The sequence below is a fragment of the Branchiostoma belcheri genome, unplaced genomic scaffold, assembly GCF_001625305.1.
Source record: "Branchiostoma belcheri isolate BF01 breed outbred unplaced genomic scaffold, Haploidv18h27 scaffold28, whole genome shotgun sequence".
NCBI lineage: Eukaryota > Metazoa > Chordata > Leptocardii > Amphioxiformes > Branchiostomatidae > Branchiostoma > Branchiostoma belcheri.
The window spans coordinates 2,481,523-2,552,842 of NW_017803887.1; the positions used below are offsets into that span (position 1 = coordinate 2,481,523).

The 71,320-nt window shown below is 39.5% G+C and overlaps 5 protein-coding genes across 5 annotated transcripts in view; 2 read left to right on the forward strand and 3 right to left on the reverse strand.

Annotated features, from left to right (window-relative positions):
• Positions 1-586: 586 nt before the first annotated feature.
• Positions 587-7,168, reverse strand: LOC109472576. Its single transcript, XM_019772360.1, has 4 exons — positions 6,355-7,168; positions 5,381-5,481; positions 4,883-4,989; positions 587-4,673 (listed from the first exon to the last, which is right to left on the reverse strand). The coding sequence occupies exons 1-4, from the start codon at positions 7,033-7,035 to the stop codon at positions 1,690-1,692; spliced, it is 3,873 nt and encodes a 1,290-aa protein (XP_019627919.1). The 5' UTR covers positions 7,036-7,168; the 3' UTR covers positions 587-1,689.
• A 2,719-nt stretch (positions 7,169-9,887) lies between these two features.
• LOC109472677 (polyglutamine-binding protein 1-like) lies at positions 9,888-18,155 on the reverse strand. The gene is made up of 7 exons (XM_019772520.1): positions 18,031-18,155; positions 17,022-17,241; positions 12,350-12,408; positions 11,975-12,016; positions 11,139-11,378; positions 10,956-11,022; positions 9,888-10,590 (listed from the first exon to the last, which is right to left on the reverse strand). Exons 1-7 carry the CDS (start codon positions 18,095-18,097, stop codon positions 10,443-10,445), a joined length of 843 nt encoding a protein of 280 aa, XP_019628079.1. The 5' UTR covers positions 18,098-18,155; the 3' UTR covers positions 9,888-10,442.
• Positions 18,156-18,219: 64 nt separating this feature from the next.
• LOC109472726 (zinc finger MYND domain-containing protein 12-like) lies at positions 18,220-24,382 on the forward strand. Its single transcript, XM_019772578.1, has 9 exons — positions 18,220-18,294; positions 18,470-18,616; positions 19,368-19,509; positions 20,034-20,205; positions 20,769-20,938; positions 21,550-21,672; positions 22,076-22,196; positions 23,199-23,344; positions 23,885-24,382. Exons 2-9 carry the CDS (start codon positions 18,510-18,512, stop codon positions 24,014-24,016), a joined length of 1,113 nt encoding a protein of 370 aa, XP_019628137.1. The 5' UTR covers positions 18,220-18,294; positions 18,470-18,509; the 3' UTR covers positions 24,017-24,382.
• An 8,271-nt stretch (positions 24,383-32,653) lies between these two features.
• Positions 32,654-60,643, reverse strand: LOC109472716 (nephrocystin-4-like). The gene is made up of 32 exons (XM_019772568.1): positions 60,470-60,643; positions 52,848-53,003; positions 52,081-52,330; positions 51,106-51,270; positions 50,438-50,574; positions 48,507-48,563; positions 48,011-48,147; positions 47,061-47,199; positions 45,304-45,516; positions 45,078-45,125; positions 44,667-44,809; positions 44,026-44,167; positions 43,702-43,799; positions 43,209-43,397; positions 42,847-42,945; positions 42,439-42,553; positions 42,059-42,202; positions 41,182-41,283; positions 40,130-40,244; positions 39,625-39,714; positions 38,970-39,079; positions 38,535-38,645; positions 38,112-38,213; positions 37,708-37,832; positions 37,180-37,369; positions 36,419-36,505; positions 35,921-36,077; positions 35,368-35,536; positions 34,691-34,862; positions 34,313-34,492; positions 34,003-34,146; positions 32,654-33,463 (listed from the first exon to the last, which is right to left on the reverse strand). The coding sequence occupies exons 1-32, from the start codon at positions 60,629-60,631 to the stop codon at positions 33,323-33,325; spliced, it is 4,389 nt and encodes a 1,462-aa protein (XP_019628127.1). The 5' UTR covers positions 60,632-60,643; the 3' UTR covers positions 32,654-33,322.
• A 3,567-nt stretch (positions 60,644-64,210) lies between these two features.
• LOC109472577 overlaps positions 64,211-71,320 on the forward strand; it is a 16,158-nt gene continuing 9,048 nt past the window's right edge. The window contains exons 1-3 of the mRNA XM_019772362.1: positions 64,211-64,406; positions 70,581-70,721; positions 70,825-71,043. Of these exons, the coding sequence (XP_019627921.1) occupies positions 64,211-64,406; positions 70,581-70,721; positions 70,825-71,043 (556 nt within the window). The remainder of the gene's footprint in view (positions 64,407-70,580; positions 70,722-70,824; positions 71,044-71,320) is intronic.

Genomic DNA, 71,320 nt, shown 5'->3' on the forward strand with positions numbered 1-71,320 from the left:
GTTTTCGGGGCCAACCATTATGCCTATAGTAGTAAACGTGGGGAACTTTGCCTCTGGAGACCTTTACGTTGGTCTCCAGAGGCAAAAAGGAGGATTGGCCGTCCAATCACAACACTTAAGGGTCTTATTCAGTCTGGCACTGGTCTACAAGGATTGGAACTTTTATCAGCAATGAAAGACAGAAAGTACTGGCGACAAAACTTCACACGCTGCACCTCAGAAGAGGATGAGTAAAGAAGAAGAAGAAGTGGGGAAGGGTGTTTATAAAAAAAGAACAGCTTGATATATAGTATATATTAAGGGGCAATATATAACATTTTCGCACTGTAAACCGTAGCCGAATTCGCCCAACGCGCAGGCTCCGACGGGCTTCGGATTCGGCTAGTGCTGAGCCCACCATCTTGTGTTTGTGGGCCTTTAGAGGTTATGCTCTGACAAGATTTGTTCCTCTTCCTTTCATGATATTTATTTCGAGAAAAAAGTAGAAACTTTTCAAACCGTTCTGTTCATATACATATAGTAAGGCCACACAAATTTCATTTGTTGGTCCTTGGATTCAATCAATCATTCAAATGAATTTGCCCACTTCATTTTTTTTTCTAATATGAAAAAAATATTCAGAATCAATCCCAAAATACTGATGTTTTCGTGCCAACAGTTAAAGAATGCCCACGTCTCTGTAGCCGTTATATTTTTTCCTTCCTATTCACCAATGCGTTTATTCAGTTAAAAGTTCAAGATTTACTGCATAAATTATCAACTATGTTTACTTAACTTTGTGGCTCTTATGTTAGCATGTTGGCTATCACATTATTCCTATAGTTTCCTTTTTTTACAAAAAACCGTTTCATTATTATATAATTTCCTAAATAAATCCAAAGACAAATGAAATAGGTGTGGCCTAACCATTTACATGATTTTACTGTTGTTCTTCTTAGCCCTAACATCTAGCTTATAAACATGATTGGAGTAACAGTTTCCCTAACGCAGTCCATTATATTTGCTAAATAATGTCTATATACTCCTCACAATACACTAAATTAAATTTAGTTAATCGTCCACTCAAGTTACATGTACATTTCAACAACAAATAGTATACACCTTGCATACATTTATGTATAACTCTAACGGTGGATTAACAAAAATAGGTTTGTCACATTTCAACTCCATACTTTTCTTACACATTTATACTACATATATTTTACAAAAATATATATCTGCTATACATACATGTAGTACAATGTACCCCTTCCTATACATGGTAAATCGATAAAACAAATTAGTGAACTTCACCTCTGCAAAGGGGAAATCAGAAGAGAATTGAAAGACACAAAACAAGCATAATTGTTATACATTTGCTTGCAGATTACTTTAAATACCGCGTACTTTGCTACTCGGAAGCCAAGTTTTGTATGATATCACGGGCCCGTTAATTTCCTAGAATTTTCTTGTGAGTATTCGCAGTGAAAACGTGTGACAAAAACATAGAGAGATCATCATGCTTGAGGCAGAGGAGGATACGTATGTGTGGTCAGCTTTGCTGTTCCGCGGATTTTAACAATATTCTTCAGTCCTGTTAATTCCCACTGTACATGCTGTTTAGTATGTTTTCGAATTCCCGGACACCGTTTTGTTTGTTTGCCTTCCAAGCCATGTAAACATGGTCGTGGATCGGAGTGAATAGACTGTTCAGGAGTTGGTCAATAGATGCTGTAGTGCTTGTTTTAAATAGCTGTCTGCTTTCCTGGAATCAATATTCATCCAGGCGGCTGCCAGGTTGGAGAGTGTCATGCCAATTCTAGGATGTGCAGCACCCTGACCATAGATACTCCTGTACATACGCAGTGCCTCTTCAATGTAACTAATTGCTCTCTTGCAGTTACCAACATGGATCCAGACTAAACCCACGTTGTTAAGTGACTCGGCAATGTCAGGATGTTTATTTGTCGGTCCAAAGATACTCCTGCGCATCTGCAGTGCCTGTTCATGGTAGCTTAGTGCGTTTTGGAAGTCACCAAGATTTCTCCAGACTTCCCCCATGTTGCTAAGTGACCCGGCAACATTAGGATGTGCAACACCCTGACCATGTATGCTCCTGTGCATTTGCAGTGCCGATTCTAAGTAGCTTGTTGCTTTTCTGTAATCACCAAGAGTTAGCCACACTTTCCCAAGGTTGTTCAGTATGATCGCAATGTCTTTATGACGAGCAGTCTGGCCATGTATACTTTTGAGCATCTGTAATGCCTCTTCATAGTGACTGATAACTTTCCAGTGGTCACCCAACCCTTCCCAGGCTCGCCCCAGGTTGCTGAGTGTGATGGCAGTGTGAGGATGTGCTGTACTCTGGCCATTAATACTCCTGAACATTTGCAGGGCATGTTCAATGTAGCTTATGGCCTTCCTGTATTCACCAAGATCGAGGCAGACTGTCCCCAGGGCGTTTAGTGCCAGAGGAAAGTCCGGATGAGCCGACATTCGACCATAGATACTCTTCTTCATCTGCAGCGCCTGTTCATAGTAGCTGATTGCTTTTCTGTAATCCCCCATGCCCTGCCATGCCTGCCCCAAGTTATTAAGTACAATGGCAGTTTCACGATGTGCGGTGTTTTCACCATACATTCTTTTGCAGCTTTGAAGTACTTGTTGGTAGTACCCAATAGCTTGTCTAAAATCACCCAACAAAACACAGGATAAACCTATGTTGTTGAGTATACTGAAAGGATGTGCTGCATTATATATAGAGAGACGTGGCGTGGTAAGTTCCGGATGTGCCGACGTTTGACCATAGATACTCTCCTTCATCTGCAGTGCCTGTTTATAGTAGCTAATTGCTTTATTGTAATCGCCCAAATAGTGGCAGGTCATCCCCAGATAATTAATGATGTCAGAGTTTTCTTTATTCTGATAACCATAGATACTTCTGTGAATCTGCAGTGCCTGCTCGAGGTAACACATTGCTGTTTTGAAATTACCGACATTGTTCCAAGCATCTCCAAGAGCCAGAAACAGATCCATCTTATCAACGGCGGTATTACCATCTTCCTTCAAGGCCTCACTATAGTAGTTGATAGCCAGTCTGTATTTGCAAAGCCCAGAGTACATCCTTCCTTGTACTGCGGAAGATTTATCATAAAAATCAAAGGAAGTAGATAGCAGTTGACCCTTTTCTGACAATTTCCACAAAGCTCTTTCAAGAGGGATTGATGTATAATAGTATCTGAAAAGCTGTTTTGGATTTTTTATGTGGAAAACAGGCTTCAGCGCATTTGTATTTTCTTCATCATCGGTCAGTAAGGATGGTTCTTGACCATGTACAGGTAACATTCTTTCCATTGAGGCCAAAGCTGACAGGTTTTCATTTTGTCCGCAATTTTCAATATAGGTTCTGAGCCTGAGTTCTGCTGAGATGCCGGTAAGCACCGTCAGGTGATGTGCATTGTTAGGACTGATCACTTGTTGATTTTCCATTTCTTTAATTGTCTCCCAAACTGTGGTAGGTATGATGCCTGAATACAGTGCCAAGCAGTCCACTGCTACAGCTGGGAAGCGATAGAGGTCTTTCTTTACATCAATCAGCGTTGCTGTCACAGTGGTTGCTTGTACACCTTTTAATGTGAGCCTTTGAGTCTTTTCCGTAAGTGTCTCATTTGTCAGTTGTTGGGCCATTCTACCTCCATGCTCTTTTAGTAGATTCATTATAGAGGACTTGTATGTGTCAATCAAATCCTGGTCTCCTTGTATCAGGCAAGGGTTTCTCAAGATGGTGGCAAGATGATATCCTTCCTTTAGGTATAGCGTGACATCATTTTGTAGTTTTGAAACCAGATTGCTTGGGGTGCAGATGAGTTCACTAGGTGGTTCGTTCATAGTTCCTTGCCTGCCCAATGGAGTCTTGCTTGCCTTTGGCATGGACCCATCGAAAGAAAATCCACGTGGTGTAACAGAGTCATAGTACCAGTTGTCAGTTGGGTTCTCAGAGTAGAAATTATTGAGGGATTTTATTCCCAGTGCTGGGAGAATGGTTTCTCCCAGGTTGACCACCTTGAGGTGTAGGTAGTGGGTGAGGTTACGGAAATAAACAAGACATCGTTCGCTTTCTTTCTCTACCAAGATGGCAAACTCCAGGTCTGAGTATGGAGTTACCAGTCCTGTGGCCTGTGAACCCAAACCTATCAGGGCATACTTACAGGGAGGGGGACCCACTAACCCAATACACTCATCTACAAGCAGAGTGATGAACTCCTTTCTCTGTTGTGCAATTTTCTCAAACAACTGCCTGACAGCCTGAGCTCGTTTTGCCTCTATCTCTCTGACACATGGGTCATCCTCATAATGTACATAGGGATCCAGCTGCTGGTCAATGGTTTCCATCTCCAGCTTGATCTGGTCCCGCATCTCCTTCAGTTGTTTCTTGTGTTTTTCTGTGTTATCTTTCCGCACATTGCGACGAATATCTAAGATACATTTAAGAAATGACTTCCCTACGTATCTAATAGCTGTTGCAATATTACCAATAAGAATCTTATCCTTTGACCTTGCTATTGCTGCATTGTAGAGTGCTGCTGCTTTGACAAAGTCTCCCCCGTCCCCTGTCTGCTGACCTCGCTTACTGTAGATATCCCCCAACTTGCACAGGGGCTCCACCTCTCTCTGGTACTGCTGGGGTGTGGGATCTGGGGAGGGAAATTTTGATATTTAATATGAATATTAATCTCATTGCAGGTAAGATTTATATGTATTTCATTCATTTCAACCTCCTTGCTTATTTCTATACTTATCCTGGGAAAAACGTCTCACAGTAATGGTTCATCTTATTTTGTATTTTAGTTTCTTTATACTTTAAGGTATTCGACTTTTAACTATTACTAAGATTTTTCCTCACCGCTCGCATGTACCGTCTTAAGTGCAGCTGCAAAGTGCTGCTCTGCTGAGTCCAGGTCTGCTTTGGCAAGAGATGATTCACCCTCCTTGAGATGGTCCTTGTGTTGGCTGAAAGAAAACAAAGAAGTACTGTGTTAGATATAAGGAAGGCTAATTATAAGAGACTTCAATTGTATCACTTTAAAGGCAATTTCAGGGTGGCGAAGCAAAAATATTCCGGATGAGAAAATCAGTCTGATAATGTCATTTATTGTTATTTCATTGCACATTTTCATTTCATACCTTTAAAAGCGTTTGAAATTGACGCCCTGGAATTGCATTGAATACTACCTTTCATTGAAGTTATTTTATGCTGTACATATTTCGATCCGTCGTTTTTCTGCAAAAAGGGAAAACTGTAGGCCTTAGATGTTACATGAAGATCGCTACCATTTTTTCATTGAAGTTATTCTATCATCTGCAAAAATGAATATGTTTTCTTCCTCTTTTGTATCCTCACCTTTGTAAGGAAATACTTGATTCTGGATGGAGATAATGTTTCTGATTAACGTCACTTCTGATGGTGTTCCTCAACCTTCTTCTTCTCGATCGTGATGCTTGCTGCATGGGGAATACGGGTATATGTGACTGGTTTATTGGTTGACTTTTTTTCAGGCAGTGACGTGAATGCAAGATTTATTGTAATTGCAAATCTTATCAGTTATTATTTGCTCAAAAAAGTATTTTGAACACTGAGTAGATAAGAGAATATATGAGAAACACAGAACATGCTGATGTAGCTAAATTCTTATCTGCAAACAAAATGCCGGTGAAAGGTTATGTTTAACCGTGTCAACCCTGTCACTACAAGGAGATACTGACTATAACGTACCATTGTTCCTTACGTGTGGCAAAGACCACTGATCAGTCAAACACCGTCCCGTGACTAGAAACTAGAGTTCCACGATCTCATACCTTCGCCAATCGATATTTACTTTTACGACTGATATAATTCATAAATGTCTCTCATTGTTTATGCAAACAAGATCCTGATCTGCGTAGATTTTATCAGTTGATCATATTCTGCACCTATAATAACAGTGCCATCCTAACTAAGAAGGCTATTCTTGTATTTCCTGGTAAACTACCGAACTGAGGTCATGATGTTCACCTTCACTTAACTTCCAAATGATACCACAGTATGGAATAATAGCATTTTCTCATTAATTCTGCAAAGTAGGTCTTACTTTACATCATTCATACCTTTAAATTTCGATGTTCCTCTATCTCGTTCCAATTACAAATGTCATAAGTTTGATTATTCCGATCATGGAGCGCAACAGATTTATAGAATGTCTTCAGCAATTAAGCGAATTAGATATTGATTTGCATAATCATGCTCTAGTTATGTCATGGTTAAGCGAGTTAGGATATATTGAAATAATAAGACCATGCTTTTTAAAGTTCATGGGATGTATATATAACAGTACTCACCCTTCTTACTGCTTCAATGATATTGTCCGTGTATCCGATACGATGCCTCAATGTCTGTTTTAAATTCGATCCAGAGTCTTGGCATCTTGTTAGAGCTTTGCTGTACATGACAGACGCCTTGGAAACTTGGGATACATCAGCCTGAGAGTTTTCTCTGCCTTTTTGAAGGTAGAGATCACCAAGAGATTTTAGAACCTCGACCTCCAAGAACATGTCACCGTTTGCCATTGCTTGTACTAGTGTTTCTGCGTATGCCTCCTCAACAGAATGCCAGGGCGTACCGACTCTTCTGTCCAACTTATCACAAATTTCTGCCACCCTCAAGACATTGCTGTCAGCAATACCCCAGTAATCTGGTGACAACCACTGATACTGCGGGGCATACCTATGCGGAAGTTTTCTGGAGAGTTTTTCTAAGTAGCCGATACGATGCTGAACCGTTTGTCCCATGTGCGGATCTGTCCAGCACAGTTGTAGTGCAGCGGCATACAGGGCAGCAGCCTTGTCGAACTCTGACGACTCTCTACTTAGCTTGCCTTTCTGAAGATGGAGGTCTCCAAGACTTCTCAGGACGTATGCCTCGATATAGTGATCTTCAGAAAGAATGGCCTCTTTTAAGGCCTGTCCACTTTTCAAGGACTGCAATCGCAAGTTCTGCAACTTGTCTGCCAAGCTAGCCATGTTGAAGTCGGCCTTTTTCTTCAGAGTCTATATGAAGCCAAGTTTCGTTGGCAAAGGTTCTGTCTTCACTTTGTGGAGATGTTAGTTGTTTTATTCTAGCTCAGGCGGGACCTGCCCAGCTTTATACTGCAGGGACTTTCCACCGCCGAGTCATGAGTAAGTCAGCTGCTTTTTGTTTGAGAAACAAATAGTGACGATACCATAGGTCAGTTATTAGATTGCACATTAACTTTAATAAATACAGGTAGGTTCTCTTGGGGCTGTCATAACCAGGCATACATGTAGACGTAACAGAATTAAATCCCTGTACACTAAAACAAAGTTTTGTTTTACATAGCGTAGGTTTTAGCTGCACTAATCACATCCTATTTTGTTCTGCAGCAGTACCATAACATGCAAGGGGGCCCAAAATCTCTAAAATGCCTAGGTCTTATGAACACCGGTACCTACCCATCTACCAAGTTACATGACAATCCATCAAAAAGTTATCGTGCTAAACCACACCCACCCACAAACGCTACGGAAAGCATAACCTTCTTGGCGAAGGTAATGCAAAACAGTGCTTTCGTATACCATTGGGCCTCTTTAATTTGATTTGTTATGAACATCATGGCAAGTACATCTATTACAATCAACTTAAACATTTAATAGAGAAACTTCGGACTATCATAGACTCTAAGCAATGAATGCCAGTGCATGTATATTGTTTTGAAAACTCAATGATTTTAGAAACTGCTTTACCATTTCCTAACGATTTGGTCGCTCAGGTGTACTCACCTAGCAGCTGGCTGGCCCCTGATTTCCTGTTTGAAAGTTCAAGGGTGAATTCCTTCCCGTTGGTGTTGAGGCCGCACACCACAGTATTTATGCATGGGCGAACCCCGTAGTACGGGTACTATGCTAGAGAATGCACAATGCTAGAGAAGGGTGCAGAGATTGTTCTGTGCATGGTACCGAGATGGGATCTGTGGTAAATGTTAGAGGAATACGTCAGTTTTGAGACTGTAAAAGTTTAATTATGGTGCGTGTTCAGTCAGCGTAGATTTGCGCTGGGATACTTGTACCGACTAGTACTGTGCGTTGGCTGTAGTCCATGACCTCCGCAGTGGCGCTAATAAAAGAGGGCGTGAGAACAGAACGAGGCGGCAAATTTAAGCTCATTTTCACATATTTTTCCTGCAATTAAACATATTAAAATTCTGAACCTTGCTTGTGCACCCTACTATAATTTTTAGTGAGTCGAAGTGAGTCACTTTGGGGTCCTTAACTATAGAAATCCCCATAGGGCGAAAACTGTGTTGTGCCGCCTTGAGCCAAATCCTTGAGCTGCCACATACGTGCAGGGTTGGACAAGTTTTCAAAAATCCACTTGCCTATATAATAATATATTGAGTTTATTGACTTCGTTCACATTTCAGTAAAATACATGGCAGCTTCATTTGTGTACAAAGATGCTGAATTGCGCATTTTACATGATCAACATGATAACAAAACTATATCTATATTACAACATGATAACAAATTAAAAAAAAACTAGTAAACAATGACATTATGATGATAACATTATAAGGAATTGAAAAGGTTCTTAATAAGCTGTAATAACTGATTGCTGTAATAATTGACACTTGGAGATTTTAACAGGTATATTTGTTCAAGAGGTAAGTGAAGTACGGGATAGGGCTGTTTTTGTATCGTGCAAGTACGAGGTCATTTCCACTGTTCCGAACCAACTTTTCACTTGCCCAAAATATACAGTCATATTTGTATGTTTTTTTACTACCACCAAGGAAATTATCTTATTTTGAAGTTTATAATGTTGGATGCTTTATTTATCGAAATAAGGTGGTTTGACTTCAAACACTATAACATCCGTGTCCATGATATCACCAGGGTCCATAATATCGCCACCTTGAGAAATAGTGTGCTTAAAGATATTTTTACTGCAACATACCCTAGGTATGTACATTTGAGGTGTGCAGGAGTGCATACCAAAAGTTTGTTGCAGTAAAAATATCTTTAAGCACACTATTTTTCAAGGTGGCGATATTATGGACCCCGGCGGTGATATTATGGACACGGATGTTACTTTGTATCCAAAAAATTTACTTGCCCAATTCAAGGAGGTTAACTTGCCCAATTCAAGTGTTGGAGTACTTGCCCAAACAGTACTTTTACTTGCCCTGGGCAAGTGGACTTGCCCAGGGCAATCCTGATACGTGAGAGGTCAGGTATTCAAGGCTAGGATTAGGGTTCGTACTATAGAGTTAGGGTTAAAGTTGGGATCATTGTTAAGGGCTAGGGTTAGACTTACAATAGGGGTTAAGTTAGATTTAGTCCAACATTATGACTAAACCCCTCCCACCCCTTGTCTCACGTGAATTGGAAACCCCCAAGTAGTGGTAGAGTCATGTATTTGGCAGGATCGCGTATATGGCTTGTTACCGACCTTGACATATTCCTTGTTAGTTAGGGAGTTAGAGTTACATGTAGGACTTGGGGGTAAATTTACTACTGTATAATAACAGTCTACTAGGTAAACACAGAAATTTTCAAACTATGGCCATGAGTCAAAATCTGCATTATAATTATATAGTAGATTTCGGTAGTACATTGGTATGTGAATGTAGCGAGGCGAAACTAGGCGCACACGAAGCTCGACTAAAACACACATTTTCATGAACCAGATATCGGCATTTAATATGACATAAGCCCATCCTCTTGGACTAAAATGTACATGTGTGAAGAAAAGGTAAAAGGGGAAAACTTGACGGGTTGTACGTTGGTTTCTTAACTTCAAATACATGATTGTATAGTTTGTTAAATCTATCCATGAAAATACTAAGTATAATACCAAGAGGAAAATACACTGACAGAAAATGCATATTTTAGACCGGAAAAAGTACCAAGAAATTGAAGGAAGATTTTACTTGCAATTTTCCATATTCAGGATCATTCCATTTTCCAGAAAGTAACAATCCTTTTTTAATGGAACCATCCTGGAATCTTAGTATCTATAGAGGACTACTTAGCTTTAAGACATAATGAAACACATGCTAAGTGTCCAAGTGTTTGTTTAAACTAAAACAGCCTCTTTAACTTTAGAGGGGCACTGGGAATAGGGAAAATCTATAGTTTGTCCAAAGTGAAATATCTAGCATATAAATATGAACATGATGACAGATCATAGAAATCGTACATGTAATATAGTGCCCTAGGGATGAATTCTCTTTCAATTGAAAATCTTACTTTGCTTTAATTTCTATATCAAGACAAGATAGTACGATAAGTTGCATAATGCTGATAAGGGTTTCGAAATTCCCTGGGAGCTGAACTTAAATTTTTGACTGGCTGATCGTACTACTACTAGTATTATATTACAACTGATCACAGTTGTAGCAAGAGAAAGTCTATTTCTTGGCGGCGGCGGCCCGGTTAGCGGCCAGGACGGCCCCGGGACTCGGGTACGGTCTCTGCTGGAACAGCGGCCCCGAGACCGTGGAATCTACGCCAGTTTTGGCCTCGTTTGCCTTGGGAAGTCCAGTCGACCATGTTCCTCTGTGAAAAAAAATTAAATAATTATGCATTATAGCCCCACTTTAATAGGTTGAAAATGTTATCATTCTTCTAATATGGATTGTTTATGACATAATCATTACATGTATGCTCTTGGTAAACCTTTCTTTAAAGTGCTTATGACACCAGAATATGAACTTATATGATTGTAGTTGACATACCTAGATGTAGTGTTACCTGGATAATTCTATTATAAAATAATAATAAGATCATACTGATGAATGAAAAATTAAATTCACAAAAACGAGACCTTTCATTCCTACTGAGTCAGACCTAGAGTAAGTGTAGTAAATACACAACTGACTTTACACCTTAGTTGAAGTTTAATCTCTCTTGTCATTCCTTACCTTGGTGCATCTGAGTATGAGGCAGGGTCCATGGGGTCAAGTTCATCTCTGTCTCGCCCTCCTGATCCTGTAGGAGAGGGAAAGATGCAAAATCAAGTTCCAGCAAAAATAAACAAAAATTTCAGACTTCCACTACTAGTGTTTTGGGAACACATGCATGGTTAGTTTATACACTTAGTGTACCTCTACGTCGGTCCCTACCCCCTCCACCTCTCTGGTAGGGCGCTGGTCTTCTCTGTTGTCGAGACTCCATGTAGCGAGGTTTTCCGATTGGCTCTCTCCTCCGCTTTGCGTCTGAACTGTCGTGGGCGTCGTTGTCTTCACTGTCGTCTGTTAGGTCATCATCCTGGTCATCTTCATCATTATCATCATCATCATCATCGTCACCCTCTGCTTCACTGTCCGATTTATCAGTTGACTTGCCTGCAGGATATGGATTTCTATTAGGGCTGTGTGCTATTTCTATTAGGGCTAAACGAGCACGTTGGTAGAACGTACTGGACCTGCGCAAAACCCGTAATGTATTATGCACATGCACTTCGGCAGAATGTCTAATACAAGGCCGTATTTTCACATAAAAGGTTGACTATTAACACTGACCGTCTGTAGTTTCCAAATGTTATGTCCGACTCGGAAAAAATATCGTCTGCAACAGGCACAATTCTGATGCAACGCTGACCAAAAGTACAAAGAAAACTGTGAAAAATTGGGGTGGGGGGGTGCGCAGGCACAGTACATTCTGGCGACATGCTACCTAAATGTAACATCAGATACAGGTACAGGTCTGGACCTGTACCTATACCTGAACAATTTGACAAATCAACATATACATGTATAATTCTTCTAATCGAAGTTCCTCATCATTAACCTACAAGTTCCTACAAGGAAGAAGAAGAAGTTCCTCATCAATAACATAAAAAAAGCCATCCTCTGTAGTTTCCTAAATTAGTTGGCTAAATTACAGAGCCGGCGGTAACTACAGAGGATGGCACCTAAAAATGTAGGCTAGGGTGACGTACCTTCTAGCCAGGCTGCTGGAACTGTGATCTTCGCTGCCGGGTCTGTTCAGGAAAACAACAGGCAATGACATTGTGGTCATTTAGGCCTGAACAAATGACTAGGTAAACACGCAGAGTATGGTATGGCGAATATAATAATAGACTCTTCATTAATCATAATTATTTTTACATTTCCTTCTTGTCTTTGGCTTTGACTTCTGCATTCTAATTTCTACAACTGTTGCGTTAGTATCGTTTTCCAAGATTTCTTTCGCACAATTTAAACAGTACCGTAGTAAACTTTTTTCTTTGAAAACGGACGAGAATTCATGACTGCGCAGATCCATAAAATCAAATCAACATGGCCTTACGTAGCAGTGAGAAGGTCAGAAGTACCTGTAGGAGGCAGCCACGAGACTTGGTCTGTCTCTGCATTCCAGTAATAATGGTGCTGACTGGGGAAAAAGAAGACAACAGAATGATGGTATGATTTACAATTATTGTCATTTTCACATGTAGCAGCCACATGTAACGGGAACGGGTTTCTGCGCGTGAAAAATTTGCGCGTGAAAAATAAAAGTCCCTGAAATATGTCAGAAAATATGCAGTACCAAATTCTTATGCTGTAAAATGTGATCCTGTGGTATAATTTTCCATCTGTAACTCAAAATTTTTGTTATAAATTTTAAGTCCCTTGGGAATAGGTTAATTTGCATATTTTCCATAAAATCTGAACATTTGAAAATCACTTGAATTTGTAAGAAATACATTTTTTACACGTTTTCATTTCTATTTTTTTCTTCGGCTGTTGCTAGCCTGATTAAATCGCTTTACGGTTGCCGCCGCCCAACATCCAGCCAGCCCCTGAATGCGGGGTGGGGCCACTAAAGCCACGGACGGCAGAGTTTGCATTACACAGACTAGGCTGTTGCATGCTTCAAAAATACTTTTAAAAAATCTGAGGAACCAACAAATCAAATTGGTGTGGCCTTAAGTCAGTGTGAGCATAACTCACTTTAACAGGCGTATTGTGTAACTTCGTTATGTAATGAAAAAAGAAAATGCAGCTACAATACAGATACAGACAATCCCATTAATAATAGATAAATGACCTTAGACGTCTTTGTTGTAAATGTCAACATCTCTAAATTATTCATGAATGGATCACGTCTCATTTATTTTGAAGAATGAATAAGTCGGTCAGGGCTGTCCTGAGCCTATTTAGAAATTAGACCCTCCCGATTGCAGAGAACAGAGAAGCTATGTTAGAACTGGCGGTTGACAATCTAGAGTGGTGCCCATTGTGTACTAGCCGGCCTGAATTTGTTTTTACTATAATATTACCTTGATTTTGTTTGGCATAATGTCATGGCAAGTACTGTACATGCACCAAAGGCGAAAGCAACCAGGAAAATGTTGAAATCTTGACCGTCTGAAATGATATTTCTGCATATCGGACAAATTATGCTGGTAGACTAAGCTTAGTTTAATAATGACACTCTTTCCACAATCTTTACACTGATTTTGTCCATCAAACTTAGAAGGACTGGACAATTTGTTTTTTCTTCATGAGAGGCAGTGACGGAAAGACGGAGGCTCTCTAGAACACTGGAATGGATAATAAGGTACATTTAACTGTTGTCAAATTGAATGTAAGATTAAAAAACATATCACTTCAGTGAGTAAAGAGACACTTTTTCCACATTCAGGTCTCTTATTCAGCTGACGTTTTGGTGACCTTCCTCTGACTGGTTCACAATTTGCACTGCAGCACAGGTGTGGCACTCACTGAATAAAAGATTTTGTGTAAAAAGAGTCTATTTACTCAGGCACATACATGTGAACCTGACCACCTGATGAAACTACTCAGACATATCGATCACTTCCGTTTAATTTCTATAAATGGTATAATGTGACTCCTTAATATAAGCAGTCTGTGTGTTTTCAGATTTGGAGGTATTTGATTTTGAAACAAAGAAAACCAGCGGGACATACTATAGTACAATGTACCATGGCAAAACTACTACTACTGCTTGCTACTGGACTGGGTCTCTGTGTACTAGTATACGTAATGATATACGGCTTCTTGAACAATTCAATGATAACAAGGTTTGCGTTTAAAAAACCTGTTGGCGATGGGCAACTTCGGCTACTAGTGAATACCACACATCAGGTGGGAACCAAAGGAAAACTTGTACAATCTACGGATGTGTTTAAAAAATCCTATAAACCTGTTGGAGATGGACAACCTCCGCTTCCAGTGCTACCAAATACTACACATCAGCTGGCAACCAAAGGACAACGTACAGACGCGTTTGAAAATAAACCTGTTGGCGATGGGCAACCTCGGCTCCAAGTGCTACAAAATACTTCACATCGGCTGGCAACCAAAGGACAACCTGAACAACTTATGGATGCCATCTTAGTTGGATCATTCAAAAACGATTCCGCTCACTCGACAAATCTAGTAGTAGGGGAGACGGAAAGAGTTTCCAAGTTACGTCAAGAAATGTCCTGTAGATTGAAGAAGAATGTTCCGTTTTCCACCATCACGAGAAAACAGGCAGCCAAAGACAAAAACCGCGCCGTGTTGCCGGAGGAGAGTCTGGAGAAGTTGGTGCACTTTGACTCGTGCGCAGTCGTCAGTAGCAGCCACACCCTGAGGTTTCACATGTATGGACAGGAGATAGGTAGGTTTTTATGGTGATGTAGTTTGGTAAAAAAACGTAAAACGTCAAAATTTTGATAGTTACAGTGCATGCTTCAAGGGGATTAAACTAGTTAGTGATTTTTGTTAGATGCCAGTCCAAATTGTCTTGCAAAGTTGGGTCATACTATAGTACGGATCTAACAGGATATCTATTGAAATGTTAAACATTTTTTTTCTTTCAGATAGCCACGATGCTGTGCTGAGATTCAACTGTGCTCCCACGCACAACTTTGAGCAGTACGTTGGAAACCGGACAGACATCCGTCTCATCAATACACGTATTCCTCAGAGGGACTGCAAGCAGGAGTTCTGGAGTAAAAATAGCACCATGTTCACACACGGGACGCTGGTCATTCGGAACATGGACGGAATCAACGTGGGGCCGCGTGGCGTGGACGTGAAAAGGGATATCCATCACGCATTTAACAACTTGGTAAAATATCGGAAAACATATCCGAACAGGACGCTGCCTTTCATACAGAGGCCTAACTTTGGGAAGGGCATATCAAAAGAACTGGAATGGTTCTGCAATGCTACAAAAATGTGCAACAAGACATGGCTGAGCCCAAGTTCAGGCATGTTTGGTAAGGAGTATACTACTTAGTATGGCTTTTTTGCCATGGACCTGCATTATATGCAAAAATGTAATATTCTGTTTTAATTAATTTACTACTATCACTTCACAACGTGATTTCGCGAGAGTTACGGTTTACAAACACGTGACTCTCACGAGATCATGTTGTGAAGTGATTGGTCATTAATTATTCTGCTAAAGGCGACAGTGGTCGCTGAAAATTTGATCCTGTAAATTATGTGTTGGAATAAAGTTTAACGTTTTACTATAATGAATGATTACTACCAACACAGATGAACTTTCATGATAGTAAAATATACAGTCTAGAATTAATTTCACTGTTTTTCAGGTGTTGTGATGATGCTGCACCTCTGTGACTGGGTCCGTGTTTTCGAGCTGGTTCCCTCAAACAAGGACAACACAACCCTCAACTATTACTACGACGAGACCAAAACTCGCAGCCAAAAACACTCTTACGAGCAAGAACGAACTTACGTCAAAACCTTGTCCCTGACTACGGAAAAAGACGTAGAAAACACCGGCGTGGTGGTGTTAAAAGGACTTTCAAAGATTCGCTGCAGTTGACTCCATCAATTGATTAATTCAAGTTCTGCATAGAATCTATTGAGTTGAAAACAAAATCCATTTTGTCATAGAATTGCCAGCTAAATATGTATGTTGTTATAAGTAATAACTTTCTGCAATGCAGTGCTTATACATGTACATGTAATTGCAAGCATCACTGTTGAATAGACAGTTTATAGGTACATGTATGAGTGAGTATACAAGAATGCATTTATTTACTTAGGTACGTTACGTCATATCAACACGCTTTTTGATATTCTATTCTTTTCTGGTGCTTGAGTGTTCATTTCAATAATAGTTAAGTTAGTGCAATTATAGTAGTACTCTCTAAAATACTTGAAATACTGAGTGCATGTAATAACTACATGTAACATCTGTGTCCATAATATCACCAGGGTCCATAATATCACCAGGGTCCATAATATAGGTAAAAAGGACTGGCTGAACTATTACACTGTACATTTGTAGCTCCAATTTTGGATGCACCAAGGCACACAGTATATAACATCACCCGGGTCCATAATATTGCCACCTTGAGAAATTGTGTGCTTAAAGATATTTTTACTGCAACATACTTTTGGTATGCACTCCTTCACACATCAAATGTACATACATAGGGTAGTTTGCAGTAAAAATATCTTTAAGCACACTATTTCTCAAGGTGGCATTATTTCTTATGGACCCTGGTGAGGTTATATACTGTGTGCCTTGGTGCACCCAAAATTGGAGCTACAAATGTACAGTGTAGTTCAGCCAGTAAACTATTTAGGTGCACCGGTGCACCTGCGGAAAATTTTCTGTACATGTAGGTGCACTGATGCACCTTAATAATTTCGTGGGTTATGAATATGATTATGTCTAGCTTCCTTTTTAGGTGTTCTGGGATTGACTTTTTTTTTTGGGGGGGGGGGGCGTTATTTTCGATCAAACGTAGATTGCACGCAATAGAAGCTCTAGCCGCCAACCCTGGTAGTAGTAGTACATGCTATCCCATCCCGGAATGCCTGAAAAGAGGGCTAGGACATGTGTTAAGTTATCAAATGTACAACATATTCCAGACATTTTCAGGATAGAAAAATAACAAAATCATTATCATTACCATTAAAATTTTTGTTCAACTAAAAATGAATTCCAAGCCCTGTTTAGTAATCAGTTTAAGTTATAAAAAAATAGTAGACAAATATCAGGTGCCTCCTTACTTTTTCTCGTCCCAGACTTTGACCCAGTTTGGTGGCAGTGTGTTGTGATGGTGGCCCTGCTGCAGTACCGGTGTGTCCTGCTTGGTGGTGCCCCAGCGTGTTCTGCAGTACTCCACACAGGTGTGGTAGGGGTTGTTCACGTTGGGGCAGCCGTCCACCTTACCCTTGGGGGCAGTGGTCTCACCGTAGTCTGCTGCTATGATCTCTTCATCTGGAGATTCTAGGATGGAGAAGAAATCAGAGAATTCAGACTTCCAGGAAGCATGTAAATTTTCATGGGCGCCTGCATGGGGGGTCCCGACAATGGCCAACGCTAAATGAGAGCTGGCTACGTATTATGCTGCATTCAGGAAACCTCTAGATTACGCTTTACGATATTAATTCCAAGTGGCCACAATGCATTACGTAGAATTAAAACGGCGAATATGCTATACGCAAAATGCGCCAATTACGCTTTACCATATTACTGTACGTTGAATCAAAATGTAGAATATTCAGTACTTTTGGAGAAAAATAATGCAAGGGACTTTTTCATCACGTTTATGCTAAATATTATGTATTATACATAATATTTAAATTTTACTGGTACACTTACAATAATACAATTTGCATACCTGCATAATGCTAAATACATACTATATACACTAGCCGTAGAGACTCTTGATTCGGGCTTTCATTACCCTCAGAAATATTATAAGCCCGAATCAAGAGTCTCCATTTTGATTTTGTATAACAGCAACGACCTTTCTACTAGTATGCGATATGGTAAACTAAATAAATTGGTGATTAAAAAACAAGCACAAGGATATAGGTCATATAACCTCTTTGTTGTTATCAAATTATACGTACACTTGTATTAATATTTTGTACATGTAGGTGACGGTCGACCGATATTAGTATAAGGAGTAACGCTATGCATATGTGCCCCCCTCCCCACGTTCATATGAGTCACAAATATCCGTATTCACAGCCTTTTAGAACACGCTTACACGGCGCTATCGTTACTTACCTTTCTCCGATTCCTGTAGAATCCCTCTCTTCGCTAGCCGTGCTTGTAAAAGAGGAGGGAGAGGCATATTTTCAGCTGGAAATGACAAGAAACACAGTCCTCGCCACAGCCTTTGCACCAAAAACCTGCAGTTCAATCTAAAATTGCAATGTGGCGCTGCAGTACAATGTCTGGTAAGACATCTAGCAGATAGTTCTGCAGATGCAGATTCGAATGTGTTCTTAGCAACGCAAGGCTTGCCTGGTAACACTTTCTCTCTCGATCGTAAGTGATTTTGGGGGCAAAAATAACGGTTTCTAAACATACCATCGCTCTTAAAGTGTTTTCAAGAGTGTAAAGACTCTTCGTGGATCTTGTTTTTTGTCAGATGATTTGGTAAGAAAAAAACCGAGCCCTGTTTCTTGCGATGTCAACTGTTTTTCGACAACTTTTTTTTCAGAAGTTTGCAGATAAAACCGTGAGTTTCTGAGGCGACAAAGATGACTTTAAATCCTCTGGCGAACCCTAAGGGTGTGAGTCTGCTATGTGAGCTGTGTCAGAAGCCGGCGTTTATCCAGTGTACCAAATGCCGAGTAACGTACTACTGGTGAGTTTACTTTTTGTTGTTACCACTTTAAAGGGGGAGGGGGGCAGAGTGAGTAAAAGGGATCAGTAGCCTCCTCCACAGTATGCCAAAAAACTGGGGGTCTGGGAGTCTTTAGGGTCTTTGGGAGCTTTTATGTGCTATTTCCTATTGCACATAGCCGGCCTGGTTGAATTACCCCCATTTTTTTTAGAACTGGCTATCAGAAAACAGCCGAAGACCACCAAACACCCAGTTCTATAAGCCAGCTACATGTACAGAGGCTAAAGGATCAGGGCGATTCGCCTAAAGTCACATTCGCCCCAACAATTTAGTAACACTATCATATGTCAAATATCCCCCCAACCCGGCCCCGACCCAGACTGTAAGGTTTGAACCACTCACACCGGGAAGGACCCCTACTGTACTCTTTTCGATAAGTGTGATGGGTTCTTTAACGTGCGTAGGGTGTAGCTCTCCCCAAACGCGGGACCTCCATATAACGTCCTATCAGAGGGACGTCCCGAACTGAAGCTAGGTACACATTTCCACCTGAGGAAAGTCGTGTAAAGTGCCTTTCTGAAGGGCACATTAGATCGGTGCAGGATTCGAACCGGGACCTCTTGGGCCTGGGCCGAACACGCTACCTCTACGCCATACAACCCCACAGAATTTTTGCCTATGGACACTTGTTTCTGTTCCAGTGGAGTGGAGCACCAGAAGGCAGACTGGGTGGGGATCCATGAGAAGATAAATTTGTTTGTTTCTGTTCCAGTGGAGTAGAGCACCAGAAGGCAGACTGGGTGGGGATCCATGAGAAGATCTGTCAGATGTTGATCCCGCTGCGCGTCCCTGAACCTTTCCTCAGCTCCGACGACGAACGGCAACACAGACATCAGCAGATGACTCACAGAAAGGTCTGTTTGTTTGTTTGTTTGTTTGTTTGTTTGAGCCATTGTTGGTATCAGAGTAGTAATGAGGTATTCAAATTGGCCTGCTGGCCACTTTTCATTGAAATCATGAGGATGGAAAGAGGTCAAGGTCACACACAATACATGTATTTGTCAAGACTTTTACTTGATTAAAGCCATAGACTTAAAGTAAATATACTAAATCCAGAAACTTAATACAAAACACAATTTATAACAAAAGAAATGCTGCCAATCTTATGGTCTAGGGTGTGTACCAGCTTTATTCAAGAAAGATATTCTGTATACTAGTCTGTAGCCATTATATAGCAGTACCTCATTTGCATAATGTAGATATGTTGGTAGTCACTCTGGTGCGAGTGGATTGAGTACGCATTATGCAAGGGCTAACATTTTGTGGGATGGACCGCATATTCTCTTAAAAGAATATTATAAAACTATCAATCTATCAATATCATGTTATCAATTTTATTATTTTGACTCATTGTTTAACTTGACTCTTTTGTCTACAGAAGCGTATGATTGAGCTGACCCGTACGACGGGACAAAAGCTGTTGTTTGAAGGTCACCACGAGCAGGCCGTCCCCGCTGCCATGCAGTCTCTCCGCTTCAGTATCGACGTGTACGGACTCAGCTCCATCGAGCTCGTACCATCTTACCTCATCCTGGGGGAGGCCAGCATTGGTTAGTTAACATGGAGTGTTTTCCCTTTATCAGACTGTCAGATACCTGCTGGTTACAACTTAAAATTACCTTTACTCATCTTTTGATTACTTGGTCGAGACACTTCTGTCAGCACTAAACAGAGATGGTGGGTGTCATGAAACTAAAACCAAAGAACATTTTCCTGAAATAGAAATAAAGGTGACATTCTTGGTTAAAAGTGTGATTTTCAATATCATAGTTCATTAATGTAGTTGATCTGATGCTGATCATTGTTGCCCCCCTAAAAAAAAAATTACTGTAACAGTAAAAACTTTAAGTTCTACAATACATCAGGCTAAGACTAAGAGCATGCCATTGGGTATTCAATCATGATGAAATTATTCATGGAAGTAAACAGATTTCCCAATGGATAAAAATATACTGTAAAATATTATTTCCCATCCAGGACTAGGAAGACTGCAGCATGCAGAATAACACTTGGCCCAGGTAGAGTGGACTATACTGAAGACTCTGGACTTTATTGATAAACAGAAAAATAAACAAACAAACAAACATGTATTTTGTTTTCTGTTTACATCCAGGCCTAGGAAGACTGCAGCAGGCAGAAGAGTACTTGGCCCAGGCAGAGTGGACAGTACTGAAGACCCCAGAATGCAGCAGTGCCATCAAGTCTAAACTCTACCGGAACCTCGGGCTGCTGTTTGCTGCCAAGGGCAACTACGACGAGGCCAGACACCAGCTGGCAAATGATGTGAGTGTCAGACTCTGTACTTTTCATACTACACTTTGTTTGTATACTACACTGTTACAAAGTTAATGTTCCTTGCGGGTATGAATGAATGATCAATGTTTGGGTGACTGCCTGACTGGTAAGTAGTAGGGTTCAAGTGCCACCAGCTTAGCAGTCCAGGTGATCCAAACTCTTTGGCCTGTCAGTTAGGGCATTGGTTTTGTGAGTCGGCGACCCAGGTTCAAATCCCGGGAGCCAGGTGCTAGTGTCAGTCATTTGTTGTTTCAGTGGTTCCCACAATGAGAATTGAACCAGTTCTTAAGTGGTGAGAGTGCCAAATTCTAACCGCTAAAGATCTGGGAACCACAGTGACTGAAACAGCGAAGGAGGCAAGAAATACTTAGTTCACGGGATTCAAAACCAGGCCACCAACTCACAGACCCAACATCCTAACTGCTAGGCCAAAAGACTAAGTGGCACTGGACTGGTCAGTTGGTGGTGCTTGAACCCCACCAGTGCTGTTGTAACACAAAATCCAAAACGCTTGCCAGCTGTCTATGAACTTAGAGGTCATAAAAATTAAAAAAAAATACTTTCTCATGTCTGAAGTCTCGTACATTTTGTTTCCTCAGATCTACTACGCGAGTGAAGAGTTTGGCCCCCATGACATCCACACGGCCGGCGGGTACTTCCACATGGCTAACGTGTTCTTCAGGATGAACAGGATGGACGTGGCTGACTCTTTGTACGCAGAGGTCAGAAGACATCCTAGCTTTGTACCAAACACACACAAATATTTAAAATGTCTCCACCCCTGAGGCAATACCAAAAAACACCTGTAATCATCTCTTTATGTAGAAGCTACATGGCATTGTGCTCCAAATCTTATGAACACTATGTCGGAAACTTGGCTTAAAATTCTGGTACTCTTTTGATTGAATTAAAATTAATACCTGGATATTTAAAGTGTGCATTCTACATGACATTGTACGATGTGTTTTTGGGTGTGTATTTGTATATGTGTAAAGGAGTCATGACGCACCCGAAATGCATGTTTTAGTTTACATTTATGAGAAACTGACAGACAAACTTCATGCATACAGTATACATTATAAAGTTCCCATGAGCTAATGATTGCATAATATGTAATGCTTCCAGGTGACCAACATCTGGCACCAGCACCTGTCTCAGCTGATCAGGTGGCGACTGAAGACACCTGTGACACCTTCTGGCATCGGTCCAGCTGTAGAGGGGGAACAGGAAGAGGAAGGGGGGCTGGGTATGTATTTGTACCTGATCTAATATTTGTTTGAGCTTAACAATTCTGCTGTGAAAAAATTTTTGTTGTTTTGTTGCAACCTTTTCTTACTGTAACAATTATTTTGTTTCTTTACGATTTTAAATTAATTTCGTTCTTCTACAAATTCAATCATGAAAGAAATTGTGGCTACTACTGGTAACGTCTGTGTCCATAATATCACCAGGGTCCATAATATCGCCACCTTGAGAAATAGTGTGCTTAAAGATATTTTTACTGGAATATACTTTTGGTATGCACTCCTATACACCTCAAATGTACATGTACATACCTAGGGTATGTTGCAGTAAAAATATCTTTAAGCACACCTTTTCTCAAGGTGGCAATATTATGGACCCTGGTGATATCATGGACACAGATGTTACTACAAAAACACAGAAAATGCAAACCATACAAAGGGCGGCATGAAAAACAGCAAAATAACCCCTAGGTCCTGTCACGACCAATGAAAGAGTAACTCTTCAGTAAGATAAAACTAAATGGAGATCACTCTGAAGTCTCAAACTCCAGCCAAAGTCTCTGCTTGGAGAGTACTTAAAATTTGTACTCAGACTCAGAGCTGTTCAGTTGTTGAATGTGAAACACAAGAAAGCAAATTTTTTATTACTGTCAGACATTTCAAGTAGCGTCCACTATCTTTTGTCAGTGACTGACAAAAAGTAGTAGATGCTACTTGAAACATCTGACAATTATCGAAATATATCCAGTTGCTTGTTTCTTCTGTTTACCTGGATGTATAACCTTCATCAACATTGTGGAACTTTGATGAAGGTTAGACATCCTGGTAATAAGATATGCCATAAAACAGTTACTCAAGCAATTAGCAACTGGATTAAATTTTATGATTTTGGAAATGGTCATAACTGCATATGGTTTTGACCATTTCATCATAATTCCAGTTGCTTGAGTAACTGTTTTTTTTTTTTTTCATATTGTGGAATGTTGTTTGTGTGTCCTCTACAGATGAGGCTCAGGAGGCTGAAGCGATCCAGGTGCTGAACTCCATCCATGACATGAGAGAACAGCTGGCCCATCAGAACCCGCTGGGGCTGGCTAACGTCTGCCACACACTGACTATGCTGTACTACCTGCTGAATGATATGGACAAGGTAAGAACCCTAACCCTAACTCTATCACACTAACTATGCTGTACTACCTGCTGAATGATATGGACAAGGTAAAAGAACCATAACTCAGAGACTTACAGGAAGTATTTTTTGGTTTTCATGAACTACTGTTACAGTAGCAAGTTCACCACATTTCCTGTGTCTGACCTTTTGAACTTCAGTCAATCTGCTTGTCAGATTCTCCCCACTCATGAGGTGCTGTTGACTTACGCTCAAATTCACTCCATTTCCCGTGTCTGATCTTTTAACCTGTCTTTCTGTCTGTCAATCCTTCCCAATCCACATCCTGTCAACCTACTCAGACCCAAAACTTATTAGCCACCAAAATCTTTGCCGTGTTACCAAAAGTAACTACCCGGCACCCAATGTCTGCCATACTTTATTACTATATTGAATGCTGTACAACCAGTCTAAGGACTTTTCTGTATGTGGTTGCGCCTTCTGGCAGAAAATTCTGGTATTACAACTACCTAATACCCTCAGATGTGTGTTCCAACCCTTCCCCGCAATGTTTCCCTGCAGGCTCGAGAGTTCAGTCGTAAGGCGCTGCTGTCCAGCGAGACAGCGCCCCCCGGTGAGGACGGGTCGCTCACTACGATCTCCGAGCTCGCCAAGGTTCTCGACGTTCATCCTGAGACGGCTGCTACATCTTAAATGTCAACCTCGCCTTGAAACTTAGCATATATTGTCTACATCACTACTTAATACATACTTAAGTTGTGAAGATTACTTCGCTTCTGAAGGCCACTTCATATTTATGTATTTTATCTCAGATTTGTGAACTGAAAAATAATAAAACGATGGGAATCTGTTTGAAACATAAAGTTTGAGGAAGTAAATATACATGTGTACTAACCATCTGCCAAGTACAATTAATATTTACCTTCACATGGTCTAGACCAACAGACTACAATAACTGTTCTGTTTATTCCTCATCAATTTATATAATAATATATGGTGGCCTGACCCCCCCAATGCCACTTGCTACATAATATAATCCAACGCTACAGTCCATTGCTACAGCACTAGTTACCATTGTGACAGCCATCTGGTCCAGGTCATTGACCTTTTGTGTTTATAGGAGAAAGAGAAGAAACAATCTTTTTTTTTCTTTCTAAAAGGGTAAATGTACATTGCAATTAGCCCCCAATTTTTTTTCTCTGAGTCTTGTTTCAATCTTGACCTTTTTCTGATGAGTTTTTCATAAACAAAAGTCTGAGAAACAAAATGTGAATTAGAGTGGCCATATCTGTGATGTTCTTCAGAGTTCTGAACTGATTGTAGAAAAATTATTGACATTTGAGAAAATGCTAGTCTCTTAGTCTCAGTTGTGTTAATTTTTTAAAAACATATGTTTATATAAATACTATAGTATTTTGGTTTGGGGATGTTTGCTTATGTTTCAGTGAATCAAAACTATATGACATTTTCTTGTAAATATTATATTGCTTTTCTGTAACATTATATTTGTATATATGATTTCCTTATCTGTTAAATTCACAAACTATCTTAAATGGCAAGCTATAATAACTATATTAGACCATTAGACATTGTGAAAACAGTTATATATCTCTTTCGGTCTGTAAATAAAATATAAAAATAATAGTTCAGTGTATATTTCACTTATGGATGAAAAATTAGCGTGAATTTTTTACACTTTTTGTCTTTAGCAGCACTTTTTATGCAAAAATAGCTTTCACATGGGGTAAGGGGAAAGACCAGTACCTGTATAGGTATGGTACGGTACCTACGAAGGCCCATAGGTACAATGTGGTCTACTCTTCTTCATTGTCAGTATTTGTAGAATATGAATGTGTGTGTGTGTGTGTGTGTGATGTGTGTGTGTGTGTGTGTGTGTATGTGTGTGTGTGTGTGTGTTTGTGTGTGTGTGTATGACGTATGCATGACAGTGGCAATTAATTGTCTCCTTCCTCGGGTAATTGATTAACATTTGCATATCTGCGTGGCTAATTTCACATACAGTCACATGTTATGTTGTGATGCAACGTTTTTAGGAAATAACAGTAACACGCCCACGCCAATTCAATCAGTCTGCCACGTGCACAGGGCCAATAAGCAAATAATAAAGAATTCAATCAAAATATAATCAAGAGTACTATTCTTTAATGAATGTCATGAATGATGATTTCAATTTTGTGATATCAAATGGGTCTGAAGATTTGGTGAGCGTCGACGACAATGATGAATAGCAATTTATCGTTAACATATTCAATTGCATTAATTACAAGAACTTGACTTTATAACAATAGCATTGTTGTTGTATAATTTCCAAACATATAATTTCAAATATTGGGAAAGGTTCATTTTTTAGATCTGTGAAAGAAAAGGAACCAAATATTTTTTTACATAATACATATACGTGTCTTTACAAAGTATTCAACAGTTTCCTTCATTACAACTGTTAATTGTAAGATTCATTATAGAAGAATAATTCTTGATATTTATCATGTCCAGACAACACATAAAAAACAACCAATGTCATACTAAGATCGATTATTGGGAAATTTAAAGCTACACCTTTCATGTGCAGATGTGTGTATTGAGTGTATCAATTTTGTTAATTTACAGATACTTCTTAAATTCAATCATGATGACTGTTGCAATGATTTTTATAATATCGGAAAATAGTTTCACTAGGTTTGTAACTTATAGGATATAAGGGACTTCCTTTTTTATACAGCCCCCAAAAAAACATACCTTGCTGTCTGACAGACACCGAAACGTGCGGCAATGTATGATGTTTTGGTTAATGTAAAAAAAAAAAGAAATCCCTTATATGCTATAATACAAGAGATTCCACGTCTACATTCCACATCTAAGTGCAGATAAGTGAGTGAATTATTTGAGTAAATAATTACTAGCCTCCACCAGGCTAGAAGCGGCCGAAAAGTGTAGAATTGGCCAGATGGACTGAAAACATGCCAGGGAAGTTGGTCCGCTAAATAAGTAATATAAATGTTCTCTTTTAGCGGACCAACTCTCATTGCATTTTATCTGTCTATTTGGCAAATTTCTTCATTTTGGGATCCACTCGATTAGAAAAGAAATAGTGAACATAATGTATGAGATTCTAATTCAACTTGCCGGACACATCACAGTTTCAAATGCTCTCTAGAACTCTAGAATACTAAATGACCATTTCAGAGTGACTTTGGCCTACTTTACACATAACTTTTTCAAGTCAACTAGAACTCAAGACGACTTGAGCTAGTCGACTTGAGCGAAAATTGCCCTGTGTAAAGAGAAATAATTCAACTCAAGTCGCATTCTAGTCAAGATGACTTGAGTCGTGTCCAATCCAGACTTAAGTCGGCCAGCGGGGTGTCGAGTCCACTACCTTTGCGTGTGTAAATGGGCGAAGTCGACTTGAGCACCTCTGCGTAGTAGTCAGGCAAGACCGAGCCACCGAGTCGACTTGGGGGGAGGGTGGCACAGCGGGAGTGCCAAGTCGCTTTGTGGATCCGTGTGTAAACAGAAATTTTTCAAGTTGACTTTGCTGAGTCGACTTAGAAATGGTCTGTGTAAAGTGGGCCTAAGTAGTTAAGTTTCCATTTTCTATGTGAGATGGAATTCGTGTCCAGATCTTTTCTACGGTTGTTTAAAACTTGTCAAGAAAATATTTTGAAATATTAGGAAACAAATACGTGTTCCAGGTTTATAAAAGGCAGATCCATTTCATTAGCCACTATAAATTAATTTTATGCTTTCCAAAATCACTTAAAACCTAATACCACGTTTTATAATTTAACAATAGCCATTGATGTATTGTACAAGTGACAAAACTAGAGATTTCGAAAGCAGTTCTGTTGCAAATCAAAAACAAATATCTGTGCTGATAACGTCAAAATTGGCCGTGCTTCAATTATTCTTTGCCCTTAGAATCTAAATTGTTTAAGTGCGATTCAATAGATTTTACATTATGGTCAGTTTTTTTTTTCAAATTCTTGCCTTGCGTGTTAGCTTTCATATATCAGGTTATAATTTGTGGCTGAAGATAGAGGTTAAGTGCTGTGACCTGTACGCTTCTTAATGGATCCAAAACAAGAAATCCTAGATTCCGGATTTAAAGTTCCGGGATCGGACGTATGTGACCCTCAACTTCCTTAGTCATTATGTCTCTACGTCTAATTCTAGCTGGCTCTCTGCCAGATTCTGAGACTCCCCCATTATTCTGCCTGTCAATCTTCCACCACAAAAGTGATCTCATCCTATATATATACTGGTTTGGACACTCAGAAAAAAGTTCAGACACCACGAAACAATACTGCTATAACACCATAGCAAGAATATTATTTTTCAGAGGTCGCGTGGTGCCGAGTTACATGTAGCAACACGTCAAGTGTCAAATTCGGATGTTTTGAAAATGTGAAATGATGTTCACATCTGCCAAAATTTGCCAAGTTTTCAGGGACCATGACTCGCCAAAGTTTCCAGTCGTTTTTGAATAGGTTCAGTGTCCAACCGTGTCTACTTCATACAGTACTGAAGGTTCGCTTGTCTGAGAGTCAGGCTGTCCATTGGCTGGTTTGTACATAGCATCAGGTGTGTTCTGCTCTTCTGATTCATTGCTGTAGATCCTGCTTGTGTTTGGAACCATGTTTTCTTCCTCTACTTCATAAAGCTCGCTTGTCTGAAACTCTGACTGTCCATGAGCCGGGTTTGATTCTTTGTTACATGTAGCATCTGGTGGTGGTGGCTGTTCGTCTGAGCAGGTGATCGGCTGCTTGACAATTGTTGCGTCTTCATCTGGCTGAAGGTGTGACCCTGGGTTTTCATCGTAGGTCACTGCATATGGGCGAAGCTGTGGTCCTGGGTCTTCATCGTGGGTCACCGCATATGGACGAAGCTGTGGTCCTGGGTCTTCATCGTGGGTCACTGAGTACGGCTGAAGCTGTGGCCCTGGGTCGTCATCGTAGGTCACTGAGTACGGATGAAGCTGCGGCCCTGGGTCTTCGTCGTGGGTCACTGCATATGGCTGGATGGAATCGTGTTGTTCTGGGGTTTGGACATGAGCAAGAGATGTGGTTGCATACGGCGGAAGCTTGCCATTTTTCCCTTTCCCTGACACATCGACATAGCTCACGGCATATGGCTCGATGGTGTCGTCGTTTGTTCTGGGGCTTGGACATGAGCAAGAGATGTGGTCGCATATGGCGGAAGCTTGCCATTTTTCCCTTTCCCTGACACATCGACATAGCTTACGGCATATGGCTCGATGGTGTCGTCGTTTTGTTCTAGGGTTTGGACATGAGCAAGAGACGTGGTCGCATATGGCGGAAGCTTGCCGTTTTGCCCTTTGCCTGACACATCCACATAGCTCACGGCATACGGCTGGATGGTGTCGTCGTCATCTGATGGAGTAGTTTGAGCGTCTGCTGTTGGTGAGGTCATACTTGATGCTTGCAGTTCAGATGTGTCCGAGTAGGTCACTGCGTACGGCTGGATTTCATTACTAGTTTGATTTTCTTCAGTACCAGTTGGTTGGTCACGATTGGCCCTCTCCACACCACGACCGCGTTTTTTGTAGATGAAGATGATGACCACTGTTGCCAACACAAGGAGAAGGGGCGCTGCAACGGCACCGATCATGGCCAATACGTATACGTAGGTACTGTTGTCATCCTTGTGAGATATTGCCGGGTCTCCCTCAAGAAGAATGACATTGTCCATCTCTGTTGTTTGCCGAGAGGCTGTCATGTCATTTGTGTTTGGCGACTCTGTATAGTCCCCGATGGAAACAGTCGTGTTGAACAGATCGGTCGTGTTGATTGCTGGTGAGACCATCTCAGTAGCCGTTGTAATGAATATTTCGGTATGTCCCGTGGGTGACATGTTGTTTTGTGGGGTGTTTGTGTGATCATGATAAGGTGGGCAGCTGATGTCCTTGATGAGACGACCTTTAACGTCGTCATAACACTTCATTGCTATGCGATCGTCATAGGGAATCTGGTCCAGGATATGTAGGTTGCAGATGAACCATTCTAGACCCTTGTCACAACGCAGTTTGTTATCCTTTATTATGATATGTAACCCCGGATTTTGCTGCAGCTGCAAGATATTGCTGTCAATAGTGGCAATGTGATTTGTTGTCAGGTGTGCGCGACATGGTTCCTTACACTTAGGCAGCTGCAAAAGTGCCTCAATTGGCACAGAGGTCAGTTTGTTAAAATTCAGATACAGATGTAGAAGCGAGGTCAGGCCACGGAATGCGTACTTGGGTATGACAGAAATCATGTTTTTGTCAAGGAAGAGGGTTGTCAAGTTCTGAAGACCACGGAAAGCATCACGTTCTGAATGGAAATACAAGAAGCTTTTTTAATTATCAATATACACAAAGGACGACATTCAATGTGAGGTACGTACACTCAAGTTCATGACTTATTTTGTTGCGCCATATGCACACAGAACAAAATTATTCAAATTATTTGTAGATTCTCCAAAGATCACCAAAAGACTAAGTTCCAATATACTAAGATCACAAAACCCACTAATTATGCAGAATGTGGGACTATTCAATATCCACGCACTGCTTTAAAAAAGAAGCCGAACCCCGTAATAGCTAGTGTAGTAGTAGAGGTAGAAGTTTTTCGAAAGACAGCTGTTGCCCGTCTTCTATTACCGTATTGCAATGAGTAGTATACTTCATTGTGAAAGCAATTAGCCTTCGGGCTTTTGCAAATAAAGTTTCAAAGTTTCACTGAATGTTTTGATCGACAAATAACTCTATCTATCTATGTATCTAATAATAGTATCTATCTATATCTATGTATCTATCTAATAATAGTATATCTATATCTATATATCTATCTATCTATATGTATTGTTCCCACTGAATCAAAACATTGCACAATGATTGAAAACTTTTGTTTTTCAAAATTGTTTCCGTGAAAAATGGATTTTATAATAGTTGTAAACTTATTGTATATAAAGTATACATGTAGGTATCATGTATTGTTTAACAAGGTTCACGATGTCAGAAGTTTAAAATGTAGGAATTTTTTTTTTCGCCTTATCGCATTAGGCTTGGAGTCTGTGGGGGATGTCATGCATGAAATTTACTTGCTGTGGCCCAAGTCGAAATAGTTTAAACTTACCTATGCTGGAGATTCGATTTTCAGGAAGATAGAGGTTTTCCAACACTGGCAGACCATCAAAAGCCCCAGATCTTATCGTTGAAACATTTGAAGAACGTATCGAAAGGAAAGAAAGATTCAAAAGTGGAGGAAACGTCTTTTCCTGGAGTGTGGGAGCGCGGAGGTGATAAATGTAGATTTGTCCTATTGCTCCCCGAAAGTCAGTTGGTATCGCATCGAGGCAAACTGGGAAGCTGTAATCCTTTCCCCCATGTCCAATCCAGCTACAGGATGCCCCAGTAGCGTCCTTACTTGGACAGTCACATTGTGGGACCCACAATGGAGAGGGAGGGGGCCTTAATTTACAGACGCCCGGGCATTGCGGAACTGCCACACTCACGTTTAGATGGTTACTAGTGACCAGTAACAGCGCTAGCAAGAACAGTTCGTTACTTCGTCGCATCTTGACAACTGACTGACGCGTGCATCAAATGAATCAACTGCAAGCATCAGTGAAGATGCACGGCGGTTGCAGACATGTCCCTCCAGGATGCTCTGTTTTCGGCCAGTTGGACAGGTGGAAGGAGTACTTAAGTCCAACCTGCTCAGTAGACCTACACCATCTCACACTCGAGGAACTAGCAGACGCGGCAGTACCGAACAATAACATCAGTACGTGTGCATGCAAATTTGTCTTCACGTCTTGAGTTGATTGGTTATTACCAATTTGTACTCCCTGTATATGTACATGACATGTACACGTGTGCCATGCATGTACTGAGGAAATTAGTCTGAGCACGTTGCTGCTGGCAGTATTTCAGCTTGCAATTTGTTGGTACAGTTAAGCTGCAATATCGCTCATTTTGCATAAATATTCATAGACTATGGCCTTATGCCGGAAAAGCGTCCGGCATGAAGGCCACTACTTCACAACAATAATCTTGATATAGGAGCCGCTCACTTTAGAATCTACTCGTACGTAAGAAATATAATCACACAAACATGGACACGGTTTTGTGGTTGGCTGTAACTTAGTTAGAATCCGAAGGTTCAGGGTTTGAATCAGTGGCAGGCCCCATGCAGTGGTACCTATATATGACCTTTGGAAAGGTGATCTATTTTATGGACAACCTTTTTTAAGGGACACATCAATCCGGAGATCCGTTTTAGAAGACACGCCTGGACTACGCCTGGAGTACGTTAAAGAACACAACACGAGAGTTGATTAAGATTTACAATCTGGTCTCTGGGTCGGCATCATGAGAAGGTGATGGACACATGTTATTATATACTTTTGAAACTTTTGTAATGACTTTGCAATTTCCTTCCACGTTTACTTAATTTAAACTTCATGGAAGGAAATTGCAAAGTCATTACAAAAGTTTCAACTGTCATGGAAGGAAATTGTAAAGTCATTACAAAAGTTTCAATTTTCATGGAAGGAAGTTGTAGTCTTTACAAAAGTTTCAAAATTGCAAAGTCATTACAAAAGTTTTGTTATTGAAGGAAATTGTAATGTCATTAGAAAAGTTTCAATTAACGTGGGAGGAAATTGTAGTCATTACAAATGTTTCAATTAACGTGGAAGGAAATTGCAAAGTCATTACAAAAATTTCAATTGTCATGGAAGGAAATTGCAAAGTCATTACAAAAGTTTCAATTATCATAGAAGGAAATTGTAATGTCATTACAAAAGTTTCAATTAACGTGGGAGGAAATTGTAAAGTCATTACAAAATTTCAATTGTCATGGAAGGAAATTGCAAAGTCATTACAAAAGTTTCAATTATCATAGAAGGAAATTGTAAAGTCATTACAAAAGTTTCAATTGTCGTGAAAGGAAGTTGCAATGTCGTTACAAACGTGTTAAAATGCAATCTTCAAATTGACCACACAGAAATAAAATCAACTGACAGACGTCACTCATACAGAAACACACACACATAGGGATGCATGCCCCCCCCCCCCCCGTTACACAGAGACACACACACGCATGCATACACAGGCATACACACGCGTGCGTGCAAACACACATGCACAAACACACACACACACACACACACACATAAACACACACACACACACAAACAAACAAACAAACAATATTGCAAAAGCTGTATTTTAAACCTATTTATTGTTATTTTGCTGAGAATACATTTTACATTTATTTATTGGGACATTCTCAGAGACTTTCAGAAACTGTGACAACGTGGCCTTTGCAAATAGGATCAAAGTAAATATGGGTCTACATCTCATGACTATACATTTTGTACATGTTGTATACAAAGCAAAAGATCTACTAGTAGACAATATAAAGAACATAGTATCTTTTGAGCTGTACTGAGATTAAACATTTGTTATAATTTTCACACATTATACATATTACATTAGTGGCAACTTAAAGGCAGAAACTTTAGCCCTTTTACTTCAACATATATCTATTATGATTATAGAAAAATGTACATTATGTGAGCATAAAACGCTCAGACTAGAACAATACATGTACATGCATAAGACGCTTTGGAAGGAAGAATTGGCAGGAAATCAAAATTTAATCAAAGACTTTCATACATACACAATGTCAATATTTTACAAACAACACAACATGAATAGACTTTAACAAGTAAACCTTTTATTTACAATACAGGAAAAAGCAATGTACAAAACAGAGTTACATCTTTACTACTTAAAAGATAACAGTAAATATATAAATAAACATTATCAGAAATGATTGTAATAATAAATTACTGTGTATTAACCATTTCACTGCTGAAGTTGAATCTACTCTATATACTGAATTTGTATTGCTGAGGACTTAGCATGAGGGGGGTTCAGAGTATACTAGTACTATTAGGTAATATCAGGTATTAGCTGTAGTTTGCTTTGATGCAAAATGTCTCTTCATTTTTATCATCCTCGTCATTGATGAAGATGAGGATGTTTGTTGTGCCCTGCTGCTGACTGGGAGCAAACCTCATCCCGATGGTGTACACATCCCCTGAACCCAGCTGGAAATACAAATAAATACTTTCATTCAAATGTTGCATGGATGAAAGACCTTTAATGTACATTTAATAATATCAATAATATTATCATCAGCCTCTTACAAGCTAAGTATAGGTCACAAAATAGAATCTGATACAAAACGTATTTTTGAGTCTCAGATTGGACATGATACTTTGGAATAACTGCTCATATGGGGAAGACCGTGGAAAACTTAGCTAAGTTTTGTTCCAGACATAATGCAGCGGAATTGGTAATGGGTACATTGTTAATCACATACAACTGTATGACGTAACTAATTATAATAATGATTTCATGTTTCATATAAGTACACATCGATCTCTGATGACCATATTCTGTAACCCAGGGCGTACAGGGTCACATCCCTGTCAATCAACTTAGACCCTCTCAGTTCCAATCTACTCAGGGACAGAAAGCACACAACTCTCTTAACCAATGCTGCAAAAAACAATACTTCTGTCTCAGAAGTAAAAAAAAAAAAAAAAAAACAATTTCAGGTGTGCATACAAATGTATTTACTCACCTCGAATGTGTTTTCCTTGAACTGCAGCAGGTCCTGTCTGTTGGTGTGTAGGATGAAGGTTTTCCTGTGCATGTAGGGGTTTGTGTAGGGGATCCTTTTGTTGCAGCCTTTACCTCCTCCTATTGGCAGCTGCAGATCAAATGCCTGGCAGGGAAAACAAAATCTTTTCCTTAAAAAATGTATAAATATTGCTCTATGTGTAACCTTGAAGACACTGTTTGGATTGAAAGCAGATTAGCCCTATCTGTGAGTTCACTTGGTTGTACTCACTGTTTATTGGACTACAAAACAAACAATCAAACAAACAAACCTTGGAGATGACAGCCTCTTTAGTCTGCACACAGATGAGCCATGTGCGGATGAGTTGGTGGTACTCCGTGTCCACTACATTAATGTACAGGAACTTGCTGCCCACAGACAGAGGTCTTACACCAACGTTCACCTCGTGGACTGCATTGGCTGCCAGCATGAAGGGTGTGTCTGGGGAAACCTGAGGAGAAAACAAAATAAATAGAAAGGTAACATTGCTGAATGAAAGACTTCAAAAGAGTCTCTTTACTCAGTGTCTTACAAACCTGATGAAACTATTCATGGATGAAGTTATTCATGTATTACTAATCAATAAACTACTGTGTGAGTGTACCCCACCTGTATTTCTGTAGGGTGTGAGGGGAAGACCCTGACCCACCTGTATCTCTGTAGGGTGTGAGGGGAAGACCCTGACCAGACGAGAGGCGTTCGTCCCCCTCAGAATGAGAGAGAAGCGGCTGGTCTGCCCCTCCACACAGCTGATATCAACCCTCTGTAGGGCGTGGAGGTAGAACTGCCAGATCTGACACGGCTTCGACTGGTGAGGGTCCCTGGGCAAGGAGACAATTTTTTTATTCCAACATTTCATGACTAGACATTTGGTGACAGCACACTCAAGCTATATCAACATATTTTATGCCGCCACTAACGCAGAGGATGAATACAGGACAAGACAATACTCATTTTCACTTGAGTTAAGTGAGGAAAGTCGTGTAAAGTGCCTTTCCCAAGGGCACAAGATCGGGGACTCGAACTGTGACCTCTTGGTTCCGAATCGAGCATGCTGCTGCTACGCCACACGACCCCAATTACAATTTTGTTTAGTTTCCTTGATTATGAAGTGGCTTAAACACAGCATGAGACCAATTACAATGAATCACAGTTATAAGTTCTTGCGAAAATAAGTAAAACATGCACGGTAGGCATTATTCAATGATAATTTGGTAACGAAGTCGATCAGTGTAATGTAGCCAGCTGCTGCCGCGCCGCGTGCCTGCAAAGCTGGTGTGTTACGCTGATGGACGGTTATACCGGCTACACAGATACAGAACGTACGTGTAAATGATGACAAAGAACTTCTTGACAGAAGGAGACGGGCCACAGGCTACTTTAAGGAAGACGTCTTGTGGCTCGCCCGCCTTGACCTTCCTGGTCTCACAGATGACGTTGGGGTCGCTGCAGCAGGCTGAGACACTGGTGAACCCACCGGCTGTGACAACTGCTCCTGGGAAACAGAACAGGGACATGGGAATCACATTATCCCTGCAAAATGTGATGTCTTGTTGTGTGAAGGTAAATGCGTGTAATCAAATATGTATAGTATAATTATTATTATATCACTATTACCTAACCACTCAAAAATCAGTGTAGCTGCATGAGATAAGTTATTTTTAATAAAAAAAAATTAATATAATTAAATGTAATAGTAGTATAATTTGATCATAATGTCTTATGATATATATTATATAGATTATTTAAAAACAAATGAGAAGCCTATGATGAAATTGCATTCTGTTTAAAATTCTACAGTATCTATGATGCTGAATGAGATGATTCCTTTAATAATAAGTAAAATTGCATCACATACATGTAAATGTATAAACTGTACCTTGTAGCTGGTGGTATGGTGGGAGTCTGATTGCTTTCTTTAAGAAGGACTGTTCAGGGTGGTAGAAGCGGAAGGTCTGGTCCACCACGTGAGGCTGGGGGCTGACGTTGACCGTCAGGATGGACACGGGACGGTGGTCAGCAGCACGGAAGTACACCTGGTATAATAAATAACTCACTTGTATTAATTTCCAGTAGAAAGGAATTAACGGAAAAACTATAATGATTATTATAATTATTATAGTTTTTCTGTTAATTAATAATAAAGACTAATACATGTGAATGAATATCATCATGACTCCAGGAAGAATAGTGAGCCTATGCATATACTCACTAATGGAGATCTTTCAAATAATTTACATAATTACATTGTATTTAGGAATTCACAAATACTGAAGGTAGTGCGGAATTAGAGTGTCAGTTTTATGTAATATGTTTACTTTTTCAATTTACATGTATAACTGTGCGAAAAAAACAACAACAAAAAATGTACAAACACCTTGATGTTCCGTGAGTGGTGCATGGTGGGACGGAAGCCTGTCATCAGCTGTGTCGTCTGACTTGGTATCATGGTGTCAGACGGACCCTGTTCACAAACGTAGCAATGTGTGTAAACAAAAAAAAGTAAAAAAAGGTGTGAACAAGAACAACAGGTGTGTGGTATACACAAAAACATCAGATTCCCAATCATGGTTCTGTTTCTATCCTCCAAGTCATCTAAAAATTTTCTATCTGTTCATTTCGTGTTTTTTTTTCAAATAGATGTTAAATTTGTGCCTACTATATATCCCTCAGTCAAAACTTTTCCTTTAACTTTTTAGTTACTGTTACAGTAACAGTAACTGTAACAGTAACAAAAAATGTTTGAGCCCTGCTAACAATTAGCTTGAACAAGTACAAATGTATAGTACATGTAGTAAAAAAAGTTTGTACAACTACATATTTTTCAAATGTAAGTATTTTTTTAATTTGTGGCTGCGAAAAAGTTTGTTAAGTTTGTTAAAACTACTTTCAAAGTATTGCAAAACAATTTTATCTTATCAATAATTTACACACTGTAGTATATTACATGTAGTTTTGAATTTCTCTTAAAGCATGAAAAGTTTCTCTAGAGTCTTCAAACAAGGTAATTAATGTCAGCAAGAAGTTATTTCTTGGGTTTTACTTTTAGATAAGAGTAGAGTGACACCTGCATGCATGCAACCTGTTATCTTCAAACAATACTCATCATATATGTGTATGAAATTTAAAAAAATCTACCTGAGGTTGGACGGTGTGGTCAGTCTGCAGACTCTGGTACTTGAAGGGCACGTAGACAGACTCCCGCGGTCGGAGGAAAATGGCGGGAAGGCCGGACACCGAGGTCGTACCAAACATGCTCTCCTCCAGGGGGGTGTTCAGGTCGTGGGCCTGCTTAAACTGCCTCCACTCTCTCACATCAGTGACAATGCTGAAACAATGAAAATATTTCAAATTTTATGGACACGGACAGTGCAGCGTAATGGTTGGGTATTTGGCACAGAACACAATCATGTAGAAGATACTACCTGCATGTAGCTTAGGTTAGGGACGTCCCTCGTTCCTGTGTTTTGGAAGAGCTGCAATTAATGAACTCACCACAAAAACCAGCGACTTGAAAAAGTCACTGTGTCATGCTTCACTTCAGATGAGAATGACAAAAGAAGACTAACACACTCTAAAAAAGTTGTTTTAGTTTTTTTTTTTTTTTCAGGACAAACTTCACGAACATGCACCTGCAGTTCCAAATTAAAGTGACAGGTGTCTCACCTGAGTTGTGGAGAGTCACTGTCCACAGTGATGGTATGCTCCACGTTATACGGGTTCTTCAGTACAAACTCAAAGAACTCGGCTGTGCCCAGACTGGGGAAGACTGTGTAGTGAGTAGTAATGACCTGGGACAACAGAAAATACAATAATCTTCTCTAATTAACAGAACATTTTTTTCTATAAAGACCTGTACAAAGTGCTGAAGCATTGTATGCCTTATCCTTTGAAAAATGCTGATAGGGAGAATTGAGTGTGACAGGCTGAATAAAACTTGACGAGATGTTGGTTAACTTGAGGAATGAATCACCTCCACTACAATGTATTATAATTAATATATAATGTAAAGAGAATTAAAATTAAATGTGACAACTGACAGTAAAACTACTTGAGAATAAAGGAATCACCTGTGACAACATGCTGGTGATGCCATCATGTTTTGTCTGTTCTCTGTACAGTTCTACTGTTCTCAGGTCCCTGTTCCTCTGTGCTTTCTCTTCTTTCTGGAGCTGAGAAGAAAAAAAAACACTTGCAGGGCAAACACATAATGTTTAGTGCCTTCACAGAGTGTCACATGTAAAGCCTAATAAACCCCTCTATTTGTTCAGATAATTTTATCTAAAACACAATAAATTTCATGTTTATGTTAAAACAATATGGTCACCAAAATTCCCCTCCAACACTTGCTACATAATATGGCCCAACACCACTGGTTGTCTGATGCAACACCAGTTACCATAGTGACAGACATCTGTTTCAGGTCATTGGCCTTTTTTGTTTTAAATTGAAAAATAGCAATTAAGTCCATATAATGATGAGATGCCACATACCAGTACAGTGTTGACAGTGTTGAGGTCCTTCTCACAACCCTGGGTCTGTCTGACAGCCTGCATACGAGCCAACTTTCTCTTCCTTACTGAGTCCAACTCTCCTCCAGTGTCCTGTCAGAAATCAGGATCACAGTACAGTGTACATTAAAATTCTATCATATCCAAAAAGTAGAATCTACGTGTCATGTGCATGTATGCCTGAATGAGTTAAGGTTAGGATGAAGCATGGTTTTTACTACATAGTTTTTAAGTACTCAGTATCTAAGAACACAGTACTACAGTTAGTACTAGATTTAAAGAAGGCACCTGCCTGGAAGTGAACCTATCCAGAAAAGTGCCTGAGTACAGAGGATAAAGCATGGTTCTGGGTACAACAGTAAGAACAAAATAGATAAATATTATTATTATAGTATATTTTTAGATAATTTTTCTCACCAAACTTGCTAGCTGGGTGATGTTTGGATCCTTTCTTGCAGTGAGGACCAGTGCAAGTTCATTGTCTGTCTCTGCCAGTCTCTTAGCACAACTGGTCTTCTGTTTCATAACTGTCATTAAATTGAGAAAAATAATGGAAAAAACGATGATTCTTTACAAAATCTAGTAAAGCTTAGCATACAATGTAGTACTAATAAATTGATCTTGTTGCACTTGTTATGAAGATTTTGTCCACATTTCCCCAATGTACAGGCACAATGTTCTACCAAATTCCTAAACTCCTATTACTGGTAGCATCAGATTTTGTAACACACGCAACTGCTGAGTTTATTTAGATTAAACAATTAGCATAGGGCCTAGTTGCTATTCTCCCTGCGGCCCTACTATTGATACAACACTACTACATGACACACAGGAGAGTAACGTTATTATACAATCACTGTCATTTTGACAATTAACAATTATAATCAAGCAATCAATACTGTAACATAAGACAACTTGACATGAGCTCCATATTATGAATACCAACTGTTTGATACTAAAATGACTACTGTTACAACAATTGTGCTCTTACAGCTTATGAGTAACACATGCTAACACATAATACTGTAGCACAGTACAGCTAAAATGATTGTAAAGATCCAGCCTTACTTACGTGGACTACCATTACTTGTATTTGTGGCAGCTGGCCCTATGTGAGAGGACGCAGAGGGAACCACTCTGGATGGAGGTTTTGGAACAGTCACTGTAGTTTTTGGAAAAAAAGGAAAAGTATATTCTGTATCATTCTGCATAGCCGGTATAACCTCCCTTCGGCGTAACACCTCAATCCTTGGTTGACAACTCTGGTACTTGAAAGCATGACTGTTTCTTGTTCTCTTCTGGGCTGGTATTAGGTATTGGGAGACTCTTTTTACACAACCAAGTCTTTTATTCAGCCGACGTTTTGGTGACCGTCCGTCACCTTCCTGTGCTGCAATGCAATGTGAACCAGTCAGAATTGCCCTGATAAAGGTGACAGACAGTCACCGAAACGTTGGCAGAAAAAAGACTTGGTTGTGTAAAAAGAGTCTATTTACTCAGAACGTAAAGGTATCAGGACAGTAGCACACTGCACACGGGTGGTTTTTCACCTGTACCAGGTGTAGAACTATGCTCACCTGTGCCATCTCCCCTAGCCTTGTCCTGCAGGTGCCCCACATTAGCCATGCGCAGGTGCAGCCGTCCCTTCAGGAGGGTGCTCACTCCTACTGGACGCACGCTGCCTCCTCTGGTCTGAACACAGTAAAGGGAGAAGGGAACAAGTCTTAGGGTTTAAGGATTTAGGCACCTTTCCGACATGTTGGAAGCTGTACAACATCGCTGTCTAAGGATCATCGGAATTCCTAAGGACGCTCTGCCTTCGCTGTCCAGTAGGCGTGACACAGCCACACTGAGAACATTACAGAACATTCTTCAGGACAGCAGTTCTCCCCTGAATGAGTTTCTCATCCCGCCGTGTGTCAGCCGCTACAGTCTACGGCGAGAGGGCCGCTTCAGAGCAACCAAGAGCAGAACAAAAAGACATGAACTCTCATTTGTCCCCAGAGCCCTGAAACTGTTGTACCACTCTGGCAACTGAACATGATTCTTACAACTCATGTCCAACTTACTGTTTCCTAGCTATATGTAAATTCTGCATTAATACTAGTACTTGTTCTTCGAGGAAATACTATATTTTGTCAGTGTAAAGTGTTTTTAATCGCATTTTTAATGTAGTTTTTATCGATCTACTCTGTGTATTTTAAACGTTGTCAAATACTGGCTCAATTCATGTTTTTTTAAACTTTTAACATGCCATGCCAATATGAATAAAGCTGAATCTGAATATATAAAATACTACCTGCCTAAACACGGGTGGGATCACCCAACGGCTGAAAATATTTTTGATTTTTTTTCAGTGTATCTGTTATCGTGTTTGCTTGTGATTCCATACTCAACCCATATTTTTTTTATATATAATGTGCTGGGGATGTCAGTAACACAAGCAGAAAATTAGGTCAAAGTTCCTTAAAAGGTCACTGAAAAGGTAATCTTATTTCCGGTCTTTAATTCCTAACCATAAGATAAAGAAAAAACAAAAACAAGTACTAACTGTGGGTTGATGAAGAGACAGAGTGTGTCTCCCCAAAGTAGCTAAATATATAATAACTCAATATTTGCCCAAACTAACCAGGTCCCCTGTCAGAGTCGGTGTGTCCTCAGAGTACTCTGTTGTGATGACATCAAGCTCATGAGTCACCTGGACAGCTTCACGACCTTGTCTGCACAGGTGCTGTTTACAAAAACAACACAAGAGTAAAAATTTAATGATGAATAAACCTGGTGAGATAATGGCCTTTGTCACTTTGTGATGTGTAGATGGTCTTAGCTTTAAGAAGATAACCTTATACATACATATTTTGCCTTGGAAATAATAATAAGATATTTCCAAACACCCCATGAATCCAGAAGGTTGCTGTCCCTGGTGCTGAATCAGATTCACACTGACACTGCTGTCCCTGGTGCTGAACAGCAATGAAACTAACGTCCCTGTACTGAATGACAATTATACTCAGACATTGCTGTTGCAGGTTCCTAGTACCAAATGATATTCACACAGTCACATTGCTGTCCTTAGTGCTAAATGACATTCACATTGACACTGCTGTCCTTGGTGCTGAATAACAACAACACTGACACTGCTGTCCTTGGTGCTGAATGACATTCACACTGACACTGCTGTCATTGGGGCTGAATAACAATAACACTGACACTGCTGTCCTTGGTGCTGAATGACATTCACACTGACACTGAATGGTACAGAATGGCATGTACACTGAAACTGCTGCCCCTTGTACTTAATGGCATTCATGCCGACACTGCTGTCCTTGGTGCTGCTTGAAATTCACACTAACATTGCTGCCCTGGTGCTTTAGAATATTTACATTCCTGTTCTTATTCTTGCCCCTGGTGCTAAATGTCATTCACACTGACCAAATGATAACAGTTACTCTCTGACTGTGAAAGTTACAGTGCATCCACTTTTGTTTGTTTGTTTGTTTGTTTACCTTAAGGTCCATGGCACATGACCCTATGAGTAGTAGAGAGTCTCCGTCCCAGACATCTATGTGCAGAGTCTGTACTGAGAGGAACTGGACAAATAGTCTGGCTTCTCCAGGCTTCAAGAAGGAAGGATCTATGTGGTACTTAGTCTGGAAAATGGGGAGAAAAGCACAGACAGTTAGACTGCAAAAACACTGTACATAATCCTCTGGAAATAAAATAAAACAAGAATCAGAAAATCCAAATGTTAAGAAATATACAGTTACAGAATTACATCATATATTGAAAGGAGTTTATGCTCCGAAACATTCAATTCCTCATATACAGTCTACAAGGCATGTACAATGTATTTATAGGAAAACTTGAGTTAGCTGCAGTACCCCACCTGACAGCCGGGGGGACTCTGTACCACTGTTCCGTCTTTGTTGATTCTGTACAGGATACAAGGCATGGAGCCGGGGTCAGAGGTCAGCTGCTTGTCTGCGGCACCCAACAGGAGTCTGTAAAATAGGGAGTACATGATGGTGTCAAATTAGCGTTGACTTGAGTACATTTGTAATACACAGAGACTATGTTGGTACAGGAATCTATTAAGTAATCTTGTTGTCTAAGAGTCAGTTCTGTTATAGGATATTTAAAGTTAAAGGCATTCAATGCAATTTCAAGGCATCAAAACAGAAATTCTAATTGTTAATTTTCTGTTCATTCTTTTAATGTTAAAACAAACAGATCCAGACTACAAGCTAGTTGAGGAGAATTAGAAGTGAGAGAGCTTGAAAAGAAGTTTTTGTACCTTTCTGTAATGAGTGGAGGAAACCTGTAGAACTGGAGAGTGAAAAACACAGTGCTGGGCTGGGAGGTCGCAGAACCACTGGGTTGGGCTGAGAGCATCCTATATGTAGCATAAAGACCATTTACTTTCATTACAATTTTATATTTTGTATCATGTAACCAATTGATAAGTTGTACTCCAGCTACTGAAAATTTGATCTCTGTAAATTGTGTGTTGGAATGAAGTTCAACGTTTTACTATGATTACTACCAACACAGATGAACTTTCATGAAAAAATCACTGAAAATCATCTTATTTGCAATTCATCAGTTCTAAAGGTTTATATTATTTGGCAAAGGTTACACCAGAATGATGTAACTTACTTTGAGAAGGCAAGGAACTGGAAGATGATCTCATTGCTCTGCAGGGGGTCTGCCTCCTCTTGTTTCAGGTTCACAGTCACATGATCACCGGGGTCAACGACCTCAGGAGACTGCCCATGCCTGTCCGTGATTGGTGGGAAGCCGGCCGTGTAGAGTCGGGCATAGGCCGCTCGGGACAGGCCCTGGCCACTGGACCGAGAAAAGTTTAGAGTGTCAGAATTGTCATAAATAATATAATTTCATGTAAATAAGCAAGTGCAAGGCTCCATCATTAGTATGATGTCAAATTTTATGCCCCCCCCCCAAAAAAAATAATAATAACTGCAATATAGTTTGATTCTTGAATACAGTCACTGTGATAGTGAAGGCTAGAAGTAACCGTTGCAATTTTTCTTTGGGATTCCAGCGAAAGATTTGGCAAGATACAACTCGCAAACAAACATTTAGTTTCATAAAACATTGAAGGCAATAAACAAACATACAAACAACCCACCTTTGTGTTCCCCTGGCTGACAACAGTATTGGAGCATGTACAGGTGTGTAGGGTAGTTCTGTCAGCTCTGTCATGTCCTCTGTTCGAGCTGTATCAGGCTGGAGGGGACACATAACAAACATGTTAGGTCAGGACAACAGGAAAAATCTGTATCACATATTACCTGCTCTCAGACTGGTAATATTACATCATAATACAAGACTTAATTGTTTTCACATACAGTATGCTTACATGGAAAGACGAATGACAATGAAAATAGGTAAAATGATAATCATTAATTTTATAATATTTATTTATAATGATTTGAATTCAGGCACCACATACCTGCCCATCTGATGTGTCCATGGTGGTGTCCCCCAGCATGTGAGGGGGGGTCGTGTGGGACTGGGGGTACGGGAGGGAAATGGTGGGGTAAGACAGGGGAGGGGGGAGACTGCCAGGCAGGGGGGTGCTGTAGGCTGGAAGTCTGGGGGGGGGGGTAAAGAGGAAAACAACACAATCAAAACAAAACAATTTTTAAAGCAATGTTTAATTTTATGTCAATTTGTGTGGGTAACTAACACACTGGAAAAAAAAACAGTTCAGTTGCCTTTGGACTGTATTTTTTGTATTCAGAATCTCAGAAATTAGATAGCTACACATGTACACAAATACTGTAAATCACTGTATATTTGCTGGTACTTATATTTGCAATTTTCACAGTCACTTCAGAATTTGCACTATGAATTTATCACCATCACAAACAAATAATACAAATAATTTGCTGGTTTCTTTCTTCTGACCCTTCTGCCCCTGCAAACATAGTTCTTCTAACATGTTCATTTTTGTCAGACTGCAAAATTTTGCTGTACTGCCAAATAAGGATTTACTGTAAGTTGTTGTTGTTGTTGTCCGTCCATCGTACTCAAAGATGAGCAGTGACATCAGTAACTGTTACTGTTAGTATTAGGTAAACTAACTGGTACCTGTGTTCAGTCCTGGGACTGGACTTGGCACTGCTGGGCAGCGGAGGTCGGCTGGACACCGTGGTCGGTCTCTCCTGCATGAAGCTGCCGTCAGACGTTTCCGAGTGAACCGACGCCGCGTACGGCTGGCCTGGGATCTGTAACTGTGCCACAACATGACCATTCAATAAGATCCATGACTAGTTATCAGGTTGGTAAGACACTGAGTAAAGAGACTCTTTTTACACAACCAAGTCTTTTATTCAGCCGACGTTTTGGTGACTGTCTGTCATCTTCCTCAGCGCGATTCTGACTGGTTGCAATGCAATGTGAACCTGGTCCAGTCAAAATTGCCCTGAGGAAGATGACAGACGGTCATCGACCATCACAAAAAATTGAGTTGAACAAAACAAACTTTAGTCTTTGCATTACCATTTGGTTTGGAATCTGGTCCTGTGCATCCATTGATCTTGGTGGCTCCTTGTTTAAAAAGAAAAAAAAAAGAAAATTAAGAATTTGAAAGTCCTTAATTTTCCAGACACATGTCGGTTGCCTTCTGGGATTCAATGGGAAAATGCACTTTAATTACACGCAAACTCTGAATAATGTCATTTTTTAAAAATCTCTTGTTTCAAACATGACATCATGGTATACTCACGTCGTCTCTCCTGAAGGTGAACTTGAGTGACCCGGCGTTCTGTTGTTCTGCCCCAGACTTCTGACAGAACATCATCACGTTGTCTGGGTTGGGCGCAGACCCACATCCCATCGCCACGGTAACCTCGGGCCGTCCTGACGCCGTGAACGGACACCAGGACACCCACAGGACAGGAACTGTGATGGTCTGGGCTCTGGACATGCTGCCTGACAACTGGGGAAAAATAAAGGGAATCTTAGTTTTTCTAAATATTTTGCTTGTTGGTTTGCCATGCTGCTAGTAAGAGCTGTGGCCATTTATAAAGCAGTTATTGCCAATCTGTTGTCTAAAATATTTTAAAAATACAAATTTTAATTTTAAGCACCTAGAGGGGAATAGGGGGAAGGATAACATGTGCATGTAAATGTAGATGGGGTGTTCAGAACTTCTCCCTTTCCACTGTGTGTGACTAAGGTTTAAAACTCTTACACAATCATGTAACGTTACATGTATACCTAAGGCTTCTTGTTATAGCTGTGGGGTGGTTAAAAACAATCATTATGTATTGTTGCATAGCAGATTAGTGACAGTTGAAAGAAAACTGTCACTGTAGTCCAAATGCTGTGACAGCATTTGGACTACCATGGTCAGTTAATACGGTTACAGTATCTACACCAAAGATTAGCATACCAAAAGGCAATCTGTCGACCTGTTAAAAAAAGAAACTTAGTGTCTTAAGCACTTCTGTCCACCTGTTAATGAAACTTAGTGTCTTTCAGCTGCAATAATAGGGAGTACTGACTGAAGAAGCAAAAGCAGAGAGAAAAGAAGCTTTTAATTTGAAACCCTGTCTGGTCCTTGTAGGATGCAGCAGAGAGATATCAGCAGCAGAACAGCTATATGAGAAAAAAGCAGCATTTTTATTTCATTGCCTTAATAAATAATAATGACTGCAACTCTGAAATAAGAATGATCAACAAAACTGATGATGCATAAAAAGCATATCACCAGATGGTTAAATTTGCACACATCAGATTTTCTACAAAGTATGTAGAAAGCCAAAGCTGAGGTCATGAGTGAATGACCACATACTTGCCACTCTCTGTAACTTTGCCTTTGCATGAGCTACATGGAGAGAAGGGATACTAAAAATGTGGATTAGAAATTACCACAATATGATTACATAACAATGTATGTAATGATATCAGTGTTTTTAATAGAATGTATAACGAGGTTGTTAGGCTGTTGTGTGATGTACACAGGGATAGCTAACAAATGTAAATATTACTAGAAAGGCCGACATTTGCTCGGAAGCAAATGCAGCAAATGGCTTCACCACATCCCCCGTACCAAAAATGGATGTATCCCCCTCCCACACAAGTGGATTGTTCCTAATTCACCCCTGTCCAAAATTTGAAGTGTTTCAATAGTCTATACCCCTGTGCAGCAATGGAATCTCCCAATGCCTTCTGTTGGAACATGAAGAGACCTGTATTATTATGTTTACCGAAGGAAAACATATTGTTTTTACTCAATTTCCTCTTCTCCAAGCACTAACCTCTGACATGATTTGTTGACGTCTGTCACCATGGTGACTGGTGTTGGGTTACATAATGTTGCAAACTTCATGGTCTGCTCTGCTCCTGTCACCATATACTAGTAGTATATGTATGTGAATATGTTTGAGTAAAAATTAACAGGGCAGACCATGTCCGAAGGTAAACATTATGCATTTGCTTTGCAAATGTTACTCTTACTAGTTGTGTGGTTAGCCTGACCTTTGCCCCGGACATGGCGAACGGCACAGACAGCGTGTACTCCACTTGGAACACGACGGCGAATGATGCATCCTGGGCCAGGTCTGACAGCTGCACCTGACTACGAGCCACCAGGCAGCTGCTGTTGCCAAGCGACGACCTGTAAACAATGCAGAATTATTTAAATATCCAGGGATCAAGATACGTTGCAGTACTTTCAATTTGTGATATGTAGTAATTCATTGATCACCAATCCTTAGTCTATTCTCTTAGGTTACCAAATTTTACGGTTGCAAAGTTAACAGTTCTTAAAATAGCTTTTAAAAAATTGCATCTAAATCGGACTATAATAAGTCTACGGACTTATCTAAATCTTTAGGGATGAAGATACTTTACAGTATTTTAGAGATGTGGTATGACTGTATAATTTAATTAATATCATTGATTACCACAAATGATTAAAGCATCAGTCTATTCGTTTTTGGTTACCAAATGTAAGGTTGCAAAGTTAACAGCTTTTATATAGCTTCAAAAAATCTGCATCTGAAACTTAAGTTTATGATAATTCAATAAATTTGTGTGCAATTGTTGTAAAAAATAAACTCACAGTAATCAAAAACAAAGAAAATGATAGTTCATTCAAACAAAAGTTCAGAATTTTAACCTTTCTAATGAATATATATCAACTCAACTCTGACATTATTATTCATAAAATTAGATAAAACATCCAAGAACAGGATACTGTCAATGGTAAAAAAAAAAAACAAATATCAGTTATCAAGGCCTAAAATAAATAAAATTCAAGAATGTTTAGAGAACAACATTCATTGTACCAGTCCTGTGGAAATTGTACCTACATTGTACAATTACATGTACTAGGTGCTTTGAACTCACCATTCAATTTCTTGAAAGTGCAGTGTTAGGTATTATAGGGTACCCAGCAGAATTGTGTTGCTGTTAAAAGTTCTTACTTTGACCCAAAAGAGGGAGTTCTCCTGTGCCCCTTGCCGATACTGCCAGACCGTGCCCTGCCCTGGGTCTCCACTTCTGGTGCCAGAATCACCACCTGAGGCTTCTGTACGTAACCCCAGCCATTGTGGAGACCAATCTACATGTATAAACAAAAAACAAGGTAATGCAGGATAAAATTGTCTTAAGTTGAAAATAAACCTCTTTGTTACAGTTGAATGTAAAATGTATTATAGTACACACACTCGGGTACTTCCTTACCTGGAAGTAATACATTCAATCAATAATACAATTATAATTATTATATTTCAAGTGATTTAATGATTTGTTTTGAAAATCTGTGATGTCTTTTTAGTATTTACACCATGTACATGTAGATGCAGAAGGCAGAACCAGTAACAGTCTTGGTCCAGGTGGTAACAAATATTTTATGCAGTGAAAGATTTATCCACAAAACATCTGATTCAATAATTTGGACCAAATCAAATTCAATCTTACCTGTAATCTCCTCTCCACAACATTGACTGTTGAACCGTCACTTGGGCCGATGTTGTCCTGTAAGATATAATATTTGTGTAACTACATGTAAGCATTCAAATGACTCAGTCTGTAATATGCCATGATAGGCTCAAATTAGGTGGACAAACAGGACAAAACACAGGACAACACAGTCACATCAATATAAAAGAGAACAGAGTAGTCATTTTTATTGAAATACATGTCATTTTTATTGAACTACATGTCCATTGCAACAATTATTGTTTTTAAAGCTCAGTGCGATCTGAAAAGCAAGCTGTACCTTTAAGTTAGTAAGAAAACAAAAAATCAAAGCAAGGAATCAGATCTATGAGTTAGTTATATTATATATAAAAGTCAGAGGAAAATTATAAGTTGAACATAGTCTTAGGGCTGGAACGACAGCCAGTCAGAATTGGGCCACTGCTTACAGGTAGTTTACTGCACAGTCTCATTGTGACAGTAGTGAATTTTATCACTGTGACAATGCTTTTCACACACACGTCAGACTTTTGACAGAAGCAACCATTAAAATTAACATTTAGGATCTAAGACTGTATTATCCATAAGGGGACAGCTGAATTTTGCAGAGCACATGCAGGCATGTCTGTCACAAGCTTTAGAAGAAGCCCTCACTTTGCAATCACACAACAAAAACAAATTTAGATGCAGCTAAGCAGTGAGGACTGAGGTAGGATTTTTTGCAGGTGTGTTCTATTTGTCAAATACAGGAGGTGTGAAGAACACATAATATCTAATAATATAGAACTTATTATCACTGACAACAATAGTATGGTGACCGTCATAAACTAGCCTGTTAGTACATGACAACATGATTGTTGTTAGATGTAAAATGAACATCATGAACTTTAGTAAGAAAACACAATTTAAGACGAAATGATTTAGGAGCTCAGGATATTTCAAAATTTAAATGCATGGATTAGAGTATTAAATGTTTAGGATTGTTATCATGCTGTTTGTAATGCAAAAATATGTTATGAGTAAGTTATACAGTCACATCATCTCATTTATAAAAATATATATGGTTGTTTCTATTTATGCGCAAATTAAAAATTGAAGGACTTTGTTTATATCAAAAGAAATTCAGTTTATTCGTACTGAAATGTACATTCATAAATTTTTTTATTGAGATTAATATACACTGCAGACTGAAATGATGATGTCTGTGAATGTTTATTAGTTTGTTTGTCTTAGTTTGTTAGTGGTGAGGATGGCTTTATTCAGGGTTATGGTTCTCAGTCCAGACTGACTTACCAACGACACATTAGACCCATGGATGTCCTAACATTGTGCAAAAACACATGTTATTGAGTGATGGGACAACACTACATGAATATGGAACCAAAACAACAAAAACATAAAATATCATACATGTGCTGGCAGTTATTACAATGTGATATTTGGTAATAATTATTATACATGTAATTATATTATAAGAGCTGCCTAATTAGTGGAACAACTGCATGATACAAACAATAGCCAACCAAATAAAAGAAAACAAACATTAGGCCTAGGAAAAATGTTGTGTTTCCTGATTTAGTTCTGAAAAAGTTAGGATCGTTAGGTAGGAATTCTTCTTTTTTATTAGACTTTAAGCAATCTCTAGTGATCAAACTTAACCAGTTTAACAATTTGAAGGTAAAACTTGCATGAGAACACTTATATTTTCAATGTCAATGTTGGAAAACTTATTGTGCAACGTTTCATCACTCAGGTGTCTGATCATAGAGCTAAGAGAAGATCAATTTATGTCCCTTGCAGGGGTCCACTGACTCCACCCCCCAAAAAATGCTAGAGTGGCAGTTTTTTCTAAGGTTGACTACAAACCAGGAAACACAGCATTTTTTTTCTTATCTTTGACAGAACTGTAACAAAGAAAAGATCATACAGACCCTTTGTAGTCGGTCATCGTTGGTTTTTTTGCATAAATCTTCCTCAAACTTGGCGAGGGAAGGCTCGGGGGTGATGGAGATGTTGTCCAGGTGACTCTGCAATGTCTTGAGAAGTTTGGGCTTGAGAAGATTGTCCGCTGAAACAAGATTGTCTTAACATGTCACAACTTGGAAGTTTCACTGACTGACTGAACTACTGTCAGTGATTTGTTTGTCAGTGACTGAATTACTCAGACTAATGACTGTCTGACTGACTGACTGACTGGCAGACTGACTGAATGGTTAACTGACTGACTAGTACTCACTCACATCCCAAAAAAGGTAAATATAAAATAGTACTGTAACAATGTTTATATGATGTATACCTCTGTGAAAATGGTATCAATTGTTTTAGTCTAACCCTCTTTTTTACTGTCAGCATTTTTGAACTGTATAAATTGAAGAAATGTTTGTGTACTGTGCATTATCTGAGACTCTTCCTGTAACAGGAAGTAAGGCTCAAAGATCACGGAATCTTTCTACAGCCCAGAGGCTTTACCCCTTTAGGATACGGGAGGGGGATAGGTCTTTTTTTGGTACGGAGGATGTGGTGAAGCCATCTGCTGCATTTGCTCCGGAGCAAATGTCGGCCTTTCTAGTTCTTACAATCTTGCTTGCCCATCACCTACCATTTTCCTTGCCCTTGCTTCTCTGCTCCTGTATCCCTGGGATGACATCGTTCCCTCCCACTAGCACGTTCTCTGGCACCAGGTGTAGGATCTTCTCCATGGCCTGGTGTGTAGACAGGCTGAACGCTATCTGACACCCTTTTACTAGCTGGATGTTCTCATTAGCTATATATAAGGGTCAGGAAAAAGACTTAAAACTTCTGAGTAGGAATTATAGCTGAATTGTACATTTAATACATACATGACTGTTTTCTTCAACATTATGTGATAAAATAAGTCTTGGCACCAAACTTAATTTCACTTTATTGGTGTGTTAACAACCAATGAAAGAAATACTGGGTAAACATTCAATGGAATAGGTTTTAGCACCAAGGACAGATAACATGTACAGAAACAAGGACAAATAGCATTGTGCAGAACCAAGGACAGATAGCATGCACAGCACCAAGGATAGATAGCATGCACAGCACAAAGGACAGCATGTACAGTATCAAGGACAGACAGCATGATCAGCACCAAGGACAGACAGCATGATCAGCACCAAGGACAGACAGCATGATCAGCACCAAAGACAGATAGCATGATCAGCACCAAGGACAGATAGCATGATCAGAACCAAGGACAGATAGCATGATCAGCACCAAGGACAGATAGCATGATCAGCACCAAGGACAGATAGCATGATCAGCATCAAGGACAGACAGCATGATCAGCACCAAGGACAGACAGCATGATCAGCACCAAGGAAGAATAGCATGTACAGCACCAAGGACAGATAGCATTATACATGTATACAGCACCAAGAGAGGGATGGAAGTTAGTATATCATTCACTACAAAGTAATAGTCATATACCCCTAAATGCAGCAAAGTGGCATTGCACTATATTAGCTAATGTCTGAAAGCATCATTCTTTACCTTAGATGAGGATAACAGAAGAAGAAAAGATTGAGATTTAAAAACAATGTTCTCTTACTTTCAATGGCATCGTCCATGAGCATGAGAGCCCGTGGTGACCCGTGGTACACGTCTAGTTTTCTAACATCTGCCGTTCCTTCACTAGTGTCCTTCAGTTTCTGAGACTTCTGGAACAGTCGGAGTAAAGACCAGCCACAAGACATCTGCCTCCTGGGCTGGCTACTGCCAGGGCCGGGCTCCAGGATACCAACAACTTCTACCACTGCTGCAATGTTAGGGTCCTTCAGCGACGTGTGGAAATATATGGGCTGGAAAATAATACAATTTTGAAATATTTAAAACTTATAGTCTATATCATTTGAATTAAAGTAGCATTTTACAATTATAATAATAATATCAAATTGATTGTTGAAAACTATTTTAATTGGAATGGAGCTCATATAACATCCCCGGTCCATTCTAATTTTGAAGTCAACTGTTTCACTGTCTTCTACTTTTATTTCTGACCTAAAATCTCAAAATCATTAGCTATTGATCACTGTTATTATACATGTTTAACTCATAGTAATTATGCATAAGGTGCATATTAATATTAGGGTTCAAGAGGTTACAAGTATGTACTCACTTGGCATACTTTAATATTATATACGGTATATAATGTATGTATGGTTCCATTTAAAAGTCAAATCAATTTTCTTGCATGTTACTGTTTGTGGTCAAGAGAAAATTTCTTTAAAGTTGCATAAGAGTAAATGAAACTAAATGAAACTCTTGCCTTTGAGTCTGACTAATGTCATGAAGGATTGTATAGTAATATGCATGTACCTGCTGATATTGCAGTTTGTATTTCTGTTTTGCCTTGTCGACTTTTGCCGCCCTGGCTGATCCGACCCAGGTACGTCCGAAGAACGTGTGGTACATGATGTCATACAGACTGACTCGCAACTGATACTGCAGCTGGGCACTGGACTCACCCACATCCTGAAAAGGGGGAGGGAGGGTTTTAAATATTAATAATAACACCCCTATAACATGTTAAAGTTGGTATGATCCGATGCTGATTCCAATGTTCACATGCTGAACATTGGACTTGTCCATTTCCTGAAAGGAGGGAAAGTTACAATTGGTGTTAACATATTGTAGTCTCAATCCTGTAGTCAATGTGTAAGGCTTTACCCTTGGCCTTAGGCTAATAAGATAGCAATGTACTCAGCCATATTCCACAATTCATTAAGCTATGACATTAAATACAAGACAAACACAAACGCACACACACACACACACAGTCACACACACACACACAGTCACACATACTCACTCATTCACACACACACACACAAACACAAACACACACACACACACACACACTTACACTCTCACCCATGATACATACCAGTAATATGATATTTGGTCTTCTTTTCACTTTTTATTTAGAGTTAACAACAGGCAATTATTGGTGACAAGTATCTTTTCTTTGAGACAAAATTTTTCACAATGGGCCTATTAGCCATTGTGTGAATTCTTAATGGTACAGTAAGTATTAATAATAGTACTTGGTTATTAGAACAATGCTACACAATTAACACATTTGTCTTCTATATATAATATAATTAACTATTTCTTCTCAACTGGTCTAAGAACGCTGTCTAAACCTGACTAACTTTCTTTGGAATATAGAATTGTAACTTACAGTAGTGTATGATTTGTCAATATAATAGAGCACTTAAACAGCAACAATGCTGAACCAACAGATGTTATGTCATTGATTGTTAGCAAACTGAACACCTGTCGTCACAGTCAGCACTTTCAAATGGCATCTAACATATTCATATGCCAAACAATTACAAATCCATAGGCCTCGGGGGATTGTACCTAGGTCTCCTTGCCTGACACCCATTAAAATATACATTGTAACTTCCAACACACCTATGTCCAGACAAATTAAACACGACATGTATAAATATTATAGGCTAAAGGTTAAGGTTGTTGGAACATACTATTATGTCAGATACATGGAGGGGTGTAACAGCAGTGGGAGCTGCACAACATGCGATTGCATTATAAAACTATAATTGTATGGCATTTAGATCAATGTTCGTAAATTACTACAATGATTTCAGAAGCTTCTAAAGCAAGTTTTCAAGCTGTTTTTTCTCATTTTGTTTTTTCTTGAAGGTGTTTGAAAAGAACAAATCAGAGGTTCGATGTGTTTGATCTTGATCGGTCTTACTATTGCATGAAATTCAACTGAACTACATAATATTTTTTTTTTTTTGGTTCAGATTTTATTACATGTAATTTCAGAAGTACCTTTAAGTTAGTACATGTACCTACCTTCCTCTCTGGTAACCTTAGTAGAGGTACCTGTTCTACCGACCACAGAGTTAAACAGAACGGGACTGTCTGTCGGTCTGAGTGTAGCGTACGCCTCAGGTCCGCCGGTATCACACGCAGCGACTTCGTACGGCTAACTCCAGCCCGCGTACTTGTCAGCGATTCCTTCTTACGCAGGCTGATCCGTACACTTTTTTGCAGAGTAGAGGTAGGGGAGGGCGACGAAAGACCATTTCGGAGAATGGATGCTGGGGAACGTGTTCGATTTATGTCGCTTTTCCACGACGAAAACATGTCCATCCGACTTAAGCTGGCAATTCAAACAAAGGACAAAATAATAAGTCACTCTCTCTCTCTGTTATGACTACATCGTAAGTTGCCATTGAAAAGAAAATTGGGTTCCACCCATTTTATTGTACGTCAACAAATAGGGCGTAAATTTCCCACCCACTTATACGGGCAATTTGTAAGTCAAAACACGAGGCCTAGTGACATTACAGGAAGAAGAATTATAATGTGCAGTTGAATGAGTGCAAACAATACTGGGTAAATTTTGGAGGGCAATCTAAAAAAAGCATAATTGCTTCAAAGCGGTAATTATGACATCTGAATCATAATACATCAATCATCATTTACAGTAAACTACAAAATATTTTCATACTCATAGTGGTTTTTATGTTTGTTTTCAAGCAGGGAGCTCTCTATGTAATTTATGTACTAGATGTCTGTCTGAAATATGAGTTCCTTTACTGTATTTTACTTAGGCTCATTTGAGTCTTACAGTTAAATTACATAAAATTACATGCCATTGTACAGTTAAGTCCCTGGGAACTACAGTAAGTTAGAGTACTGTACACTCCTTTTTCGCCATAGTTTTCTTTCAAGAAGGTTTTTCGGAGGGTTCTAAATTTACCGTAAACTGCCAAACCTATTCTGTTACATGTACTTGCAGTTAATGTTTTGGAAAATGCACAGTGTGATATGCAGTTGAGAAGCCACAGTAAACATGTGGAAATAAAACCACTGTGAAGGTTTGAAGACTTACAGTACATTGTTCATGTACATGTCAGTCAAATTCTTTTGTCAGTGGTGAATGTCTCAAGATGTACAGTATTGTACTTACTTGTAAAAAAGTGGGGATGACTACCTAATTTCTACACCTCTCTGCTGTTATTTGTTAATAATACATTTTCCAATGCTGTGACTTATATGTATACATTCAATTTGCATTACTAGTATGCTGTCAACACTTCCACTTCTTGATTCAACCAAGACTAAAGTAATGTATAGCACCAGGCATGCACAAAAGTGAATATAGTCTTGAAAGAAAATGTGGGAAAACAAAACAAGTTCATTCAAAAGTGTACTCATCACTCCGAAAAAATCACTAGAATTTGGCAACACTTAAAATGTAAACTATGAACAGTGTAATTTTGAGTGGATAATTCTACCACACTGCAGGTCTGGAATAATTATTGTTACAGCCAGAGTATAGGTGGCCCCATTTAAAAGAGAATATGTATGACATTGTCTTCAGTAAAGGCATTTTTGCATCAGAACCTGAATATTTTTCTTGCCTTTGTGGCTCTTCTGTAGCCCGGTGTTTTTGAGCACCTGGTTTTGAAAACATATTAGTCTGAGCAGTTGCAGGCCAATTTGAATATTCACTCATTTTGAACAAAGCTGGCTTCTTTGCCAATACATATACTAGTACTAGTACATGGTAGAATAACCACTTCAAATAAGAACAGGACAGTAACATTTGGCCCATAACAGTCTAGTAGTAATTTACAGATACTAACAAAGGAATTTACAAATTGCACTGTAAGTTACAAGTTAAAGATAAATCTACATTGTATGCTAAAAGATGCATGGGCAAATCATTGTTACATTCAAATTTCTATTGATATGATATCTTTGCTTACCTGTTACGATCCATATATCAGTTGGCTGAAAGAAATTTTTGCTTGCAAAACTGCAACATCTGGAGAGTGGAAAATGCTGTCCTTTTCACTGTCACACATCTAACAGTCCTTGACAATAATTACCGATGCAAATTCTAACCCTCAACAATCAGCTGTTGTGTCGGGTCGTCCCTGGTTGCCACGACGATTTCCCGGTTGCCATAGCAACTTGCTGGCATCACAACTGAAGCACTCTCAAGCCGTGACCTCTGTTTTTGTAGTCAGCAGACATCCTCTTTGATCCAGTCAACTCCAGAGGAATTGGAGGAAGGATTTGTTTCCTTTTTTTAGTATCAGACTCAGATACAGAAATTTCTTTCTTGCAGATGGGGTGTATTTCTGAAGGATTCGCAGGTAGATTTCTCCTGATTTAACCAACTGTTTTCTTGCTTTTATCTCTTGTTTGTCTCTTTCAATCTGAGGACAATACAAGGGACTGCATTCCTTTTATCCTGGCTTAATAATATTCTTAATTCAATAATGTCAATGTTTCACTCACTCATTCATTCACTAAACCATTGAATAGAAATTGTCTGTTGTAAATTTTGTTGTTCAAACTTAGGACTCAGTCTTAAAGGACAACACTGTCTTCTCTTAAGTCTTTCCTTAAGTCTTTAACTAGTATGTAAATCACTAGGAATTATAAATTGCCTGACATCAGTTACATGTATATTTAGGCCATTTAAAACAAGGTCATTACTGTTACAGTATACATGCCTGCATTGCCACAAAAAATCCTATTGTCATAGATGTATTTAGTGCAAGTTTTCACAAGGATGGTCATCAGTGTGTTAGTTTTTTTTTTTAGTAGTTTGACTAAAATGTTTTGTTTTCAATCACTTTAGTCAAGGACAGGGTTAATCCCCTTAGTACAGTATTGAGTGCACTCTTTTTACTCTCTCTGAACTCTTAATTCATGGGTAAGCTGTTTGCTTTTAGTCTGTTGTGGCCCTGTAGGACTTGGATTTTAGTTGGATTAACTGTGACAAAAATCTGCAGTGCACACATGCATGTCTGTGTATTATTAATGTGTGACTGTGCATGGCTATTTCTTCATGAGTCAATATATGGGCACTAGCATATTGCTCTCGACTATTGCTGTAACATCTTTGAGTCCTAGCTAAATGAACATTACAAAATGGATTTTCAAGTCAATTCAAAGTATTTTTGCTTTTGGACTTCGAAAAGACTAATGAAAAACCAGTGCACTGTTCACAATCTATACTATTTGAATGTATAATCATAATGAAACAGGTCGTTGCCACTTAAATACAGGGGTAAATACACTAAGGCAGAATTTCTGGTTTGCTGGTAATATAAAGACTGACCCACAAAAAGTACTGACGTACTACTGTAATTCAATCTCTGAATTATATATTATGTAGTACAATAATCTCTTTCTTTTGATCTTTATTTGGTGAAAAGTTTAATACACACACATATATATATATATATATGTATCAGCAGGGCGTAGACAATAGTGTAGCTTAGATCTTGATTTAAATTTTAAGATATGTTTTTTGTTTGTTTTTCAGCCAGTCAGATGCTCATCCATACTCCAAATATCTAGACTTCAACAACATACTAAGGGGATTAGAGTGTTTACAGTGGATCTTAACTGAATTGCTATATCTAAGTGTAGTATGTTGACTTACTTGAATGGTAAGGACTCTTGTGCTAGGAGCACTCCAGTAAGGAGGTGGGTGTTATATTCCAATAGATAATCAATCAACATATCATTTTCTGAAATATTTTAAAATAATTATTAGTCAACTTTTCTTGCACAATTCAAAGTCTTAAATGTGCAACATCACTAACCCTACCTTTTTTTACACTTTCATTTGGCATGAATATTTCTGGGTCATGTAGAAATTAATGTTGTGTTTTTACAGGTTTCAGTCCTGAAAAAAACCAACTAGATATTATTTTTATTTTCTTGTAGATTTCAGCTTCAATACCATGATTGCAAACCTGGGATCAGATCCAACAAAAACAAGAAGCCATAGGCGACAATTCTCCGTGAAGTTTTATATATTTCAACAAAATCCCAAGCGTCAACGCCAGACCTACTGTGCAGACATTATAATTAGGCAACGGTTAATACAATGAGGGCGCGTCACAAGCATAAAACATACAAAGAGCTAAATCCATTACTGCTCCCAGGGCGTGTAAAGATACTGTGCTTCAAGTTCTAACTTCATTTTAATTACACACACACAATCATTGCATTCACATAAAGATCGGACTATCATGGTCGTGTCTAGTAACAAAGACAGCCCCACCGTCTTACGGTGCCTGTACCTAATTAAGCGCGCCTGGAACAAGCCAAATTCCAGCAACAGTGGCGGTAAGCACCGCGAGTGTTACTACCGACGGCCAGATAACCAGGATATCTGCTTACAGTACCTCTGCTACCAGACAACTGCCTAAACCTACGGTCTATTCCACAGGATTGTAAAAGTAGGGATGTTTCGAAAATAACCATTTACTCCAATATCAAAACAGCTACGGTAAAAATAAAAAGACGTGCATCATCCCGGACATAATGCAACACCACATGCGAAATTACACAGATATGCGACGTACGGCAGAATGCGTTTTGGCTGCGAACATCTTCCAAAAAACTTGGCATCTCTTAACCATGGGCAAAAACATCTGGAACCACTTATAAAAACCACCCCGTATCTGCTTGAACTTTTACCTCCCCCCCCGCTATTCCAAACAACGCGTTTTTTTGGACCGTTCCAATTCGCCTCGTAATTGTAGGGGTGCGTCTGCGATATTACATTGACCGCGAAAGCAGCAACGGCAAAAATACACATTCGTGCATCAACACGGGCATGCCCGCAGACGGCGTATAAAATTGCGTGCCGATTACACGAAGAGAACCCAGTGTTTTGACTGCGAACATGAAAAATCAGCCGATTACAACACTCCGTCCGGAGGTCCTGACCTCCTTCACGGAGTAACAATGCATCCCTTACTCGATCAATCCACCTGCAGCTGTTTGCTTGTGGACAAATATTTTAACTGATTTAAGCGAGGATCACAACCCGATGCATGATTTTTGTCCGTACGTTTCTCTGAAAATGTGGGGAAACACTAACTATTGTACTAGCAAGAGCAGGGAGGGAGTATGTTTGCACATGTCACTCACCTAGCTAGTTGCACATTTAAGTGGTCAGTGGCCACTGGACCACCTTGGAGCCATGGTTTGCACTACTAGTGTTTTGAGTTTTCATGTAGACATGTGTAGACAATAGGGGCTATATGGGGGTGTAGCTGGGGCTCATATAACGTCTCAGAGCCCCGGCAAAGATGAAGATGAAGAAGACATGATTGTGTTTCTTTCTTATAATAAATTCTATAATGTAATTTATAAAATTGTATAATTGACAATGTCTGTTTTTTTGCAGTAAACACACACACACACACACACACACACACACACACACAGTTGTGATGCATGTACATGTGTTGTCACACACACACACACACAAACATAGTCACGCACACAGATGCATGCCATGCAAGCACTAGCAGTGACTGTAACATCAAAATTATTGTTGTAAGACTTCTTGGTACCCTAAGACACACTAATCACACACACACACAGAAACAGAAACACGTCTCATTCATTTATACACAAATACAATGCAAGAACAACAGAATGATGATAATCTAAAATCTGAAACATACGGTAGTACGTAGATAGACTTATCCTTCCTTAGACATTCCTTATACATATAAATTGTAAAGCCAAGATGTATCAAATGTCATCTTATAATTAATTCTAGCACAGAAACCTAATGTAGCAACATGCAACAATTCCTTATCTCCTTATTATTTTAGCGCATACACTGCGATATCATATCAAATTTAACTATGAATGCAACCACAGAGATTTATCTTATTTGGTTTGTCAATGACCCTGGACGTGATGCCCCAGTTTGGGGCCTTGTCCAGTACAATATATAGATAGATATAGATATAGATATCTTAGAAATAATTTGCATTAATATGCATTACACATTGTTATACACAGATATTCCAACCAAAAACAACAACAGCAAAATTTGTTATAATTTGTAAGCGACGAAAAAATATATATGCCCCCCTCCCCTTTTAAGAATAACAAACGGTACATACCGGCCGATAAACGCCGTCCACTGACTGCAGGTGTATCTGAAACGCGGAAGAATCTTTATCTTCTGTCTCGTCCACCCTTGTTTGTGGCGGAGGCACGACAGACCGGATGGTGTCAGCGGAAATATCTTCCCAACTGCGAGATTTGGACCCGTGCGCCGCCATTTTGGAATTCGGTTACCCCTCCCAACAACAGACGCTCATGACTCTCGTACCCAGGGCTCTCGTACCCAGGGGAGGGTGATGTCATCAGGGCTTGAACAATACACACATCGTAACGTGTTGCTGTAGGTATTAAAACAAGAGCTATCTATTCATAACTCCAGTATGTCCAGATCACGAGTTATCAAAAGCAAACGTTCCATACACACTAACACTACCAAATGGGTGATCTGGGGCTCCCTGGGGGCTGTCCTTGGTACTGCAGCAGAATTTCCGGGTTTAGTTCTGGGCTCGACCGTGAACTTTAAGCTTCTTTATTGGTGGCAGGAAGCTTTTGGGTCTTAAAAATGAGGCTGCGCCTAGCAACTTACTCGGGAAATACAGGGAGGATGGTGTGTTTTTTTTTCAAGGATATTTCAAAAAGGATTAATCAAGAAAGAAAATTGAGTTCCATAACTAAGTTTACTTAGTGCTTGTAGGTAGTTTAGACAGAAATACAAATCATATGAAATAGGACTTACGGACTTAAATGCTTCACTGTACCTTCTGACACTATGTGTGATATAATTGATCCAATAAAACATGGCTACGATTTCCTCATAGATATTATTTTTTATTACGAGTAATTATTTCACCTTTATACATACACTATATCCTGAGCACCTGATCATTAACTTCGTAATGTTGAAAAATTAAAAAATAATATGCTCGATAGCAACATAGGTGAATCATACAAGGTTCTAGATGGCTACAAATAACCATGAAAACTAAATCTTAATTTGATACTATCTTTCGGATCTCATATCAACAAGTTTTACATATCCAACATCCTTATATTGCCATTTTAAGTTCTCCATTGTCGTCGTCGCTGGCATCTTTAAGTGTCTCTGAGTGTTCAGTCTGCTCCTCCTCGATAGTGGCATTTGGTGCAACTTTACAACCTGCCATTTGATTAGCTGTCTGTTCTTTATTAGTGGACATTACGGCAGATAAAAAGTACTCCACTCTACAGTTTACAGCTGCTGTCGTTTTGTTGCCTGTCTCATAAAGCAGCGCGTTGCCGCCCACATTTCTAGTCGAAGGCAACTCAACTTCAGCTGCAGCTGCATAGAACGTCACAGAATCGTCGTCTTCCTCGTAGCTAATGTTTGGTGTTGGTCGTTCAGATGTATTATAAACGTCTTTCCTTTCGTCGTACATTTTCAGGCAAGGAGAGTCGTCTGCTCCTAGGTTACTACAATTATTAGAATCCTCATCTTTTATTTTGCAGTACTCGTGGGCAGATGCCTCGTAAACGTCGTCCTCGTTGACTTCATTAATGTACATGTTGTCGTTTGTTAGACCGTTGTCTGTGACTCTCTTTGCGGTATCATCTTTCATAACTTTACATTGTAATTCTGAGTACTTGTGACCAGATGGATCGTACACTTCATACTCGTTTATCTCATTGTAGATATTGTCATATGTTTGATCGTTGTCTGTGACCCTGCTGGTATCAGCTTTCACAACGTTATCTTTTATTTCAGAGTAGTCATGAGAAGAAGAATCGTGCACTCCATACTCGTTTATCTCATTGTAGATGTTGTCGTCATCTCTTTGACTGGAGTCCTGTATGCCTTTTTGGGATTCCTTTACAGTATTACCTTGGTACATTGGGTTTTTCTGTAAGGCATTAGTAATGTCCCTAAGAGGCATGCTTTGTATGTTGTTGCCAGGGTTTTGGTAATGTTGTCTTCTCTTTTGGTAGCGGAACAGAACGCTTAAACATGTCAAGATGATTGTAACAGCAATGGCCACTATCATAGGAATCTCTACGGACGTTCTAACACTATTCTTATCAGTTTTTACTGTAGCAGAACTTATCGTTGTTGACACATCATGGGTTTGTTGTATGACCGTCACATTCGATAGAGGGGGTGAAGTGGTGATAGCGGATAGGCCCATTCTATCGGTAGTCGAATTCATCAACATTACGTGCGTTGTTGTAGTCAAAACACCAGTACTTCCGTTTAAAACATCAACTTTCTGTGCAACACATGTCGTATCATCTGCCTGCGTTCTAGTGGACACATTAAAGAAGTCGACGCGTTGCTTGTTATCAACGATACCGAAACAGGCCACTCTTGACAAAGAGTAGAGTTGTCTGACGTCATCCAACTCTGAAGCAACGTTTTGAGGATCGATCTTTTTGTTTGTAAAAGTTGCCACAATGCCAAAACTTTTACTACTCCCTCCAAAAAGATGAAATCTTAAACTAGCTGCACCCTTTAAAGGCAAACTTATACCGCCACGAATTTCCCATTTCTCTGAACATAGCTCTGATAAAGACTTATTTTCAGAATTTTCGCTATGATCTACTATGACGACGAAGGGAGGTAACGACGTAAAATGACGCGGTCGGAAAGCGTTATTAGGAGATCCACAAGTTGGCTCACTGTACATGTTTGATGCTTTATGCTGACCTGAAAAACTATTGTACCAGTCGAAAGAAAACTTTCCATCAGTGCCTTCATAATTGATTAGTAAAACTATGTCAAATATCTTAAATCGTATCCATTGTCTTGTGTGCATGTTACAGTTGATTAATGCAACTCTCCATGCCATGAGATTGTTTCCGCTTAGGTCGACACTGAAAAGTCTGTCTTGAGTTAACAATGCTTCTCTATGAAAACAGACCAAGTCATTGTTTCTTAGATCTAGGAATTGCAACCGCTTCAAAAACTGAAACGAGTTAACTGGAACAGCTTCGATTTTGTTTTCTCTTAAAATCAACGTTCCTAGCTCCTCTAGTCCAAGAAACATGTGGCTGTGCAGTCCTCGCAGTAAGTTACCCCGTAGATTTAACAAAGCAAGGTTGTTGAGGTATTGAAAACAGCCGGTTTCCAAAGTAGAAATAGAATTGTGCGAAATCGACAGATCAAGAAGATTGTATTTTCCAGGTGAATACGAAGCAACATACCAATCCCTTGACATTGTCGTCAACATGTTGTCATCTAAATTTAAAGATTTTAAGCCGAAAAAGTCTTTGAATGTGTCGTTTTGTATTTCAGTTATTCCGACATTTATGAGGTAAAGGCCCATGAGCGAGGAATAATCAACGATAGCTAATTTTTGATACGACAATGTTTTGTATCGCAAACCTTTCAATACAAGCCAATCCACACTAAAACACTTCCCCGGTGCTGTATTCGCACTCTCAGTCGAATGTTCGTAAATATCGTTACAGGATATGCACTCTGTTCTGTACCTCGAAGTTATGGTATCTCGAGGTCCGTCGTAGCTATAGATTTTTCCCCTTGGCACGCAAGAAGTAAACAATATTCTTTCGCATCCTGGAAAGCACGTTTGATTTACTGAATGATTTGGTACAGCCAGAAGAACAACAGTTAACAAAAATGCAGCTGCTCGCTTGTCAAAAACTGAATTAATTGTAAATGCAGACATACTTTTTTGGGGAATGTTTTTATCCGAACGCAAACGAAAGTTTTCTTCAATGTTCTCTGCAAGACAACGTGTTTTCCTTTTCTTTTACAATCCCTAGTGTCTCAAAACCATGAAAGCTCTATGTTGATGGCAGGAATCATGTTGCGAAAAACTCGCCTATCTACATCCCAACACAGTTCGGCCTTTGAACCTGTCAAGTCGTCATCCTCCTGCCACAGAAGAACATTCATCCCTGCTACAGTCAAGCTGTGGAACTGTCTCCCACAGGACAATGTCAACACCAGGGACCTTCCGAACTTCAAACGTAAAGTCAATGCCTACCTCAGCGACACTCGTCAGCGACCTGTATAGAAAACGTTATTCGGTACAGCTGCTAAGCTGAGGACTTGGTGACAGCATAGAAAAAAAGTTATGTGGAATTCAATTGTTTCGGTCAATATGACTCAATCATTTTTTCGGTTGCACAAAAGATGCAGAAGGAGAAGACGAGCAAGCAAGCTTTTTACCTCACTTCTGCCAGTGTTCCAACATTTGAAGGGATGAATACCGCACTCCTTAGGTATGTGCCCCCAGCGTCTGTTGCAGTCCACAGGTATTGGGAAAAAATACACGTTGTCCACTGTTCTTGCTGTAGTCTGGCTGTGCTTAGTCAATCCTTTGGAACTATTATATGGCGCTTTTGAAAGATGTCCATGTATCGGGAGGTCTTGCTTTTAGATAGTAAGAGGATTTGTGAAGTTGACAATAAAGAGACCGAGAAAACAATGGTCACTCGTCTTCGACATTCATCAATTTATGCCGAAGCCCAGACTTATATCAGGATTCGTAATCTCGAGGGAAATTCCTAAAGGCACAGATATGAAATTCCAGGGCATGTTATCTGTCAACTATTCAAATTTCATACCAAAAATCCAGACTAATTTCAGGAGTAGCCGACCTATAGAACGCATTTTTTTTGTTCAGGATTTATGTACGAGTTATGACCTATATACGTACAGGTGTAAACATATCAATATGCTCAGGAACAGCTGCAGTTTTATATTTTACATATAATATTTGTTTGTCATTGCCCTCATTATAGCACCGAAAGAGATAAGTTATTTGAAATGGTCACCAAAATGTTCCCTAGCTTTATTCACCTTCCCAGCCTAAAGAAAAACTACATTTCTATTAACACCTCCCAACTCATATATCTCGCAAAATGTCGACCATTTCATACTTCACTGCACAAAAAATCAAACCCAACAATAACTACACATGTATGTCTAAAGTAGCATTAGCATTAACATTAGGACAAGACAATATCCATTTTAATAGGCAATCATTTTGAACAGGCAAAGCCGTTTGTCCTTTTCACCACATCTTAGTCTGTGAGGAAAGTAGCTTTCCTAAGGGCACAAGATCGGTGGCATGCCAGAACTCGAAACCGGGACCGCTCGAGCACGCTGGCGCTACGCCACACGACCCCACGAGCAAATCTTTGTCTCAAGGCTCAGTGGCTTGATGTCAAGTCAACAGTATACTTTTGCGATTTGTTGTAATACATGTTCATTGATGAATTTTGATTTAGATTGTTCTAAAGGTTATCATTTCTGAAGATAATCAACAAAGGAATTATGAACGTGGCTAGTCAACATACTAGGAGGTAAATTTTCTAAAGCTCTGTGAGGTTTGAATTTTTATGTGTAAGCCGTGGAAGACATAATGCACACCTTTTCCATGATTTATGGGTTTCGGGTAGTTGTTCTTAGTTTATAAGCTTAGGAAATTTGGGATATATTTTAGAGGTTTCAATTTCGTGAAACAGACAAGTAGGCGTCAACTCTCCAATTTTGAGAAAGCCGCCTTTTAGTTTAAACTATTAGTTATTATAATGAGGTAGCCTAGCTTCCTGCAAAATTCACCACCCCATGAACTCCAGGGAAGAAAGCCCCGTCTGGACAAGAGGCACTAGATGGAGAAGGGCTGTGTGTATAAGACAAAGGAAGGACCCACGGTGCATAAGGAAAACAGGCTTCTCTAGAAGAGAAGAACAGGCTTCCCAACACGGGAAGAAAACAGGGAAGAAAGGGAGAAGAGATCAGTAGCCTTACCGCGAGGAAGTTATTAAGGCCAGAAGGAGGTAGGAAGCAATACCAGTTTTTGCGGCATCTACATGTACCTGGGGCCAAAAAGCAGTTACTTAAGCAACTGGATATGATTTTGAAAACTGGATATGATTTTGACGTTTTCAAAATCATATCCAGTTGCTTGAGTAACTGCTTTTTGGCCTATCGTATTACCTGGGTGTCTAACCTTCATCGACGTACATGTACATGTACCTTGCCTTGGGCACTACCGGCATCTACCTTGGGCACTACCGGCATCTACCTTGGGCACTACCGGCACTGCCAGAAGGGATATGTGAAGAGCCAATCTGGAGGGAAAACTGTAAGGACTGTCATAAGGGACATTCAAGATCACTTGGGCAAAATTCGGGTCTTTCGTGACTTTCACATCGAACATTCAGTAGGACATTCAGCAGGATATTCCGTAAGACACTCGTATGCAGCGGTTTGTGGTGGCTTTGTACTCCAACTAACCCTCTTGCGATTAAATTATCATATCCAAGAACCAAGGCAATGTAGGCCTGTAAATACTTTTTTTCCTATCTCTGACTGGTCCCGACCACAGAATCAGTAAGATAGGGAAGGCCGTGGTGCTGCACCTACAGACATTGTGAGAAAAAAGTTTTGTCTTCCACAGTTTGTGTATTACAATACCATATTCTTTCGCAAACTGGTAGTGTTTTGGGGGGGGCTGCCATTTTTAAAATAATATTCAGTCTCATCATCCAACGCGTTACGTAAAAGGGAAGTCTGGCATTTGGCAATCACTTTATCGCTTAAGGCTATGTAAAGCAATCTGAACTACAGACAAATCTAGCCTGAAGAACCCCACCGCACTGTTATTACTGTTAGTAAGTGTTTCCCGTTGTCCAAGGTTGGGTGTGCCTGTCTTTTCTCGCACGGAGGCTGACCATAAGCATCATGCGGGGACGGCAGAAGGACCATCGGCCTGTATCTTATAACACAGGTGGGTTTTCGTTATTTGATAACGTCGCTTTTCATATTTGCATAATCACACATTTATTTTTGTCATTATTTTGCAAATGACACGTTACTGCTTTTATTTCCATCTTCGCAGAAACGTCCATGTTTGGTTGTCACGAATTTAATTCTATTCAAGATGGTTTTACTGGTTCTTTGCAGTTAAAAACTGAATTGTAAACCAATTTACGAGGCATCAATATACTAAAAAGTGATCAGAACCTTTGATAAAAGTTCGTTACTTTTGATGAAAAAACTATTCGTTACATATCAGGTTTACATTAAAAATTACAACATGTTCAAAAGTACACATATGCAATTTTATAAAACAGTTAATTAGAGGTTCCTTTAGGTAAAATACAATTACAGCTCAGCATCCAATCAGCAAGATTATTACAACTGCCCAACGATTTTGAAAGCTATATACCTATTAGCTGTTGCTAGGCATTCCTTTCTGATGACTCATCCTCCACTCTACTGTAACTATACTTCACTATTTGGCATTGAAAACCGTAAAAAGTCCCAAATTATACAATTTTAAAGGGGTTGATGCCAAAAGTTGTTATAAGCTGTTTTTGGTAGATAATGCATACCCATACCAAAATCTAGATGATTTGGGTGTTGAAATAGGTCTCCAAGACCTCAAAATGTACGGATTTTGTCAGCAAATGGCCCAAAACCCAAATAAAACAATTTTAAAAGCCTGTATCCAAAGAATGAAGAAAAAAAACGTCTGGAAGTATTCGGTCGCTGTACCTTCATGCCAAATTTCATGATATTTGGCCCAACAATGAATGAATTGAATCCATTTAACGAAATGGTAGGATAAGATGGAGGAAAAACAATAGGGAAAACCACATCGCCTCACATTTTAATTTCCACTGTGCCCTTTAAAATGGCACTTCACATGGCTTTTCTCACTGTATTGTATAGTGATGACCCCCCCCCCCGCCTTTCAGCTTATCATTAATACCCTCAGGATACAGACAGATTAATCTTCAACAGTATCTTTTGGTGGCTTAGTTTCAAAGACAAAATCGGCTATATTCTGTATCCATATGTCAGGCAGATGCCGTTTTGGGCAGCAAAATGGTAACTGTCCCGCCAATGGCTACAGCCTGGCCAATGGACCTATAACAAACATTATTACGTCACAGTTTGTTTACCTGTTCTAAAGAACATTATAGAGCGGTCAGTTCAAGAGTAAAGATCATTTCAAAGTTTTCAAAGTCAGGTATGTTTGATTTTTGCTGCGTCTAGTTTTGTTGACACAGCATTGCATGCCGCATGGGTGATTTAGTTGTGACATTAGACGAAAGTAGTACTGTATTAAGCCTTATATTAAGACTACACAAACACACATCGCGCTACGCACCCCTGAACAATATAAACGTCGATTGACCGGCATTCATTGTGGTAAACAAACTGTGACGTAATAATGTTATAGGTCCATTTGATTCTGTTTTTGCAACAACTAAAAGATATACTCCAAATTACAGACAGATGTGGTGTCGACAATGTGCCAAGCTCTGCACATTTGTCCAGAAGAATTTTTTTCTAGTTAGGCCATGTTGATTAAAGTTTTCAACCATACTGTAAATCGTACAAAACAGTTGCAAAATGAGCAAAAATAAACCATAAGTTACAAAAAAATTAATAAAAACTATACCAATGTCGTAGAATGCCAAAATCAAACGAAACAAGACGAAATTGTAAAGAAATGAACTTGAAGACTAGATTATTCGCCAAACCATATTCTGTGCCATTTGCTCAACCCTCGTGACCACGTAGATTTCAGAATGAAAAGAACTTTTTTTTTTGCAAAACTTTTTTTTATTCGCACGCGCGCATCAGTTTTGGGGATCCCGGAGGATGTCATCCATATAATCAAATCAACATGGCCTTACTAGATAAAAAATATTTTGACAGTTTCAGCTTAAGAAAGTACTTGCGTTACATTACATCATTACGATACCAAAGTTAAAGTTTTGTTACTACAAACTACATTGTTAGTTCAATTTGTTACTCATTCTGCCTTTGATTCACGATAATGATTGTAATTTTTTGTCAGGTAACACACACACCCAGCAGTCCGAGATCTACATTGAGGAACTTGCGGATTCCGTTGCAAATACACCCAACCTGTTGTATGGTAAATGTTTAAGTCATTTCTTAAGATATTCCTAACAATGTTATTATTCATTCCTTCACTGGTATGCGTAGAGGATTGTATTTCCCAAGTTGTCTGTGTTTCATACTTCTAAGGCCGTTATATATTTCTTTATCAAGCACACTACATATTTGCCAACGTCCAAATAAAATGTAATGTTTTCTGTGCACATTGTAAGTCTTGTCTGTGTGTATGTATCAGTGTAGCTTGTAAAATCGCCCGTCGGCGTAACTGAGACCAGCTTAACCTTTTCTTACACCTTTACCCCCTCCGCCACATACTTGAACAATGTTAAAACTTTGACAATGGATCCCCTACATAATTTTACAGTGTGCACGTTCATTTTTATCATCTGACTTCTAGATATTAATATTCAATATATAATTACAACTTGTGCTACTTAATTACAGCGTCACAGCTAACATAAAATTGGAACTTACAATCGGTCAACGACATTTGTCTAGATTGAATACGTTGTGTTCATTCTTTCATTCTCCTTCCGAAGTATTTTTTTATTCTATTTAAGCACATAAAAGAAAATACAAGACTGCAATGGCTAGGTATTCGAGTTGATAACACTTATATCAGCACATAAAATAATATATATTTACACACACACACACACACACACACACACACACACACACACACACACACACATATATTTACACACACACACACACACACACACACATATATATATATATATAACAAAGATATGATACTCCATGGAATAATACAGAAATTTACACACAAAAAATACAAGCAATCAAACTGTGGACAAATTAGATATAACTAAGCTGTCCCACCCCCGTTCCCGTGATATTTCAAAAAGGACTCAAGTGCAATATGCTAAATGTTGTCAATCAGCATTGTACGAAACTGATACATTTAGTAATAAAATATTGGGTAAGACATGGAATTTCAAAATTTTTAACGAAAAGCAGGACCCTAAATATTGTCTTATCACCCTAGTAAGGTTGCCGAAAAGAAGGAGACGTTTATTTTTTTTAATAGTGGGAAGTGAAGGTGGGAGATATTTTCGCTTCGAGCCCGCAGCTGCAAGCTGGGCTGTCGATCAGTCTACGAGTGAAAAGACATGCATTCAGGCCGCAGGTACCGATGCGAAAACGTGCCAAAAGGGCGGAGCCATAACAGGGGACATAATTAACTAAAATGTTTCATTTTAAATTCGATGAATTCTATAATAAACCTGCAACTCTTCAATGTTGTTGAAACATTAAATTAGACGCCTGTGAGAAGGCTGCTGACAACAAGGCTTATGGTGGTCAACTCAATGCATCAAGCCAAGTGAAGAAGCTGTGGATTGCATTATCAGTGGTCTTTGTGATGGTCATGGCGAACGCAATACTACTGACATACTTTGCAGGTTAGATTTACAACTTACTAAATATGATGATCACTGTGATTTTAAAGCACTATTATTAACAGAAGATCGCAGTTGTATGATTTCCTTCTTTCAATGAATGCAGTTAAAGAAAAAGTGGGAGAGATGGGCCCACCTGGACGTCCAGGAGAAATGGGACCTATAGGGCCTCCTGGGCCTGTAGGATCTCAGGGAGAACTGGGACCCATTGGGCCTCCTGGGCCTGCCGGACCTCCGGGAGAACTGGGACCCATCGGGCCTCCTGGGGCTGCCGGACCTTCGGGACCGAAGGGACCCAGGGAGATGACTGCAGCAACAGGACAATGTGAGCCTCGAGGGCGATGGCCACGAAGTAAATATATTCCAGGGATGAAAAAAGGTAAGGTGTTTACGTTATGAATGAACAATAGTGTGCAGTCTAACTGATACCACTTACAATCGAGTCAGTACCGTTTAGCATAACGACCTCCATAAAAATGGAGGTATTGTTTTTGGCCCGTCTGTGTGTGTATGTGTACGTGTGTGTGTGTGTGTGTGTGTGTGTGTGTGTGTGTGTGTGTGTTTTGTGTGTGTTTCCGCACATCTGTCAAACTGTAATGGAG

Excerpts from the sequence above, each read along its gene's own strand:
- LOC109472716 (XM_019772568.1), bottom strand. The coding sequence starts at position 60,631 with ATGGCGGCGCACGGGTCCAAATCTCGCAGTTGGGAAGATATTTCCGCT. Across the intron at positions 53,004-60,469 it reads TGGACGGCGTTTATCGGCCG|GATGTGGGTGAGTCCAGTGC; the intron begins GTATGTACCGTT and ends CCCCCTTTTCAG. Across the intron at positions 39,715-40,129 it reads GGCTAGGGGAGATGGCACAG|TGACTGTTCCAAAACCTCCA; the intron begins GTGAGCATAGTT and ends CAAAAACTACAG.
- LOC109472677 (XM_019772520.1), bottom strand. The coding sequence starts at position 18,097 with ATGCCTCTCCCTCCTCTTTTACAAGCACGGCTAGCGAAGAGAGGGATT. Across the intron at positions 12,409-17,021 it reads AAAGTCTGGGACGAGAAAAA|TCAGCACCATTATTACTGGA; the intron begins GTAAGGAGGCAC and ends CTTTTTCCCCAG. Across the intron at positions 11,379-11,974 it reads TCCAGCAGCCTGGCTAGAAG|GCAAGTCAACTGATAAATCG; the intron begins GTACGTCACCCT and ends CATATCCTGCAG.
- LOC109472726 (XM_019772578.1), top strand. The coding sequence starts at position 18,510 with ATGACTTTAAATCCTCTGGCGAACCCTAAGGGTGTGAGTCTGCTATGT. Across the intron at positions 19,510-20,033 it reads AGCAGATGACTCACAGAAAG|AAGCGTATGATTGAGCTGAC; the intron begins GTCTGTTTGTTT and ends TTTTGTCTACAG. Across the intron at positions 21,673-22,075 it reads CTGACTCTTTGTACGCAGAG|GTGACCAACATCTGGCACCA; the intron begins GTCAGAAGACAT and ends TAATGCTTCCAG.
- LOC109472576 (XM_019772360.1), bottom strand. The coding sequence starts at position 7,035 with ATGGCTAGCTTGGCAGACAAGTTGCAGAACTTGCGATTGCAGTCCTTG. Across the intron at positions 5,482-6,354 it reads TCATTGAAGCAGTAAGAAGG|CAAGCATCACGATCGAGAAG; the intron begins GTGAGTACTGTT and ends TTCCCCATGCAG. Across the intron at positions 4,990-5,380 it reads TCAAGTATTTCCTTACAAAG|CCAACACAAGGACCATCTCA; the intron begins GTGAGGATACAA and ends GTTTTCTTTCAG.